The sequence below is a fragment of the Salvia miltiorrhiza genome, chromosome 8, assembly GCF_028751815.1.
Source record: "Salvia miltiorrhiza cultivar Shanhuang (shh) chromosome 8, IMPLAD_Smil_shh, whole genome shotgun sequence".
NCBI lineage: Eukaryota > Viridiplantae > Streptophyta > Magnoliopsida > Lamiales > Lamiaceae > Salvia > Salvia miltiorrhiza.
The window spans coordinates 22,239,667-22,291,437 of record NC_080394.1 but is presented as its reverse complement, the minus strand read 5'-3'; the positions used below and the strand labels follow the sequence as shown (position 1 = coordinate 22,291,437).

The window sequence follows — 51,771 nt, the reverse complement described above, 5'->3', positions numbered from 1 at the left end:
TGGCCAAATATTGTGTTTCCTTCTTCAAAATAGTTATTTCAAAAGCGCTCTCCTTTTTTAATACAAAATATATATTTTTATCACAAATTGACTAAATACAATAAAAATATATAAACAAATCACGTAATAATAAAATTAGTACAAATTATATTATATTATCCAAATAAAATGGAAGGCAACTCAAATATCTAACACAATACTTAAGTAAGACTCCTACCGAAGATTAAAAAGTTTTTTTTTTTAATTATTATTTAAGCTAGTCCTCATCCAAGCCTAACACTTTAAAATATTTTTGTTGATAAAGGAGAATGCAAATATTTAGAATAAAGTATACTCACATTGCATCCAGATGCAGAGGCAGTACCCTAAACTAATCAAAATCTATATATTATATAAAGAACCAGTTTAACGGCATCCAATTTACCGTCATTTTTCTAACAGAATTTTCCTAAAATTTAACGGCCGTTTACATATATCAATTAAATGAGGATAAATATATAAGATACATCTCAACTGATTAAGCCACTAACTTTCTGAACAATTTTGCATACGGCAGTTATAACAAATTTGACCCATGTTTCCCATTTTCTACATTTTATATATTATCCTATTATTTTTTCTCTCTCCCACTATTCGCTCTCCATTAACTGTTATCAAACTTCTTCAATATCTGCATACAAAAAAAAGAGTTCCCTTTTTCTCTATCCCAATTCTGCAACAACCCAATTACAAAAAAGAAAAGATTCCTAAACTTCGAAACCCTTTTCCTTAACCTCTAATCCTCTTTCGTTAGTTCCACCACTGCATCAACTGCGTCGGGCTCTGACAGAGACTCACCTCTGCCTTGTATTATGTAAAGAAGTAAAAGGAGAAAGAAAATCGTAAATCCAAATCATAGAAAAACATAAAAGGGTCGACCCGGTTTGTGGTCGCCCGACCCAACCGGATAGTTGTTGCCCTAAACCGTTTCTGCGTCTTCTTTCGACGCGAAAGTTGTTCCTTCCCTGTTTTCGAATTCCATACCCAAAAACATGGAAAACTTAGCTGCTGACCTCACTACCGGAGCTCCAAACAAATGGGATTTCAGATGGTCTCTCTCTCTCGGTTTATTGTTTTCTTTTATATGTGCCAAGTTGTATCGTATGACTGCGTGCTTTCATATTTCCAACTGTTTTTCTTTACTAGATGCATTTTTTTAATGGGTTTATTTTCTCTGATTGATTGTATTTTTCTTCTTTGTGTAATTGCCGGACTTGTGAAGAATGCTACTTTTATATGCAAATAGTGCTATAGAATGTCATGGAGAAAGATTATAGTTCCCTTTTTGAACTCATCTATATATCTATATAATCTTCTATATAATCTATATAAAAGAGGAATTTTGTCCTCCATTTTTCTCCTCTATTTTTTCTCTCTCTTCTTCCACCAAAAATTTCAATATTTTTTCTTTTTTTTTTATAATTTTAATTATTTTCTAAACATCACAAAATTTTATTTATGAAAAAAAATATTCAATATGCATCTTAAATTTAATTTTGTGACAAGTTTTTTAATATGGTAAAAAAAATCATAAAAAATAAATTTAAAACGAATAAGTTATGAACATTTTAAGATATTTTATTTTCTCTCTCTTCGCTAAAATTTTATAATTTGTTTTTATTGATGTTAGGCCATGAAAATATTTATTCATTTAATATGTCGTGTAATACTCTATAATAATAATGTGTAATGTTAATTTTTATTATAAAAAAATATGAAATTATTTAATAACTATGATTATCATTACACAATATACAAAATTAAAATTTGTAATTGATGAGGTTTATCTTTAATTTATTTTTAAAATATATTTTGTATTCAATTATAATTTATCTAATATTTATATATTTTTATTTAAAACATCTGGTTGATTTTGATGTTTATCGTGCATCGCATGAATGGTCATACTAGTTATAAAATAAAAGGAAATCCTATTTATATGGATAAATGCTAGAATGTTGAATTCTAAACTCATCTAACATTATTTTTGCAACTTTTATTCAATGTTATCGTAACAATATGGTCAAAACACTATATTATATATTTTGCGCTTTCTTTAGTCTTGTATCATATATAAGGGACTAAGTAAGAACTTTAAACTGAATTTGTGAAAATATGAGTGGATTGATTATTGGAATAGCAATAAACAACTTTATGTTTTCTTCTTCAATTTTGTATCATGCATAAGTGACTAAGTAAGAACTTCAAATTAAATTCGTGGAAATATGAGTAGATTGATTATTGGAATAGCAATAAACAACTTTGAAATGGTCAACCTTAAAGTTTGGTGGAAGTTTTAATTCCTCTACTATAGATATGGGCGAATCCATAATTGGAACATGGAGGGCGTGTACGTGCAGCTCAAGACTCCTAATCTATATAAATACAAGTTGGATCAAATCAAAAGTGGGCACCAAGTTTAAGAGTTAGCTACTAGAGTGTCATAGTAATGTTGTTGAGTCTTTTGAAACATTCCTTACACCACTTGTTGTGAGTTGTTAGATCCAAGTGGTGTGAGGACTATTTTGTTTGTTTTCATAGTTGTTTATTCTCATCTTTGTATCTATCTTGAGAAGTATATTGTTCATCTAAGAAAAAGTTGTGTTTTTGTAAAGATTCATTGAGTGTTACTTAGTGGATTGTTCGCCGTATTGACATGCACAAGTTATAACTATAATTTGTGGGAAAAAAATTATATTTTATGTTTTTTGTTGTCAAATTTAGCTCTTAAGTTATTCTGTGTGTTGTTCCAATATCATATATAACACTTTGTTTTAGACGAAGCGACAGCTTCAAAAAAATTGTGAAAATAGTAACATATCTGACAAAAATATTCTTGTAGTGTGTAACAGTGTATTTCAGACTTTACACATTTTTTACATTGTTATCCACTTTTGAAAAAAAACAATGTGTAACAATATAAAATACTCCATCTGTCCACAAAGAGTGTATGGTGGAGTGGAGGGCAAGGGTTTTAGTAAAGTTATTGAAAAATGTGATTTTAGTGTTGAATGGTAGTATTGGGCCCACCAAATTATAAAAGTAAAGAGCTGGTATTTTGTAAATATTGCGTGTGAATGAGATTTAAAGTATAAATGAGATTTCTAAAAAAAGAAAACACACAATCTTTGTGAACGAAAGGAGTACAACGCTACATGATTTTCACTAGTCTTACACACTTTTTTCGTAAAAATAATCGCGATTTTAGAGGCAGCATTCGAAGGCAGTGGCGACATGGAGGTCAAGGCGACAATGGCGAGGAACTGTTCGTCCACCAATCTGCCATCAAATTCGACAAATTCCGCAGCCTTGACGACGACGAGTGTGGTATACACAATCAAAATAGGCAATGACGGCGCGCCAAGGAAGCAAACGTGACCGAACCTGATGGCGTATCTGTGCAAGGGTGGCGGATGGAGGGGGGAGGGGGAGAAGATCCTACTGAGGAAGAGGTAGCGATGGCATAACTGTTTTTGTATGATTTTTTCTATTTGCTTATATTAACGTACTATTGTTATTGACTTATTGTTACTTCATTATCAAATTTAATTTTGATTGATAATTACATACTTAAGCATCAAAATGGCTCGCTAGAAAGTCATTAATTGAAGAATAATTATTGATTCCTTTTAAAAATAAAAATAAAAGTAAATTGAAGAGTTTAATTTTGTAGTAGCACATCTATTTAAATTTAATGAAATGTACATTTTGATGAGGACAATATTATGCACATTTCTTTGGGCCCAGTTTAATGAATAAAAAATATGAATGAGGGTAAAGAGTCAAACTTGGTGGAGGAAAAACTATCAAAGAAGAAAGGCAAGACACTTGTGTCAACCTTGGGAGTCAGCTAGTCAGCGCTGGTCAAAGTCAACATTGACTGGTCAACTTTGCCAAAATCAGTGCTGATGGCTTAGCACCGACAGCTCAACGCTGCCTACATATGACAATTCAGCTCTGAAATAGAACTATTGAATGAGCCTTTAAAGCTAGGGTTTCTTTGTAAACTATAAATAAGACTTTTCACTTATAAATTAGGGGGCTCTCTCTTTTCAGTAGCAGAAAACTTGTAAATGTAATCCTCACAAAATATAGTGAAAACTCCAGCAATCTCCCGTGGACGTAGATCTTATGATTGAACCACGTAAATCTTCGTTTTATTTAAATTTATTAATTCATGTTTCACCACATTTTAATTTTGAAAATAAACTACATATATCTCATGTTCAACACTTTATCTTTTCCACTACCCATTGATAAAAAATATTTGTCATAACACAAATAAAAATTTTGATGCATATAAAAATAATTATTGTCATATTTATTCAAATTACATGGCATGCAGACACTTACGACTTACCAATAAAACTAATTTTCAGATTTTTTGTTATGAAAATCGAAACCCAGCTAAAATAATGCAACACCATTGTTCAATATTATAAAATTAAACTTAATAAATTGACCAATTTTATTTATGAAAACTACTATTTTTCTACAAAATCAAATCTTTGGATGTTGGGTATGAACTTTTATTTCAAAATTGTATTTAAGGAAAATGATCGTATAAATATGATTTAAATATGTATTCAAAAAATATATTACACCATATGCAAATAAATAGTACTTGTACATCTTATAATAGTATATGATACTCATTATCATTTATACTTGCTGTCCCCAAAAGGACACCAAACGGTGCGAACTCCTATCTACGAACAGTGAGATCCAGAGTTTAAACTCTACCGTTCCCCCTCCCCTCCCCCAAGTAAAAAATAATCATTTATACTCTCTTTTATATTTGATGATTTATATATTTATACACATTATCAATTAAAATTAATTAATTGGTATTTACAAAAAATATAAAATTAAAAATTCAAATATATTTCCAAATTCATATTTTTTTTATTGAGATTATACTGTAGGTAATTTTAATTTTTTATTAAAATTTATATTTAAATTATATTATATATATATATATTTATTTAAAATATCATTCAATTTCGATGGCGTCTGCACCAGCGTCTACTAGTTAACAACCAAACGTCAAACCGGTTTCTCTCAAGAAGAAAAAAAAAAAAAAAACGTCAAAACCGGTCATGCTTTTGTATTTGTAGTTTCATCGTTCCGAAGCGTTCAAAATCCAATCTTTCAATCAGAACCGTCATTTACTTCCACAGCGGCAAATCTTGGCCGTCCATCTGCCGTGGAGCTATTGACTTTCCCCCAGTTGTAAACCGTAGGCGCTTTTCCTTTAAACAACAACACAAAATTAAAAGAGTGCACGGAAATTTCACGCTCTCAAGAAATCAAGATTCAATCTTTAGTTTCACCAACCCAAGTGCAAGATTCCCTCTTTCTCTCTCTCCTCTCTCACTCGTAGCCCCATTTTGAATATACATGCAGATCATTTCTATGCATTAGTCAATCTGTGGTTAGCAGTGCTGTTCTTGGACTTTGCTCTGACTTTTGCTGGAATTGAAGCTCACTTGGATGTGTTCCCGTGTCTTTTGAACTTCTTAAGTTGATTTTTTTTTGTGGGTTTTAGGGGGAAAGGTTGATTTCTCATTTCCTTGGGTGATTTTTAGGGAGTTTACTAGTTGGTGTGTCTATTTATGCAGAATTTAGGGTTTTATCTTTTGTCGGGTGCATTGAGAATGGGGAATGGACGAGGATTGTGCGTGGTTTTACATGTGAGTCCTGATTGAAGTTGAAAGTTGGGATTTTTTTAAAAAAATTGCTGGCAAGTTTGGATTTTTGTATTAGATTATAAGGTTTTTTGGTGTTTACCTAGCAAATTGAGATAAGGTAAGAAGAGTTTGAAGTAATTGTATTGGTTTTCTTCGGGGACGGCAAAAGGGGTTTTGGGGACGGCAAAAGGGGTTTTAGGAAAATGTTTTATTCACAATTTATATTGGCGAAGAAGGGGCCGCTGGGAACCATTTGGATAGCAGCGCATTTAGAAAGGAAGCTCCGCAAGAATCAAGTTGCTGATACTGATATTGGAGTATCCGTAGGTAAAGTTTTGTTATGTTCCCTGTTAAATATTTCTGAAGTTTTCATGCTCAATCTCTTGATTTGTATATTTCTGGGGTTGTATCATGAACACGTGTGCGCAGACTCACATGTTGTCTGGATAGAGAGAATCTGTGTTTTTAACTCTTGTAGACTTGAATTAAAGAAGGATAATTACTGTGACCAGTTTTGGTAAGGCGGACATTTTGCATGAGGTGTCTACTCCGTTGTAAGTTGTGTTTGGCATTGGCAAACTTTGTTGAAATGAGAAATAGGAGAGTCTTTGGAATCAAATGTAAATCACGCGTAGAATACGTTAGAGGATTATTCTTCAGAAGATCCATTATGAGGTCCAAATGATCATCTCTAATTTTACTTCTAACTGCCAAGCACCTCAAAGGTTTCAATGTGTTATTTCATTTTTTCTTAGGAATTGAAGTTGAATTTGTACTGCTTGCATTATATTTTGGGTTGGGAGTGATGATGAAAGGGGGATATTTGGTAAATGTGCTGCCTCAATATTATCATTTAGTTTGTTTCCTTGAAGTTAAGTGCAAACCAGATTGTGGACTGAAATATCCTATGCTTTATTTGGTTGCATCGGAATGATTTTATTTTGTGTGATTTTCATGCATCATATGATTTTGTTTCTTTAGGTATCTCATCAATATTTTTTGCCATAGTTCTCTTTTTATTAATGCAATGTCAGAGGAAGTAAGTACACATATTCTTTCAATATTGTAATATCAATATATTTAAAGACATAAAAACTGATACCATATTTGCCAGTCAGAGTATTTATTTATTTTTCTTGTTACTCGATAAACCTTGACTTGTACCACCGTTATTCTGCCACGTAATCAGTAATTATAAATTGTAAGTTGTAACAGGATAAAAGATGGCTAAAAGATAAGAAGATGATGACATAACTGAATCTACGAGCAGTTAGTTTTTATGTCTGCCTAGTTTATGATCGATGAGAATGGTGCTATTGTCAACCTCATCCTATATGGCTGGGTCGTTATTGCTTCTGCCGTTTAGTTTTCAAGATAGAACAGTATATAATAATTATATGATATGCTTTCTAAAAAAATGTACTGATCTGGAAGTGGAAGTACTACATATTTGGCTTCAGTTATTTGGGGGGGGGACTAAAACATGAAAACAAAAGAATCTGAGAAAGCTTTAGTTACTAAAGACATATTGGAATTAAGTCTATTATATATATTATCTACTAATTTTAGTTTCACGAAGCTCACATCAGTTGTAAGAACTGTTGAGCATTTGTAGATCTATAATCTCAATTAACTAGAAAGAATTGCGAACCCCAGAGACACTACAGATTCATGTCACAGACAATATGTGGTATGCTGCTAATTTTGTTCATGGTATTCAGTCATGGTACCATTGAAGTAAAAATACAATAATATGAGTTTCCTTATGAGTCTAGAGTCTTCCATGCTTGAAGAGTGAACCAGTTTGGTTCTTGCTTGATCATTAATTTGTTGAGTTACTGTACAACACATGAGCCCTTTGTTTGGATATAATTCATGGTGGGGATTCTATTATATTTAGATTAGATGGCTGTTTCTGTCTGTAATAAATCTAAGGTCTGATCAGTGACCGACCGATACAAAGATTATGAGAGGTGGATATGAAATTGAGGTGAATATAGCAAGAGAATATGAAGTAAGGGAACATATTTTGTTTAGTCTTGTTTTTGAGAGAATGAACTGCAAAAGTTTGATCCAAGAAAAATGGGTTAGTTTGTCCTTCAGCCGCAACAAATTTTACTACAACGCTCTTGTGTTTTAGAATTCTAAAATCGTCATCAGCATGGTGTCACCATCATCTTGTTTCTTCTTTATTTCTGATAATTCATAAAGAAAATATCTTTTGAAACTTCCCTAGTTATTTTCTTCTTTTGTTAGTCTTATTTTCTAGGAGATAGCACACACCTTACCCCTTATTTAATATAAGTTGTTTATCTTGTACAGACTCAATTCTTTTCCCGGATGTGCCTATTGCACTTCGTTTGTCCAGCCATCTTCTACTTGGTGTGGTAAGGATATATTCTCGGAAGGTGAACTACCTCTTTGATGATTGCAGTGAGGCTTTACTCAATGTCAAACAAGCTTTTCGTTCTGCTGCGGTGGATCTACCGCCAGAACAGTCAAAAGCGCCATATCATTCCATCACCTTGCCTGAAACATTCGACCTTGATGATTTTGAGCTGCCAGATAATGACATCTTCCATGGGTGAGTCTGGAAATATTTTATGTCTCCCGTGAAATATCCTGTTTCTACATATGCTTCAGATCATTTTCTTTTTCTTTGTTTTTTTGTTTCGGTTTTGTTCTGTTTTGCAACATTGGCAAGTTGGTTGTCATAGTTTGAATATTTATGAGCTACAGCTGACTCGATGGACCTGTGAGTGAATGTTAGATGACTATTTGACTAACATAAATAAAAGAGACCAGGTTTCCTTCAAAGTTAGCTCTCAATGGTTAAAACAGTTTTTATGTTAATAAACATGCTTCTCGTTCTTTTATCTAACTTTTGGAGAGAATATGCAGTAATTAATATTTACTAGAATGTGCCTATTGCTACTTTGCAGTAACTTTGTAGATCATCATGTCAGTTCAAGAGAGCAAATAACCCTTCAAGATACTCTTGATGGTGTCACTTACTCCACGTCAAAGTTTGGTCTGGATGGTTAGTGCTCTTGTCGGGGTTTTGAATAGATATATATCCTCTGAACATCTTGACAAGCAGTGGTGCAAGTCAATGAGAGATATTTGAACTTATTTTTATCATTTATAGTCTTGTTTTCCTAACGTTGCTCGTTATCTGTCAGAGAGGTTTGGAGATGGTGATGCTTCTGGTTTGGACCTTGATGAGGTAAATCTTACTATTGTGCTGCCATCATGTTTTTTCTCTTTTCAATGTCTGTAGATCTATATTTCTTAGCAAGTTATGCATTTGTTATTATTGTTGCAAGATGTACCGGTAGTAGTTCTTCCAGTAAAACCATTGTAATATTTTTCATTTCAAACTGTATGGAAATTCTCTCCATAGAGTGCACTCTATGCCCATAGAAAAGAACTGTAACATCCGACCCTTTCATAGTCTCATTATATGTCCTAAGCAATTTAAACTGGAAATGATAAACTCATTTGTCCGCAATGTTGGCTTTAAACAAAGTAACTCATTCTTATAACTCATTTGTCTGCAATGTTGACTTTAACAAAATTAACTCAATTCTTTCAATTACTAATGCTTACAGGAATTATTTTCGGACAAGGTTGGCACTGCAGGACTCACGAACGAAAGGTTAAGAGTCTTAAGACTCATCCTAAGCTTTTTGATGGCATTTCAAAGTGTTTCCTTTGCTTTCCTCTACTTACATGTGCTGTTTAGGATGTCATTGATCTTGAATATGAATTGTACGGTGCCTAAGTTGGAGTTCTATTCAACTCTCGTAGTTCCCTAAAGTGGCTTGTATATGCTTTAGTTTTCCCATGAGAATCCTTCAAAGTCTTTAGAAAGATAAGACACTTTAAATGACAACTGCATACTAGATAATAAATGGTGTTCATTTTGGTTCTGTTAATTTTATTGGAGCGAGTTGTTTGACAAACATCATGTCATTAAGCTTTCTGATTGGCTTTAATGGTGTCTGTCTAATATGTGCTAGAAACTTATGCGCTACATTTAAAATGGTTGTAAAGGAAAAGAGAAGTTATGTGCACTCATGTCTTCTCAACACTACTTCTGTGCTTTCTTCTCTGTGTGGTGTGTGAGAGTTATCACTGCACACAATTTAAGATTTCCATGCACGAGTTGTTGCAAAAAGTGATTTCCATTCACAATCTGTCTTATGCTAATTGCTACAAGCTATATTCATTCAGATATGTTCTGTGGTGGTTGATGTTGATCTTGAATTAATCTAATTGTGATCACTGACTATCTTCTTTGTAATTTCAGGTCTGATCCCCAGACCTCGGTTGGACCAATGACACCTCTCAACCAAGATGAGTATCCTGAAATTAGGAATGTCGATTCAGGAACCGGGGTATTTTCTTGGTGCCCTAAAATATTATATATTTTCGTCATATTTTATTACTATATGGGAATTAATTCATATAGTTATAACTCTGTTTCTCTCTTTGATGGAGTTGGGAAGTTCCAAGAGCTTGTATAACGAAGATTATTTTGTTTATCCAGGTTGACGATATTGATGACTATGCTGATCTCATAGATGCACAGGCTCCGAGTACCCCTGGGCTGGTGGAAGAGCCTAATTTATCCAATATCCAAGAGGTTTCAGCATGTGATGACCATATGGAACTGGAATATCCTTTAGGGGAATCTACCGTGATAGAAAACGCAAAAAACAATATTTACGGGGATAAACAAGAGGTTGATTGGTCTTCTCACGATAATAAAATTTGTGATGCAGTTCCGACAGTGCTACCTGAGGAAAATGGCCATCAGTCAGGTGGCCTTGATATTGATTCCTTAAAGCCACAAGGAGAATCTCCTGTTGAAGCTAATACGGAACATGTTCCAGTTGAGACTTTATCAGGATCTAAACCCCCTTCTGATTCCATAGGTCAAGATAAATCTGTAAACTCTTCTTTGGAAATGGCTGATAAAATCATTGGGGCATCTCAAGCTCCCTGTATGGATGATTTACTGAATGTAGATGCTAATGATATGAACTTGGTTCGCCCAGTTGACGAGAATGATCGTCATCAAGGAACCTTCCATACCGGCTTCGGGCAAAATGCTTGTGAAATTCCTGGTGAGGCTAGCAACTGCCTCCAAGATGAATCTTTCCCACAAAATCGTGAAACTGAGGCCTCTAATGAACTGGGAGATCCAAACTCATCAAACCTTGATGTTCATGAAAACGTGGCATCTTCTGCAAGTCCTTTGCTAAGGCCCTGTAATTCTAACATGGAACACCCTGATTTTATTTCTGGATGTGCCATGTCAGCTGATGCTGCTGTACGATCTGATGTTACTGACTTGGCAACTTCTGGGACGGAGGAGATGGTAATGATAGGTTTGTCTATCAGACTTAAACTTGCTGTCTGGTGTTTATTATCATTATGATACGCCATCTTATATCTCATTATAGTATGTCTTGATTAATAGTTTTGTAAATCCAATTGCTTGGTTTATTCTGTAGAAGTGCTAAAAAATTTGTTCCGTCTTTTTAATTTTTGGTTATCTATCTGTCTTACATGTATTCCTGATTTCTTCTGATCTTTTTTTCAAGTGGTATCTAGCACTAGCTATCTATAACAAAGCATTGTGTGCTCAATTTAGAATCAAGTGGAATGTTTAGCAGATTGAGAATAATATAAGTAACGAGGCTGTGAGAAAAAATATGGAATAAAACATATTTTATTATTATGTGAATTCCTTTTGAATGTATTCAATTCGGAGGTAAACATAGTTTCTTATAGAAGGGGATGCTTTTCTATACCTACAAATCCTCGTTTGATATCGAAGGTTGTTTTACCAGATAAAAAATGCTCCGGAGCTGATAATCCAGAAGAAGTTTTGACGGAGAAGCACCCGCAAGAACGTGCATTCGTAGAAGGCACTGATGCAGCTTCCAACAAACCTCATAGTCAAGTAATGAATGCCAGTGCACATGATGGTATGGTGGATAATCTAAATAGTTCTGCAGAAGCCGATCTGCCTGCTCCTGAGAAACTGTTATCAGTACCAGAAGACGTAGGTCAACATAATAACATGTTTTCCGAGATTAGCCCCGGTGAATTTGCCGGGCTTGATGCGAGTGATGCTGGAAGCAAAGTCCTTTCTGGCAAGAAGCGTAGTTTTGCTGAAAGTACATTGACAGAGCAGAGTCTGAACTCTGTTGAATCTTCAAGACTGGTCCGCTTTAATAGAACAATCGAATCTGTGCCTGATGATGATGATTTATTGTCTTCCATTTTAGGTATCAAGGTTTTATTTTATTTTTGTATCTTCCATTGAATGTTTCTGATTTATGTCAAATATCTCCTCAGTTGGAAGATCATCAGTTTTGAAAGTGAAGGCAACACCCCGTCCTTCTGAGGCGGCATCTACTAAACGTACTCGCTCCGCTCAACGTACTGGTGCTCCCAAAAGAAAAGTACTTATGGACGATACTATGGTATTGCATGGCGAGTATGTTTCTGTTTTCTACTCTTATTTGATATATCTTGTGATGCATTATATTTTTAATGGTTTGCGAACTGCATAAACTATAATATACTAATGTTTTAGCCTGTCACTAATAATTATGTGCATGATATGCTCTCCAAATTCTGTGTTTTCATGTTGCTTATCTGTTTATTTTTTAATTCATATGCTGCGAGAGAGTTTATATCTGATAATTTATATGATTCGATTATTTAGTATGTTTTCGTTAGGTTATATATATCCCGGCTTTTAGTTTGGCGCCTTCTTTATTGGCTTGTTCACATTAATCTGACATTGTTTTTGCTCCGTGATAGCATGATAAGACAGCAGCTGACACACTCTGAAGACATACGCCGTGTAAGAAAGAAAGCTCCTTGTACACAGTCGGAGATTTCTTTGATTCAGAAAAAATACTTGGAAGATGAATTTTATCTTGAACCACTATTTACTGGTGAGTTTTTATGCTGTTTTGCTACGTGCTGCTGTTAATTTTATTAATCGTACATTTGATTATTTTCTAGTTACACCTCTACACACTCATTCTCATCTGGTCGATTATGAGTTATATTTTTGCTGCAACTTAATTTGTGTTTTTCAAAGTTTCTATTTGAAACTATTATGTTTTAAGTGCGTTGGCTTTAAAGAATCCCATTTCACAAGTAATGAATTTATTGAAACAAAACCTGTTTCAGCCTAACTATGTAGTTTTCCTCAGGAATGTCAATTGAGCTAGTGTCTTTGCACAGTCGCATATGGAATTTGAGTGGTATCCAAGTCAGCAACAATGATCCAAATGATTCTTCTCTTGAAAATGTTGCTGATGTGAGGCTAACTTTTGAAAATGTACCACCCGAAGACGGCAAAAATGCTTCCCCTGAAGCAATGGCTGCACCTCTCTTGAGTCCTGTTAGTGCGAATAATGACTATTCTCTAGCAACTGCAGATGAACCACATTCAACATCTCAAGATGCTGAAAATCATGAGGGCTTGGACATCGAAAGTGATAAGGGATCTGGAATGCATAATGTTGCAGAACCAAATGGAGTGTGGATAACCGATGAGCTTTCATCACACAGAGATAATGAGATGGCCAAGTCTAGTGAGACTCCTCTGCTGACTGATAATGGGATTAATGAAGTTCATAAGATGAATGTAGAAATCAACAACTGTTATGAACAGAGTAAGCCCAGTGGTGATGTGGAGGTTGATGTTTCGAAACAGGAGCTTTTGCTGGATGTAAGCGGACTGGAAACAAGTGACAAAAACGATGATGAGGTACATTCTGCAATGATGGATGCCAATGACAGGCAAGCCATTGAAGATGTACTAGTAGCAAGGGATGGTGATGTTAATTCTGGATTTGAAACTGAGCCTGTGATGAGGGATGATATTTTGTTAGAGGTAGCCCAAGAAAGTGCCACAGTTGAGCCGCAGTCAAATTCTGAACAGGGAAAGTTGAAGTTTGATGAGCACAATGAAATGAATAGTGCTGTATTAGAGGGAAATGTTGAATATTCTTCATATACAGCACAACAAGATTATGATTTCATGGAGAATGGCAGAAGCCCAGAACAGCCAGAAGCTTATCCTCACAATATGATGGGTGCCGAAAGTTCTGGCTTTGATATGCACGATCAAGAGGTAAGTTGTTTGCTTGTTCACCTAGCTTGCTATCTGATAGATGTGAATTCGATATTTACTATGTTAGTGGTACGCCTAGCTATACATGGATTATATACATGTTTATACCTTTTAATTTTTATGTATGACTATGTAATCAGTTTTCAAATGATAGTTTTGAATGAGGAGTTAGGCTTGTCTACTAGAATTTCTCTCCTAGTTCCAAGCTGCCAATATTTGAGTTACGTCTCTTTGGTAGAATGACTTTCTATAAGTTTTCATGCGATATAAAGTACACGTACCAATTGTGGTAGGGAATCAATACCTAAAACCCATGATCGTGCTGCTATATAGCTAAGAATTTAAGTACTTTCTTGATGTCAGGCCGAATTCCATGTGTGTAGAACTCTTTGCTGCTAGAAGAGAAAATTCATTAATTCTATTTAGACCTTTCATCAACTTTTAGCTGGCTAAAGTTTGGTTTTCCGTGTGAACTTGTTTGTAAGACCATAAGTTCTAAATATTCATGAGATTTTTGTTGCAGAAAACAAAGATTGTGGCAATGTGGCATAATAGCTTTGTTGTCTAAATATTGTCTAGAATGTCCTGATATCTGCCTGATTATACATGTAATGTAGAGGGCATTTTTGCTGAATGCAAGTACATACTCAGAAGTTTAAGAACAACTCCCAAATATAATTTCTATACGTATTTGGAGTTGCATGCATCTAGATCTTTTGCTTCTAGACTTTAGCGTTTCCTATCTTTGTCGAACTCTCTTAATAAGTTGGTTTCTGTATGATGCAGGAATGGAAGTATTCGGCCGCAGAAAATGACACAGGTTTAGTTCTATCACTCTCATTCGATTTGTTATCCTCTTTATGGCATTTTAGAGATCAGGAAGAGAAATTTGTTAGCAAAAGATTTGTGCATATTAGCACGCAAGTCTTTGCAATAATGTACGTTGTCTCATTGAGGCATGGGTGATAATTGTCTCATCGAGGCATGGGTGCATATTAGCAAGAAAGTCTTTGCATAGTGTACGTTGTCTTTGCAATATTATCAAATGTTGATTCCATAAAATTTGCTTGGATTGAGCTTGAATTTTAACCACCTTGGCTCTGGGCAGTGCATATATACTTCTCTGAGCCTCCGACCTACCAGACCGGTGAAAATAAAAGAAAAAATAGGACTTTTTAATGATTCAAAAAGCACTTAAAGTACCTCATCATCTCTTCAATGTTATCAGAGTTATTGGCTATGTATTGATCTTTCTTAGCTTTGCCCAACTGTTCCTTTTTTTTTTAAAGAAAAAAAAGAAGAGGATCAATAACACTACTTCCATCCTCCAAATAACTTCCTAGGAGGGAGGGGCACGGGTTTTAAGACGAAGTTGTTGGGTGTATTGGGAGTGGAGAAAAGCTGTTGTAATTAGTATTGAGAGTGGTGAAAAGGTAAAAAGTAAGAGTAAATGGGGAATTAATTATGGTGGGGTAGTGTCCAAAAATAGAAAAAGAAGTTTTTTTGGGGACGGACCGAAAAGGAAAGTTAGGAAGTTATTTGGAGGACATAGGGAGTAGTTCCCTATTTCCACCCGTGGTGACTCGAACCCTCAATTTGTTGGTTGGAGGGGAAGCATCTTACTAACTGAGCTGCACTTTTTTGTCCTTCAACATGTTGATCTTTCTTAGCTTTGCCTAACTGTTCTTGTTTGACCTTTCAGATTTTCTAAATGTTGATGATGACGAGCTAAATGAAATGGCGGATGATCATGATATTGCTGATGAGGAAGAAGCACGATTCATTGAGAACACTGGGTGGTCTTCACGTACAAGGTATATGCCATGACAAGCTACTATCAACTATTGTTTATTGAATATGATCAAACTTGGCAACTTTGCTCATAGTAGGAGGAGGCGGAACCAAAAGCTCAAGTTGAGATTAATTAATAATTTTGTTCTCGAGACACTACTTATGAAAAAGCTTTTGAAACAACTCCTTTTAAGTTATATATGAGACTTATATTTGTTGTGACGCGGTGTACTGATTTCCATATTCTGCAGGGCCGTTTCCAAGTATCTGCAGACATTGTTTGTTAAAGAGGCGGAGCAAGGAAGGAAATCACTTACCCTAGAGCACCTCTTAGTTGGTAAATCACGCAAAGAAGCTTCGAGGATGTTTTTTGAAACATTGGTATGTTGACGGACTTAATGGTGTGATGGATGTCAAACGTCTTTTTCTTGAATCTTCTCGTGTGGTTCTAAAGTCATTGGGTTAGAACGAGAATAATGGAAATTAGATCATCGCTTTTAGCATATAAGAAGACTTAATTTTATCTTGAATCGCAGTATAAAGACTTAGATTTTACACTCTACAGTAGTAGGACTTACTTTTAGCATAATTTAACAGTTTAGAGACCTATTTGAAAGAAGTGTCCATCCGAGAGCTAACCTAGTATGCATTTATCCTACGTTGGTTAACCTAAGATGTTGATGTAGACCAATTTGTCCCGTTTATGATGCCTTTCACCATTTCCTTTGTGGAGCAAGTGCAAGTTTAAAATTTGAATCAAAGGACTAGAATAGTTTTGTACCTTTGGATTATTGTAGATTTCATGTGTTTCTTGTTTTGCTAGTGAATTCTGTGAAGTAGTCTTCTCGACTAGCTATGATTGTTAATTGTTATCGTGTCAACATGAACAACGTTCCAGGTTCTGAAAACAAGAGACTACATCCATGTAGAGCAGCAGGACCCCTTTGATGGGATTGCCTTGAAACCTCGAATGAGGCTGATGAAGAGCGATTTCTGAGCTCGTGTACTCTTCTGAAACTCGTGCAGAGACAGACTTTTTTACAGAAGGCAGGCAGAGAACTCATAGAGGTTTTATCTGTGAAAGTTGAACTCGTCCAAAGTTTGTAGCTGAGGAAATCAGAATAGTGGTTGTAGCTTGTAACTGCTAAAAGTTGCTAGATTTTTAATTTTAATGGTACAAATATCTTAGTAGTACGAATATATGTAAAAATAATGCACATCCCTATTTGTAACTTGATGTATATATGGCAGAATTTTAATTGTTATTTTTAGCAATTGTACAAATTTCTTTTGATGAATCAGGATCGAGTGTGGACTAATTTCTAAGTTTCTGACTACTATCAACTTTCAACTTTTCTAATGTCATTCAAGAACTTTCGAATATTTGGTTTTTCAACATTTTTTTAACCTTTTAATCAATAAGACTAATATATTTCAAACTTATAGTTGATATTAGCCAATGCTATTTTTGTTTCGGGTTTGTCTTAATATTAGGGTCAACCGATGATCGACACGGTACAGTAATGTCAAACATGAATATCAGAAATTGAGGCCTAGTTTATGTATGTTTATCGTTAGATAACTAAATACGATTTCAGGGATAATAATCTTTGGGGTGATTATGAAGTGGACATCAAAGAAGGTCAGAGTGACGAGCCGAGACCCGATTGATATTGGATGTCGAAGCAAAAGAAACAGAGAGGTAGGTTTTTGTCATTTCTGTTACTTGCTGCTTTGCTGGTGTTTGTTTATAGCTTTCTTTTGGAGGTTTTTTTGATAATAACGAAAACTTAAAAACACAAAAAAATTGAATAAATCAAATTCAGCAATCAAAATTAATTCAAATGATACATAAAATGATGGAATATACAAGAATAAATAAACATTATTATATTAATTTATTGGAAGGTAGCTAGACTTGAAGTGGTGGGCAGGGGAGGGTCTTCAAGTCGTCCCCGTCCCGAACCTTGGCGCTGTGGATTCCATGAACATCGACGTGGGCATAATAGTTCAAGAAGAAGGCGAGCGTGAGCACGGCCCACTCCAGGCAGAAGATGAGCACGCAGAGGCCGCCGGCGAGCTTCAGGATCAGCACGCCGTCGTCCTCGCGGACATACGACTTCAGCCGCCCCAGGAAGTCCGACGGCCGCGTGAAGATGAGCACGGAGATGGAGCCCTGGAAGATGGCGGTCAGGACGGTGGCCACCATGTGGGCGCCGTAGAACTTGCCGCCGCCCACGCGCCGCCTGGCCGCCGCGCAGCCGGAGACGGCGCCGCCGATGGTGACGATGTGGAGGAGGATGAGGAGGGCGCCCACGAGGGAGGGGATCAGGCGGAGGGAGAGGGTGAGGAAGATGCAGCTCGACGCGGCGCCGAGGAGGATGTAGTTCGTCAACAGGAACACTTTGTGGGTGCGGCTCGTCTCGCCGCTGTCCATCGACAACCCCATTTTTCCTAGCAAAAGAAGAGAGAGAGATGGTTGGAGGGCAGGGCCGTGGGTGTGTTATATATACAAGGAAGGTTGCGGAGCTGCAACGGTTCAATTTTTTGAAAAGGGGGAGGACCAGAGCAACGGATACTTGGGCTTTTGTCGGACTTGCGTATTTTTTTCAAGGCCTAAAAATACAAAATAAAAATCCATGAATTTCACTCGAGTTTCCAATTGCAATATTAGCCTTTTAATATGTTTACAAATATATTTAATTTTTTTTTTCAATTTGATACGTCAATGAATTTATGGGTATACCAAAGAATCAAAAATGTACTATTCATAAAGTTATTGATTAAATTTCTGTAGAATATCATAATTCTAATTTGATTCTGTTTGGCTCGATTTACAATTAAAAGTTGGGGATTCAATTTAGTTTTCAAGGTTTTTTTGGTAAATTGGTATCAATTTTCTGTTTAACTACCGACTTGGTATATTCAAAATTGTTGAATTTTGATTCAAAATATTCATAAATTGATATTTGATTGGATTCCAACGAAAAACTTTTAAAATCTATTGCTTTTATCTCCTAAAAAAAAACAAATAAACAAATAAACAAAAAAAAACATCTATTTACTATTATGCTGCGTTTATTTTGATGGATAAATTTATCCATAGAAAATGATGGATAACAAAAATTTATGCCTTTAAATGTCTCATTTCTTTTCCAACATTTGACAAAAAAAATATTTTTCCTTCATTATTTTCACTTCAAGGATGGATAATATTATTCACTCAAATATAGAGGGATAATATTAGGGCAAAGATGCACATTAGCCCCTGAACTTGACACCCCTATAGTTTTTACCCCCCCCAGATCAATCAAAGCACGTTGACCTCCCTGAACTCCCGAAACAATGGTGCAGATTGCCCCCCGCGTTAAACGGCTGTTTAACGCCGTTTAACTGTTTTTTTTTTTGCGGTGGGCCCTACCCCAACTCCCCCCCCTCAATCTTCACCAGAAAACCCCGCACGCCGGGAAAAACGGCCTAATCAGACCTACAACGAGGCGGCGGTAATTCTCTTCACCGCCTACCCCAAGCTATTCCCGACCAAAAACCTCCCAAAACCCTTCAAGCTCACGAAATCGCACGATAACGAAGGCCCATTTCTGTCTGAGCCGCCAGATTTGCTCATCTCGTTCCACCACCGCGACAAGGGATGCCTGCTGCAGCGCCCGCCACTGCCTACGGCGGAGAAGCCATGTCGGAGCCCCGGCAAGGTCACGTCTTCTCGGGGGAATTTGCTCCAAATTTGCAACGAATTTGAGGAAGATTTCGGCGCGGAGTCGATTCTCGACGAGGAGGTCGAGGAAGGAATTGATAGCATCATGGGAAATCCGGGGGCGGAGGGCGCCGCAACCGAATTCCGGCGTCGTCAGCGGCGGATTTTGCTACGGTTTTCCTATTGGGATGGGGTTTGATTTCGGGTGCAGGATGATGATGGGGGCGATGAGGTTGCAATTTGGTTGGGGTATGGCGGCGGTGGAAGGCGCCGCAGCGGCCGATGTACCTGTGATGACCGCCGGAGCACTATCGCTAGTGGCCGTGTTGGTGGAAGAGAGAGAGAGCCGTTTAAAAAAAAAAGTTAAACGGCCGTTTAACGGAGTGGGTTTAAATGCCCCTTTATTTTGGGAATTCAGGGAGGTCAACGTGCCTTGACCGATCCTGGGGGGTAAAAGCTATAGGGGTGTCAAGTTCAGGAGCTAATGTGCACCTTTGCCCATAATATTATCTATCCTTAAAGTGAACATAAGGAAGAAAAAATATTTTTGTGTCAAATATTGGAAAAGACATGAGACATTTAAAGGCATAAATTTTTGTTATCCATCATTTTCCATGGATAAATTTATCCATTAAAGTAAACGTAGCCTTATAGAAATATCTATAATGCATTATCACTTATTTAAAAAACAAAAACTAGATTAGTATTTTATAACAAATAAAGAGAGCGCTTTTGAAATAGTCATATTGAAGAAGGAAATACAATATTTGCTCACTAATTGAAAAAAATACAAAATCTGACCATTTATTATGTGTAAAGACTGTTTTGCCCTTAATTAGGCAAACTGAATTCGGGCCAAATTCAGGTTTGCGTGCGAGTTAGGCACATATGACACTAAATAGTGCCATATGTGCCAAACGAAAAAAAAAATCTAAATATATGGCACTAATATGACCATAAGTATCATTCGTGCAACACACTACATGAAGAATTTAAACCCTAAATAGTGAATATAAACCCCTAAATGATAATATAAACCTTAAATGGATAATTTAAGCCCTACGTGGAAGTGTTCAAAATGGTCATATAACTGTATCCATCTAAATAATATCAGTACACATGTATATGACACTAATGACAATAATATGACCATAAGTATCATTCGTATGACACTAATGACACTAATATGACCATAAGTACCATTCATGCAGCACTAATGACACTAATAGTGTCATGTGTGCCTAACCACGCGCAAACCTGAATCCGACTCGAATTTGGTCCGCCATAATTAAGGGCCAAACAATTATAAAACGTAAAAAATGGTTAGATTTTATGTTTTTTTTTTTCAATTAGTGGCCAAATTTTATTTTCCTTCTTCAAAATGGCCATCTGAGTATATTGTTTCACAAATAAATATCTTCATTTTTTTTTACTTTTTTTACAAATTTATTCTAAAAAAACTATTTTTTCTTTCTTATTTTACTATAAATTATTTAATTTTTAATATTCATGTTCAGATTTTGTGGCCTATTGAATTGAGACGGATGAAATATTATTTTAAAACTAGTCCAGATTCAACTCGACACCCACCACCCATATTTTTTTCAGCAGGAAACAAAGATCCAAATATGAAAATGAAAGAGAACACAACATCTTGCATTGGAAACCAAAATTAGAGGGCAAAAGGAAAATTAAGCAGCTAGACTAAATAGAGATTTGTTCCAACATTACTAATGCTACTACCACCACTAATACGACGACGTTCCAAAACATCTAACAAACTCAAAGCATGATTTCTCTACCAAAAATCCAGCTGAAGGGAACTCTGACCACCTCCTTTCCTCTCGCTCTACCTTGGGCTCTCTCCTCCAGCTTCCGAATCCGAGGCGGCAGCCCACACACGTACTCCTGCGCCTTGCGCCCCTCACCGGATAGCCCCGTCAGCTTCTCCACCTCCCAATGCGCCACCAAGAATTCCAAGATATCCGCATAGTCTTTGGCCGTGTAGACTCCCAGCCGCTGCGCCACCGCGGAGAAGTTCTCGAAGAGACTGTCCTCCCTCCCATCGTACATCAGGTGAGCCGGCATCGTGATCTTCTTCCTCATCATGTCCGCAAGGGACAGCACGGCGCCATCGGGGTCCACCTCGAAGAGCTTCTCCACAATCTTGGTGTAGGCCGTCTCGTGACGCTTCTCATCCGCGGCTATGGTCCCGCATATCTGAGCTAGTTTGATATCGCCGTGTTCCTTGGCATGCCTAGCCGTGTTTCCGTGTGAGACGAACGTCGCCCTCTCCTGAAACGAGGTATAGATGAACCCAAGGTACGGGTTGTTCTCGGTTCGAGGGTCCTATGAATTCAAACATGGAGACACTTAGGGCTAAAAGATCGAGAGCCAGAACTTTGAACGAGCTAGGTTCCGGCACACGCACATGCATATGAAGTTCTCGATAGCAATCACAGAGCATGCAACAAAAATGAGGTAACCAATTAAAAAAAGGCCACATTACCATCCCTGAGCCGATCAGGTATTGTATCGTTTTCTCGATTTGCCTCATGTCGACGCGTCCAGAAAGGTAAAGATACTTGTTGAGAAGATCGCCGTGCCTATTCTCTTCAGCGGTCCAAGCCCTCGTCCAAATAGCCCAGGGGGTCTGGCTAGCACCCGTCTCATCCCGGACTGCATCTAGAGTGTTGATCATCGTCTGATAAGTCGGGAGTGCTTCCTCCGTGATCATATCGCCAACCAAAACCACAAAATAGTCATCGGGGATTTCCCTGCACCTCTCCCTGAGCTCCTTCACCTGCTCATGGAAGCCTTCTGATGCAGGATCAGGCAGAAAATCAGTAGGCTGCCAGGACTTCTCGACGTGCTTGAGGAGCACCAAGATATTATTCTCAGCCCAGTCGTGAAGTGAGTTAAAGATCTCGATCTTTTCTTGGGGCATGGAATGGGTCACTTGCACATGCACTTCTCGTGGTGGAGTGAATGCCTTTTTAGCCTCTCTGCGTTCAAGAAATGAGGCTCTCAAGATCAAGAACTAGCACAAAGTGATGACAAATTCAATTAAGGATTGAGGCCTGTCCTAGGTGACACGGAAATATGGTCTCTCAATTAGCTGAAATAAAGATACAATAGCTAAATATTCCTCGACTCAATACTAAGTTCTAAGCTGAAATGAGACATCTTACCAGATCAACAGTTTGCAAGTCCAGCTACGGAAAGGGAAAATAGAACAAGGACCACAATTAAGGTCGAGTTAAAGAAAAAGGATTGTACATGAGACATGCATTCTTCGTTTTTGTAGGGGCCGTCTGAAGATCTTGAAAGATATCACATCCCAAAACACGGTACATGAGACTGCTATTAAGTGATGATAATTTTCTAACATGAAAAGAAGGCATTCGCCTAACTAGTTATTAGCATCAACATCTTTAGGTAGGTTGATAGGAATTTAATGAGTTCTTTAACAAGTAAGCCAACAAAATCATTGAAAACAAACTACCTGGCAATTCCATTATGAAACAACTCAAAACAGCAACAACTATCACAAACTCCATCAAAGTCTAACCCCACAGCGATGGAAAAACTCAAACAAATCATATGATACGAGAAAACAAATCAGAGCCCCAACCAGTAATGTCGAAAAGGAGGATGATCGACATATCACCTAAGCATGTCAACAAAATCAGTACAAGCTGCTTTATCGAGTATTTAGTAGATAGGGAAAATGATTAAGTGCACACGACATCACGATACTGGTGGTTCAGAAAATGTCAAACGAACTGAAGAATCACAAATGTCTTTCAAGACAAGAAAGAATCTAGACCAAACAAAACCAACCACCAAAGTCAAGATCTACCTAGTTAGTATATTGAAGAGTGAGAACACAATGATTCTAACCAGCTCGTCTCTTGATTAGTTATTTAATTTGATAGGAAAGTCCACCAAATTTCATCAATGGGATCAAGATTCATGGAGCATAATCATGTATATTAGTTATTTAATTTGAATTATGGTCAGTTCTTAAATCGAGTAGGCCACATTGCTCCACAACAGGAATTACATATTTCAACACAAAATTACTGCATAAGTATAAAATAAAATTAACCGATTAACACAATGTCACAAAGCCTAAAATTCTTGAAATTAATCCCATGCTAAGAGAATGAGACTGTAAAAATATAAGCTACATGTGCTTGACCTCTACCTAGGAGCATCTTCCATCTTCTGTAGGTAGCCAGAAAGACAACCATAAGATCCCACCCCACCCCCCAAAACACACACACACACACACACACAGAACACAAAATATTCAACCAAACAAAACAACAAATGAAATAGAAAAAGGGAAGGAGAAAAGATAAATTTCTAAGGAAATACTGGTAATATTAAACAACAAGAAAGAGTTAATATAAAGAACGTATGCAGGCACAAATACATCAAGAGAGATTGGATTCAACACAATGTTGAATAAATGATAAAAGGAAAGGGAAAAATAATCCACAATATTAAGCAATAATCTTAGTCCCTTTTTTGTTTTTATGCATACAGTATGACATTTTCCATCCATTAAGCAATCTAGAAAAAAAAAGATCAACTTCGTCAAAAATGGAACAACAAAAAACAAGAGTGCAATGGCTTGAAACGCTCAAAATGGAAATAATGATAAGATCAAATGCCATGCAACTTGTTCACAACACACATCACACAAATATACCACCATCAACGTAAAAAAAAATCTGATCTTGGCAATGCCCAAATCTTGTTCTGTTGTAAAACACACACATACACACACATTTGATCCTTGACGACAATAGAGATATCAATCACACACACACACACACACACAGTACTTGGGAAGAAATGGGAGCTCACGTTGAGGGAGAATGCAGAGTTGAGGCCATGGAAACCCTGTGAGATCTGAGCTCAGAACCAGGAAAAGCTGGGATCTTGGTAGGAACGAAGCTGAACCTCAGCGCCATTATCTCAATACACTTGTTTAAAACAGAATACAATCCTTTCTCGAACTGAAAACGAAATGGGATCAATGAAATAGAAAATCTAGAGAGAGAGAGAGAGAGAGGAATGGGAGTGTGTGAGGAGCGAAGGATTGAGGAGTGGAAAGGCAGAGTTAAATACAGGGGAGTGAGGAGGGCAAGAAAACAAGCGAAGAGCTGAAAAGATAGTACAAAGCTAATTTTGGGTTAAATGTTTGGCCTCCAAATTCAGTAAAAGCCCATAGTTTTTGATATGGCAAACAGGTTTGTGATTGCTACTTGACAATTTCCTGCAGCTGGCGATGATTCCTATCATTCTTTCAATAAACTGTTTATACGTATAAACTGTATACGTGTATTTGTGTGGGACATTCCAGTAAGGTACAATACCCTGATGCAGAGGCGGATCTTTTTTTGATGTGTCGAATATTTTGTGGTTGTACTCAGTCTTGGTGATGCTGTTTTTCTTTTCTTTTTTATTTATTTTTTTCATAATATACAAAAAAACATACGTCCTCCTCCCTTATATTTTCTATTTTCGTATTTCTATTTGCGGATGTCTCAATAAAAAAGTACTTTCATTTTGGACATGATATTACTTTCATTGTGTAAATATATACGAGCATAAAAAATATACTTACTCCGTCCCATAATTTAATAATTATATTTCTATTTTAGTCCATTCTCCAATTTAATATCTTTTCTATTTTTAATAAAAATATTTCACACAATCCTGTAAAATATAAACTTTTTATTCCACTATAATCACTTTAATACTCTCATAAGGAACGTTTATTTTGTATGATCATTAAAATTCATAATTAAGTATTTTTATCTTTAATTGTATGATTTCAATTAGATAAGAATCAAGTAAAATTAGTTTAAATGATAAAATAATCAAGGGTTTTGAGAATCCCAAAGTTTCAATCCAGCAAAATAAAAAATAATTAACATTACTATTTTTGTCTATCAAAACTAATCCTTCAAAACTAAAGCCGTCTAATGTGGGATCATTTTTCCACTCCCAAGACACTCAATTATTTTATTAAAATATGTGTCATTCTCAAATGAATATTAATTGGGGGACACAGCGAGTAACTACTAAACTTATAAAGTCACACTTATAAATCTATAACAAAAGTTATTCCCTTCGTCCCACTCCAAATGTCTTGTTTTTCTTTTTGAGTTGTCCAACTTCAAATGTCTTGTTTCCCTTTATGAAAAAAGTTAGTCCCAAAAAGTGTGAATCTTTGGGGCTTATATCATTTTTTCAACTCTACACTACACCACTTAATAATCTAATTAACATTTTTTCTAAATTTTCGTGCCAAAAAGAAAAAGGACACTTAAAATGGGACAGATGGAGTATTAATTTTTAATGAAAAGATAATTTTATCCACATGATAATATTAAAATAAAAAAAGATTAATATTTTTTTTCTTTTATTTCTTGTGCACGACAACTTCTAACAATTACTTGCGTTTAATTTATTTATTTTTTCTTTCTTTTGCTATTGCCATTTTTTTTTTTTTGCTTTTTCGTTTGTTTGTTGTTTCATTTATTTTTATCATTCAATAACATTAACTTCTTTTTAAAATGGTTGGATTCATTTTATTCTTTTTTTTTCATTTAATACACTTTCATTTGAAATTGTATTTTAATTTTGAAAAAAATATGGTGAGCTAGAGTTTCAAATTATCTTTGATTCTGCTTCATTTTAGTTAAGGTACATAATTAAAATAAAATAAAATGCATATTTTTAGGTCGAATGTTCTTGAATACACGACACGCCATTATACATGAACTATACATAAATGCATTTTTATGCTTCAAATCTAATCTTTTTAATTAATTTTATTGTTACTAGAATGCATAGTTAATACTTCATGCTGAATACTGTATAGATCATACCTTTATTTTAGTTATAGTATGACACGAAAGTGAATGTTCTTAAATACACTACATTATGGATTGTACACGAATGTATTTTTATGCCCCGTTTAAATCGAAAGTCTTTGGATTGTTTCTATTTTCTCATTTTATTGTTGTTGTTTTTCCCGATTATTTACATTTAATAGAATTAACTTTCATTTTAATTTTCTCACATTCATTTTTTTTCATTTAATAGCATTATCTTTTTTTCCTTTTGCAAGTGTTTTCGTTTTGTTCTTTCTTTTTCGATTTTTGCATTAAATTATTTTTTCATTATTCTTTTAAAGGTTGGTGGTAAACATTAATTAAAATTCGGTGTATTGACTTCAATTAAAACATGTAAATATTCATTTGTAATTTGACATTTTAAAAAATTGTATTTTGAATGGATCATATTTTTATTTCAGTAGGACACAGAATTCTTAGATTAAATGTTCTTCAATATACTATTATGTGCATGTTCTGCATGATTAGGATTTTGTTAATGAGGTAGCGCATGAAATATGCAATTGGGCGATTTCACTCTTTTGGATGTTTATTTGTGATTAAATAGAGTTATTTAGGGTTTCATATACGATTTCGTGTCATGTCTCGTGTACAAATCCATGCATATGCCATCAAACGATGACGTTTCCGGCGAGTGCACGGAACGGTGCACGAAATAGTGCATGAAATTATGCACGGAACTCGACTTGTGTACCCTAAGGTTTCGTGTATCCTAATATTGTGTACCGTAGAGTAAAATCGATTGTTGATCGATTTTTTTTATTGATCGGCCATTATAAGTTGATTATATCAACAAATTCATTAGTTTTTTTCCCTATTAATTGATTCATATTTAACCTTACAAACAAAAACACATTAAAATGATTAATTTCCTAGTACACATGATTGTTTCATTGTTTTTAGAGATTAGAACATTTTTCCAAAATAAGTTATTAGTCTCATACTTAGTAGATTAGTAATTCTAATAATAAAAAATTGTACTCCCTCCGTCCCCAAAATAAGTTCCTCTTTGGGGACGGCACGAATTTTAAGGAAAAATGGTAAAGTGTATTGATAGTGGAGAAAAATATGTTATAATTAGTATTGGGAGTGGTGAAAAGGTGAAAAATTGTTATAATTAGTATTGGGAGTGGTGAAAAAGTAAAAAGTAAGAATAAATAAAGTATTATTAGTGGTGGGGTAGTTGTCCAAAAATGGAAAGAAAGAAAGATGAACTTATTTGGGGGACGTCCCAAAAAGGAAAAAGATGAATTTATTTCAGGGACGGAGGGAGTATATAATTACTAATAATACTTAAGTATAAATATCAATGATTTTAATCATAATTATCATATATGAGTAGAATAATCAATGTTTGTATTCATTGTCCAACAACAATAAAAGTATCGATAGATTATCAACTTTAATCGACTAGTCAATAAACTAATACTCTCTCAGTCCCATTGATAATGAATCACTTTCCTTTTTCATTTGTCCCCTTAACAATGGCTCAGTCCAAAAAAAGAAACCACATTATCTCACATAAAGTTGTGGCCTACGCCCATTTCTATACTTTCTATCACTTTTATGGAGTATTAAGTAAGTTTACTTTGAGAATATATATCATAATTGGTTAACAAAATATAAATTTTAACAATTGTATCGATCACCCATCATTAAAAAGAATGTAATTAAACTTCGTGTGTGTACTAAAGATCATCACAGTTGTGTACACTACCGTACACACTTAAGTTCTACATTACACGAAATGATGCACGAAACATATTCTTGTCGACACGAAGTAGTAAACAAAACCCTATAGTCATCTTGTGTTTTACAGTACATGAACTAATATACAAAACATACTATTAGTTCATTAAAATTTATACAAAAATAAGTTCTACAGTGCACAAAATTATACATGATACTTGCTCTTGTCGACACAAAATCCTGTAATCGTCTTGTGTTTTACAGTCGAATTCACAAAAACTGTGTTCCGCACTACACGAAATTACAAACAACAAGACAAAACATTAAAAAAAATCCAACAATAAGTGAATCCAACAATCCGCACATCCACAAAGATTTATCAACGACAAAAGATCCACATCAATCGAACTAACTTGCACTACAATAGGAATAGGGCTAGTGTGTAGATTAGTTAGGTTTGGTATTTAGAAAATTGCAAAATATCAGTTATTCATAAATAAATGAATTTTTTAAGTTTGAATAAAATAATCAAGATTTATACCTACTATCAAAATCAATTATTCAAGTTAATATTTACATATAACAGATCCTAATCTACAAAAAAAGATAAAGAAATGAATTTTTCTATCTCAAATTCTAAAATTCTCATTCTAATTTTATCTCAAGAAGATGGGTGTTGGGACCATACCCATTTCCTCTCACATTTCTTCTTTCTTTAAACCTCACAAAAGTATTATATCGCTTTCCTCACAAGCTATCGACGGTCACTCTCATTTCTTCATTAATTTTCTTATAGCCTTCGTCAAGCAACAAAGGTACAAGCAGTAGAAAGATTTGCAGCAACCCTAGATAAGAGGTTTGTTTGTGTTGAACACAGAGACGACAACGACAGTGCTTTTCCAAGTGGTGAGGAATGTCAATGATTTAAAAAAAAATAACATGAAAATGATAGGGAACAACAACGTTTTCCTACGTGGCTCACTACACAGCCACAGGAAACGGTGAGTGGTGGACGAAAGCAGGAGCAACCGATGGCTGCCGGAATCACTTTTTGGCTTATCGTTTGAGTATTTTTTTTTTTCAAAAATATTTCACTCAAAAGGTAATTATAAAATAATACCCATTGTTCCATTTTTTTTTGTGGTCCGCAAAAACAATCTGATAATCGACAATTGACGCGTTCCGGCCAATAGCCACATTGTCAATACACGTGGAATTAAAACAAAGAAAGAAAAAAAATCCACATAATTCGAAACGCATCTGAAACTTCACGTTTCTTCAAACGCATCTCCAAATGTCAAAACCTCGATTCGGATCATCATCTTTTTCTTCTGCCCAAATTAGACTCTCGAAAGTGGAAGATTGGCCTATGAGTAGAGGAACTTCTTTGCATCGGTGACTTTCTCTTTCTCTCTCTCTCTAACAATTCTCTTCTGATCTTCTTGATACTTATCTCCCTCGGTCAAATTCCTTCCAATACAGTAAATCCAAACCATTCTCGTCAACAATCAACCCCTTCACATTGTCGTTGTATCGCCTTATTTATCGCATCTGCAATAGTAGAAATCGACTGCGATCGTAGGATTTTTCTTTTTCCTCTGCCGCAATTATACCTCAAAAATAGAAATAGAAGAAGCATTGACAGTCACCTGTGTCTGTCCAATTTGGGTTAAAAGAGGGAGAAATTGACGAATACGTTTGATTATCAAAAGTAGCCTCTAAACCTCTCTATCTTTCAAACCTTAAACCCTTTCACTTCTTCTCTTGCCATCATCTCCTTGCACAAATTCCTTCCCATAAATCTATCAAACTTCGTTGCCAGCATAATCCCAAATTATCCAGCTAAAATGTCAACCATTAATAAGACTTCTGATCGTTCGCCGGGTGAAGCAAAGGAAAGTCCGAAGATGTTTTAGACCCGCTAATTAATCTAAATTCGTAAATATATATTTGTTACGATAATGGTTATATGTCTCTATATATATTCGAACATGACAATATAAATATTAATAACAAATAATATAAATAATAGAAGATTAAAAAAGTAGAAAATTTCATATAAGCATGTTGATAAATGTTAAGATCTATCTAGATACGTGTATCCATGTATCTGTCTAAAGTTGAATTACCAGACATGTTTACATTTATAAATAGAATAATTGATTATTTATCTCAATATAAACAACCCTTATAAAGTAATACAAATTACTAATAAATAGTACAAATAATAAAAAAATAAAATAAATATGTCGATTAATATTCAAACACCTTTAAACTGTATTCTTTTCACTAGTTTATTAGCATCACAATATATATATATATATATATATATATATATATATATATATATATATATATATATTAATTTAACTTATGCTTGTAGCATCATCATTAATTGATTGATTGATAAATATTAATGTTAATTGTAATATTCAATTTATAATTATAATTTAAAATTAAGAAATATAAAATGAATAATAATTGCAAATGAAGGGGGTTTGAGAAAAATTAAATGGTAAAATTTTAATATGTCATGGGGAAGAGATAATATTTTCTTAAATAACATAAGTTTTGTAAGAAATTGACTGAGTGTATGTAAGTGGAATAAGGATCATACTTTTGTTATGACTTATGAGTGAATTGTGTAAGATTACTTACCAAAAAAGAAATCGAGTACTGAGTGTATGTAAGTGGAATAAGGATCATACTTTTGTTATGACTTATGAGTGAATTGTGTAAGATCACTTACCAAAAAAGAAATCGAGTACTCATTTTAAAGACGGACCAAAAAATAATTATAAATTGTTATGAGTAAATTACGTGGGATATGCTTATAAAAAAATGGATACTCATTTTAGAGACAACCAAAAGAAATATAAATACTCGTTTAAGTATAAGATTAGTTTTTTTAATCCAAATTCCAACGCTAAATTGTTGGATTACATTTGATTTAGGTCTCACCTCATTTTAGTCGGATTCCATTTCCAACTAGGCAAGGGAGTTGGGATCCAAATATAGGCCCAAGTCTAAAAAGGTAATCTGTAAATAGCGGATCGAAAAAAATTATTTACAAATGATTTGATTGTGAAAAGTAAAATTATATAGATCTGATTTCTTTTTAATATTTTATATGATTTTCATGTCAAATTGGAATGAAATTTTCGTAGAGCAAGCAAATTCATTAAAATTCATTTAGAAGTAGAAGATTAAAATATGTTTCTCTACCTTAAATTATTAATCATTTAAATGTTAGTGTTCTTATTTCAGGTTCCGGAATTTTCAACCCTAGATTGATAAAACTTTGTTTACACTTCAAATAGAAGACGTATACGAAATGGAAATAAGATGACAAATATTATTATACATGTTATCAAAATTATTTGTATTTGCTAGTTGACTAATGGAACATTTTTTGTTATAAAGTTGTACAAAAATCATGATCAAATCGCTAAAATTATTAAGGATGAAACTATGGAAATGCATTCTTGAGAAGAAAAAAAAAATCTACAGAAACAATAGTACAAAAACGTAGTGCCTAATTCCCCACTCTACAAAATAAAAAATCCCTCAAAATTGTTGCATACTATTAACCTATATTCGCATGAATGCAACATCTTGTGAAATACTCAAAACTCATAGCCATCGATTAGCTATCTACACACAAACATGATACATGGTAAAATTGTACAAGATGATCTGATGGCGAAGCCCATAAACGACATATTTGTTATTTGGAAAGCGTTTCGTCTTAACAAAGTTTGACCCATGAGATGATCTTACACAAGACTCCCTCTATGATATGGGTGTGCAAAAGCATGCTGCATTCATCTCAAAATTTCGACAAAAATACTCAAACCTTATATATACATGGAGTGAACATTTCACTTGAAGACACCATCTACTATACGACTATAACCCGCTACAAGTGCCAGCATAAAAAACAAAAGCACCATCACCTGTTTATGTCCCATTTCAGCAGGTTTTTGGCAAAGCTAACACTGGTAGGTAACATATGCTACTTATATACACGATATGTCAAAACAAAACGCGGTCATAGTGAAGATGCTTACTGATGGTTGCATGAGCAGTCATGCTGTGATTCAACTTTGGCTGCAAGTTTCTGGGAAGATTGTGGGTATGTTTTGCTCAAGTTTGTGATCGTCGCAGATGGAGGGAGGCATCGTTTTTTCAAGAATGTCGCGATGCTCTTCATTTTCTTAGGACCCTTTCCTGAAAATGCACAATAAAGAATTGAAACTGTTACTACCAAAATTGCAAGACTCGGAAGGTAAGCTAAGAATTTCTCGATACCTGTTGGTATAGAAAGGCCATGCTTTCTCAGAATTTCTTTCTTAACCTGAAAATAAGCATTAAAATTCAGAAACATCGAAATTCTGTCTCAGCAAATCAATAAGGATTCGAGTAATCAATATCAAGACGCTAAGCACAGAGGACAATACGGAGGAGCTTAGAGGCGTAAAATACTCAATAAGCTTACAATTAGAACTTAGCCGAAATGCTATCAATACGGAAAAATGTGACTTACATCTATTAACAAACTGTGCAATCAGCAATTTACATGTGAAGAGCTAATAGAAATATACATACAAGCTAAACCTGGATACACGATGAGATGTGAACTGTGAAAGAAGGTAAGCTTAGCTACCTGCCAGCGATTGTCAGAGAACTCAGATATTTCTTGCACTTTGTTCCTCAACTGGAACTTTGGAACATCAGGAAACTTATCATGCAGTGACTTCTCTATTTTTCTGATGCCATGTGGAAACGACTGAATGACAGATATCTGTAACATTTTGTCGAGAGAAAACGTTTGATAAGGAAAATAAGGCAGATTATATTATAGACCGTTTCAACTGTTCAACATACTAATCACTTACAATCTGCGGCAAGTCTGAGTCCAAAATAGCTGCAGCGGTTGAAAGCTGTGTTGTCCTCAACTTGTTAGGTGAACTTTCTCGATCCTCGTCAACCACATGACTAGGAACTGAAATTTCTGTGTTTTGGAAGCCAGGCAAAGGGCGAATAGTAAGAGCTTGCAGAGCCATTCTTTCAATCTTCAACGTACCAGTGAGCTCCTCAGCTGATGAAATTACGGTCTTTCCATGCATAAGATTCAAGACGACCAAGGGTTGGTTCTTTTTAAGTGCATGTTCTGTCAAATTATTCAGATATTTCTGTTGCTGAAGCAAGATACAGAACTCATCATTCTGCAATTGCCATTCAGAAGTAGGTAGATTCTGAACTTCTGAATCGAGGTCGTGGTTGTCCAGTTCATCAGCTTTCACCCCCTGCCCCAAAACAGAGTATACTTCTTAGAAACAAATATATATCTCCAAGAAGACAGACACGCTAGCTCAATCAGTCAATGCCCCAAGCTCAAGAATGATTCCCACAATACACATGACCAAAGCAACATTTGAAGTCCATTGAGCAATAAAGATAGTTAAATATACTCATCATAGTGTACACAACTACAGCGTGCATAATGATGAGGAAGAAAGGAAAGAAACTACAATTGGGTAAAGTAGAATACCTCGTCCTCTGAGAGGTATCCATCAGGAACAAAAAATCCATCTTCACTATCATCCTCTTCATCATCCTTTATAGGCTCTTCCATACTTTCATATTGTTCGTCCTTATCACAGTCTGAAAGGCTTTCACCGGGTTCATCCTGCATAGCCAGTTTTTAGTCTCAACTGTCATCATGAGAATAACCACAAGTACAACACTGCTAGCATACCTCTGCCCACTCCTCATCACTATCAATATCATAGTCTATGTCTGAGTCCTTTATGAAAGGGTGACGCGGACCAACAACTTGACTGGAGAAATAGAGAAGGCAACATCAGAATGGTAATACAGTTTATACTAGGTGTGCTACATCATTGCCTACAAAATTTTACTGCTGTGGAAGAAACACCCAGATCCTACTCCGTTCATACTCACCATCAGGTTAACAGTTGCTAGATAAACAGTTAGCAGGGCTAACCTAGATCACGACCTAGGCTTGCAAACCCTGTGCTGCATTCCTTAACAAAACTCAGAAAAGATCAAATATGAAATGAGATGCATAGCTAAGTAGGGCTCCCACCCTAGATTTATCAGGTAACAAATTAAAAAGCATTGTACTCAGCATGTGATAACATGTGGCATCTTCCAAGTTTTACTGTTAATAGGAAAACCATAGACAGTATTTCTTCCTGATGCACAACAAAATAATTCTCCAGTAATCTTAACAGAAAACCAAAAGCTAAAATCTAGTTATAGGGATCACCTCTTCCTGGGCCAAACACCATAAAATGCAGGCCTATTGCTCCTATCAAACTGCAACAGCTTCACTGGAACTCGCTTCGTACCGCAGGGACGAAGACAATCATCCATGTTCATTTGAGGCAATCTTCCATCACTATTGGTGCCATCCAGACCAACCACAAGCTTCTCTATGTTCAAGTCCTCATGCCAAGTCTGTTCTTTATTAGTAAGCTTGAGTTCCTTGACTAGTTCAGTCTTAGGCTTCTGACGGGTGCCCCAATGCCTTGAACGTATTGAACAACGATTGGAGCGCCATGCATTTAAGTGTGATCTGAAAAGAGTAACACAAAACAAATCTCACACTTGAAACACCAAGGGGTTCTATAAACTGCCAGCACAAAATGGGAGAAGGGTGAAGGAGACCCACTTCCATATATCTTTCACCTCAATCCCGTCATTCTGGGCCAACACAGTATCCATGGCTAGAGTAACTGATTTAAAATTTCTTTCAACCATGTTACAAGATGAACCGGATGTGGTTTCTTTGTTCACTAAACTGTCATTTTGTAAAGGCGAACTAGTTTTTTTTCTTTTAAGGAAACGCTCCATCAATGATGCTTGTTTCTGGAGTACTAGTCGTTTTCTTGATTCAGCTTCTTCCTTCTCCCTCCGTTTTTGATCTTTCTCTGCTTCTTCTTGCTGTCTTTTCAGCTGTTTCTGTTTTTCAATTTCTTCCTTCTCGCGTCGCCTCGCCTCTTTCTCTGCCTCATCATGCAACCGCTTCAGCTCTCTTTCCTGCAAGGATGTCCAAAATATTATGAAACAAATACTCTTGGATGTCAGCAACATAAAATCGATTAGGAAGGAACAAAGAAACACCAGCTTTGCACTTTAAGAATATCTAGGGAAAAGATCCAATGCATTGATCCTGTGCCTTTATCATCATTCATTACAGTCTAAATAAAGTCTTAACATAAACAATTTCCACTAGAGCAAACAAAAAAGATCCCACAGAAACATGCTACAAAGCCCATGCAAAGTTGAAAGGAGACATACACTTTGCAACATTTCCTTTTGACGTTCCCGTTCAATCTTTTTCCTTTCTCTCTCCTTTTCTCTTTTGTTTTTCTCCATTTGCTTGATTACCAGTTTTTCTCCTTTCTTGGTTTCCTTATCAGCCCTTCACCATAAAATACAGATTAAGCAATCATTAAAATTAGCTTGCTGAGAATCAAAACTGTGAAACATACATTTCAGCGCCATTTTTATGAGACATGTTCTCCATTAGCAGCCGGATATCTGCCTCATTCAGAACTTTATCGAGCTTTTCTGAAGCTTTCATCAACTCATGCTGGCAGTTGGGAGAGTTTTCAGATTTTTCAAGAGCTTTTATCATTGCTGAGATGTACAAAATTATCAATTAACTGAGACAGGAGCAAAACTCAAGGACCTACTAAAATGATTTAATCAGAAAGCTTCAGAACCAATGATAAGAAAATTCAATATTCTTGGGAAACAGACAAGTTTAGAATGCAAATCCACACACAGCCCAGAAAATCTTCAAAAAAAACTTTTGCTCATGGGACATGGCTGCACACATAACATCTAAGACAGTACAGAAGCACAAAATCTACATAAAGATCACAAATAAAGTTCGAGGACAGTTGACTACTTACACCACAGGAGTCTCTGAAGTTTAAATTGAAGTTTTAAACTTGCGGGAATATATTATAGAGCTCATGTGAGTAAATCCCAAAGCACTAATTGCATCACCCATAAGAAACCAGGCCAATTCAAACTCTTTTTTCCCCTAAAACCTAAAGCATTTATCCATCATAATCAATAAACAGCTGCCCAGTAAAAGTGGAAAGTCAAATTGTTAGAAAAATAGATTTCTAATCTAAAAGGAATTCAGCATCAGTTTCATGTCGATGTTCTCTAGTGAGTAGTTACACTTTCCAAAGAGGATCACGTGAAAAAACATACCAGCTGTTTAACAGGGGCTATTACAATCAATATGACAATAAAACATTGGATTTTATGATGGGCTGCTACCTAAATGAATTATCTCTTACCCAGAACAGCGCTAATCCTCTCTTGGATCTTTCTCCGACAAGTTCGGTGAACTTTCAAAGATATGCATGCTGATTTGGGCAACAACTTCAGATCCCTTGTCTGTAATCAGGAAGAGTACAGTGAGGCTGGAGTAACCTTATAAAAACAAAAGAAGCACAGCCAAGATTGATAGAATAACAACTGCTATAAAAAACTACAATGGCATTTGGTCAGAGATAGAAGGTTAGAAATTAGAACACAACAACAGCACCAGAAAAACAAAAAACTCGCAGGTAGTTGGTCATATATATATTCGTTCGCTGCCTTACGTCAAATACGGCACTCAAGTGAAAATGAATAATGCAATAATAGAGTCATATATGCCTAGCCTCACAGATAAATTCTCAACTAATATTAAACTCAACAAAACATCAAAATAGACCTCAGTGAATCATTCTTCTACTAATGGAAGGACTCAAAACAGATATGAAAACCTTTGGTCAGTAGGAAAGATGCCAACTATAACTTCCTTGTTCGATACATATAACACCTCATTCGAAAAATGGTCTTATTACCAAGTCAATAAACTACTGAAATCCAGCATGCAAGCGCTAAATGAAACAACATAGCTGCAAATGAACACATACCATGTAATCGCACAAACAATATGGCGCAATTACTACAAAATCTACAACCATGCAATACGATTAACAAACCAAAATAATACAACATAAATAAACAAGTCAACATAAAATGCATCACAACTCATTTAATGGAGTACTTAATATATATACCTCCCAATACCAAAGAGCACGCTCAGCCTCATCCTCCAAAACATCAGCATCGGCACCAACCACACCATAGCACAATCTCTGCCCCATTATAAGCACAGCATTCTTCACACTAGCCTTACTTAAAGCAGTACAATTTCCTTTTCTGTCCCTCACTTTCTCAAAAACCTCATCAACTAGCTTGGACAAAGGAAGATCACTCTCCTCCATTAAACATGCAATCACACTATTAACAGAAGCAGAGGAATTCTCAAATTTCTCCAAACTTTCCAACAATACCCCTTTGTTTTCCGACACTAAATTCTTACAGTATTTTACTAGACTATCAATTTCATTACGAAATCCTACAATTTTCGCTTGCTTTACTTCTGGGCTTGGTGAAAAAGCGCACGGCTCCAACCTTTTTCTCTTCGGCGGCCTCTTCCTCTCATATAGGCTGCCATTTACCGGCTTCCCCACATCCACGCCGTCGACTTTCATCGGCTCAACTTCAGCCATGGCCGCATACAGTGAACCAAATTTTCGTACAAAAACCAAATTTCGAAACAAACCCAGAAGATTAACAGCTAATTCCTTCACTTCTCCGGCAAAATGATATGGGAAATGGAGAAAAAAAAATGCCCAAATCAAAATGTCACGGGTTTTTCGAATTCTTTTCCAATTAAATGGAAACTGAACGTGATGAAACCCAAAATGGTACTCCAATTTCGCTACAAAGTCACTAACCTCACACCCAGAAAATCGAGACCCGTTTTACATGAAACGCTGCGTATCGACGAGACGGTGGAAAAGGTGCATGAAGGAAAACCCTTCTCTTGGAACTCGAGTTCCAAATTCGTGCTGATTCAAGTTCATAGTGGAGTTGCCGATTTTCTAATATGAATAAATCAGAGTTCCTATTTTTATGGGATTAAATTCAACTAATAAATTGATTCCCGCCCTCGAGGGTCACCAAGGAAAAATGAATCGCCTCCAAAAAAGGGCCCATTTCTTCGATGTTTGGCCCCTAAGCTCGGTCTCTGCGTGACATGTATACAATTCACTACACGTTTTTCTATCTATTACTAGTATCAATTTGTGTGAGTATTATTTATTTGGGTTAATTGCCCATAAAATACTGAATTTTTGTCCAATTTTGATATTATACACAAACTTTGAACTATAACGTGATAATTATTAAACTTTAGATTTTATCTGATTTTGCTACTAATCCAAATTCCGGTCAAATATCAGGCTAATATGACGTGTCAATATTTGACCTAACGTATCTATTGTTTATTTCTTATTAATAAAAAAAGAACACAAAGCAAATAACCCAAATTGTCAATAATTTAATATATCAAATCAAATAATAGTACTTTTTTAATTCTCAAGTTTAAATCATTTTTTTCTAATTCACTATTACACAACAAATTTCTCCAATATATAAAATAGAAGCTATTCAAATAGTATAAATATATATAGTTTATAAAAAAAATAATCTTTAGATAATGAAATTCAATAAACTTTATTACTTAGCTAAATAAATTTTTTATGTATATTAAATATTGATAATTAAAATATTATTTGGCTGACACACCTAAATTCGAAGAATCCCCTTACTATTATTGAATTTATTCAATTAATTAATTCAACTAAAAAAATGCTATTATTTGATTTGATATATTAAATTATTGACAATTTGAGTTATTTGCTTTGTGTTCTTTTTTTATTGATAAGAAATTAAATAAAAAATATTATTTAGCCAACTAATTGTCATGCAAGAATAAATACGTCACGTCAAAATTGGCACGCCATATTATATACTCCCTCCGTCCTTGAAATGGCTTCCTCTTTGGGGACGGCACGAGTTTTAATGAAAAGTTGTAAAGTGTATTGATAGTGGAGAAAAAGTGATATAATTATTATTGGAAGTTGTGAAAAGTGTTATAATTAGTATTGTGAGTGGTGAAAAGTGAAAAGTAAGAATAAATAAAGTATTATTAGTGGTGGGGTAGGTGTCCAAAAATGGAAAGAAAGAAAAAGGAAGTTATTTGGGGGACGTCCCAAAATGAAAAAAGATGAAGTTATTTTAGGGACAGAGGGAGTATTAGTTTGGTATTTGACCGAAATTTGAATTAGTAGCAAAACCAGATAAAACCAAAAGTTTAGTAATTATGACTAGGGATGTCAATGCAACCTGAAACCCGTGGGCCGACCTGAATAACCCGACAAAATTAGAGGGTTAGGGTTGAAAAATCGCAACCCGAAAAAACCTCCAGTCCGATTAGCCCGCACCCGACTAACCCGGAACCCGATAGGGCTAGCCCGAAAACCCGATGGGCTGACGGAATTGTGAGTGATGCATCCAGTTACAACTTCTGCTATGTTTAGATCTATGGTATTTGCTTAAATATATATATATATATAGCCTCATTAAAAAAAGTGAAATTAATTAGTTAGAATATATATATGTGTGTGTGTGTGTGTGTGTGCAATTTCATTAAAAAAAGTGAAATTAATTACGGATTTTTTTGTAGAAATTGATTATTAGTATCTCATTAGTTAGAAATTAATTATTAGTATCTCATTTTAAAGTGATACCAATTTTTGTTTTTTCTGTCAATGAGACGTGCATGGCAAATCCACTAATTATTCAATAATAATCCAGATTGATTCTAGTGCATTGATACATGTTAAATTTTACTATCTCATTTTAATATAATTTTGTTTATGTAATCTTGAATATCTTATATTTTTGCGTTTCATGCTTTGCTATATAATTTATATCTTTAATATCTATGTATATTTTATACATTATACATTAGATCATTAGGAATAATAAAATACAAATGATAATTTTATTTTTATGCCTTTAACCTGATTAGCCCGAAACCCGAAAGTTTAGGGTTAGGGTTGAAGATTTACAACCCGAAAAAATCTCCAACCCGATTAGCCCGCACCCGACTAACCCGGAACCCGATAGGGCTAGCTCGAAAACCCGGTGGCCTGGCCCGATTGACATCCCTAAATTTATGACGCCACAGTTCAAAGTTTGTGTGCAAAATCAGAATTGGATGAAAGTTCAGTATTTTATGGGCAATTAACCCTATTTATTTTATGCAGTATATAAATAAAATATAATAGTATATAATATTTTAATATTATTCAGTGTTTAAGTATATATTTTTTATTTTTATCTATATTTTAAATATTAATATCAGTATTAATTATTTATAAATATGAGTAAGAGATAACACGCTAAAAGACAATAAAAGATCTAAATTGCATATTTTTGTCCTTTTTTGTTTTAGTAATAAATATTAATGTTAAATGTTTTTTTGTTAAATAAACGCATAGCATGTAAATTAAAATTAATCTGCATTGATTGGGCTATGTCAAAAAAAAATATACATTGATTGGGCAATGTGCGTAAAACATGCACACATCTCTAAACGACATTTTTGGTATTTAAATAAAGATTAATTCGTTATGTGTGTCTATTAGAGGAGAATAACTAATAAATTAATAATATCTATAAATAAATCAATTATTTAAATTAAGATTTTATTAAAAAAGAAAAGAAAAACAACCAAATAACCCTTGAAAGCACAAAAAAGCTGACTAAGGGTCGAGCCTCATTAAAACCTTGTCAAGGAAAACCCGAAAGGGAAAAGCCTTAGCAAGGAAAAAGAGTACTCGTCTACGGAGGAAAAAGTTAGAGAACTGAGTTGAAACTATTTCAGAAGCTCCGGCCGAATCATTGCCCCTAAATAACCTCGGTTCACTAACACAGAAAGGAAAGCAAACTAAAAGAAAAAGCAAAGGAGAGAAAAGCAACCCAAGAGAAAGAAAACCATCGCCACCCCAAGTGAAGAACGATCTGCCTTCTTCTCCACAAAAAACCCGCCAAGAACACACACAACAGCCCACACCGACCCACGCCCATCCAGTGTTTGACAAAAAGCCCAAGAAACTCTTACCGCAAACAAAACACCAGCAACCATCAGGCATAACGAAAAGCTAACGAACCATTCTCAACTAGATGTGAGAAGACATATCAATGCAGATGGCCCGTTTAATAAAATCAATTTCAAACGACCACCAACCTTCTTGCATGTTGTTGTTGGCTAAAATATCTGCAACTTTATTGCCTTCCTTGTATATATGTGCAACCTGGATGGTGAAGTCATTAAGAAGTTTTAAAACTCTCTTCCAAGCGGCAGCGAAACACCAAGGAACTGAAGAAGTTCTAGAATGAATAAGCTGCACAATATAAATTGAATCTGTTTTCACCCATAAGTGAAACCAACCACGGGAGTGAGCAATTTGGATCGCCGTAATAACCGCAAGAAGTTCTGCCTCAAAGGCAAAACCAATCCCGCCTTTTATATGAAAACACCTCCTCACCCAACTGAACTTGTCCCGAAAGACCCCCCCCCCCAGCCGCGATTTTACCAGGAGAACCGAGAGCCGAGCCATCCGTGTTCACCTTGATCCAATGATTTGCAGGAGGCCACCAGTGAACGTTAATATAATCAGGAGGTGGAGCCGCTCTAGTTGCCACGCCAATCCTCTGAAGAATGAGAAGATTCGTACAAGAGTTGTCCATGTGCCCAATCTTTTTAAAATTCTGCTCAATATCCAAGAAACCAACCTTAATGCTATGGAGAATACGAGAATGAGCGAAAATCCCATCATCAAAAATGCAATTATTGCAATGTCGCCAGATTCTCCAAATTAACGTAATAATACCCGCCTTCCAGAAACAAGCAACTTGAGTACTCATATTCACATTCCATGCCGCAACAAACATGCTGTGAATATCGGGGGCTGTAATAAAATGACTTTGGCCAAACCACTCCAATAACTCTTCCCATAACTTACGTATCTTTGGACAAGACCAGAATAAATGATCCATGGATTCACAATCGGCCAAATAGAACGCACACCGGTTCGGAATAATCAGACCGTGAGATATGAGCCTATCTAAGGTAGGCATTCGCTCATGTAGGATTCTCCAACACACCATAGAACGACGAATCGGGATATGATTCTCCCAAATCTAGCTTCCCCATTTGACCTTCGAAAACCTATGACAGAGATGTGCAAAAGCAAGGGCAGACGTGACGTTACCCTGAAGAGAAGGCTTCCAAAATCTCGTGTCTTCATCTTCACCAATGGAAAGAAGAAGAATATCACTAACGATTCCCAGAAAAGCATCGACAAAGTCTTGGGTGAAGTGCCAGAGACCCTCATAAAATAATCTGCAACAGAATGTGAAAGAAACTCACGCATGTAATGAGGGACGCCGCATCCGTCCGCAATCAAATAACCAAGCCAATTATCCGTTCAAAAATTAATAAGGAATGAATCAAATAAATCAATGAATATATGAATAGTTGTACTTGTTTATATCTATATATTTCGTTCCCGAAAAAATGAGAATAAGGAATGAATCAATAAAATGTAGAAAATAGATTTTCAGTTAACTAATATTTGACCAAAAAATTTGAGTAACGAGACACTTAGTTTTGTATAATTAAATGGCATATGATTGACCTACATTCCAAGTGAATGATCGTAGAATATTTATTTACTCAAATTTGATTTTCGGTGAGTGGAAAATAATTAATTATTTTTTTTTACTTGAAATGTGGAGTTGTGAGATAAATGATAAGCATTAAAGATAAGTTAATGCTTAATGTCGACAACGAAACACATCTCAATTCGTAAGATGTTTTACCTCCAATCAATAGGTTGGGAGTTCGAGTCATCGCGAGGGAAAATGAGGAACCATTATTGATCATCTTTTATTAAAAAAAAAGTTAATGATTATATCACATTGATTAATTAACATTAATTAATTTGGTATATAAGTTACTACATTAATACATTGTTGGGAAAATTATGATGTTTTGATTTTATACTAAAACCCTTAAACCAATACTTGTGTCATTAGCTATATCATGTAAACTGCTACTCACTCTTTTGGAAGTATAACTCTTATCCTTGTAGTTTGTTGACTAATTAGCACAGACTGAAAGATCAACATGGAGTTTAGCTGAGCAACACACCGAAGTCAGCATCCTAAAGCGGTGAAGATTTCGTCAAGTACCAAAAGAGAAGCCAATGTCCTATCAACGTAAATAAGCTGACTCGCGGATCATAAGCTGACACTGACCCTGTTTTTCTCTTGCGACGTCATCTCAAAAAGTTAGAAGACAATGCGAAGTCAATATTGAAACGTATCAAGGGAGATCAAACATTTAATTCGGAAGATTTTCCATTTAATGAAGATCTCGCTTTTATAGTAGAAAGGACAACATGGTACAAGAATTTCCACAAAACGTCAACATCAAGAAGTACGGAACTATAGAAGGCTGAAAACACCTCTTCTCAGAATTCAACGAGATTATTTTCAAGCTAACCACCACGATTTGAACAAGTTCTCTCCAACAAAACTATTCAGAGATTGGTTTATAAATACCCCAAGGTATTCCAGCGAGAAGTTTATCAAAACAATGTAAATTGAAATCTCTCAAGCAATCAAGTTTTCAACCTTATTCCCAAGCAATTAGAGTATTTCAAAAAATGGAGCTCTTAAGTGTTTACAAATTGCTCTTGGGATTACGGGATATGTACTTCTAGGATCAATATACAAACATTCCCTTAGTTCAAGGCCCTCATTCTCTGTATCTTTAGCCTAGATTTGAGCACACCATCATACCCACTGTCTACTTGTTACATTGTGCTCTTAGTTGGAAAATCCTTTGTAAACCCTTCACCTTGTGTAAACGTTGGGTGTTAGAGTTTGAAGGGAATCATCAAGTAAGCTTCAAGTTCGAAGTCTAAAAACTAAAGGATTGAACTCAGAATTGTAACTATAGAAATTGCTATTAACGGTCACGGCTGTGTAATCAGTGTGATCAGCTTAACGCAAGTTACTGATCAAGCTAAACTTGCAGCTCTAAAAGCAAGAAACCCAAAGTAAAGAGATTCCCCTGTAAACCAGGACCGTGGACATAGGAGTATTCTCCGAATCATGTAAAACTGATTGTGTTATTTACTTTCTGCACTTACATTTGATCAGCTTGCTAACTATTCAGCAAACTGACCTTACATTCACAATCAACACAAACATTAAACTGCATATCCGAATACTCAATCATACTGACTTAAAGCGCTGATCATTTCAACTGAACCTTGCTAAACTGAAAAGACAACTTAAAAGATTTTCTAAAAAAGAGTTTACCAATCACCACATTCTGAACTTTAGTTAAAAGCCCAACTGGTCAGCTTTCTAGCAGTAAGTAGGATTGTTAACTAATCCATCAACTTGAACATCATGCTCTTGACATCAGTTAGTTTGTTGATCTGTGTCAATCCAACTGACTCATTATCAGCTGAGCTGTTTAACACTTAATCACTATTATTGTTGGGAACCTTGTGGAATATCCTAACCCTTATTTTGATGATACCAAAATTCATAGGTCTTAATTGTAATAGACTAGAATTGTTTTGAACTCAAGTGTTAGAGTTCGTTTCTAGTTTAGCTTGCGGTGTCGAAGACTGAAGACTGAAGACTGAAGAACGAAGGACTGAAGACTGAAGACTGCAGATACCAACTGAAGTATCAGTTGAAGAATCAGTTGAAGACTGATTACTTAATGCGCGCAATGGACTGATACTAAAGTAAAGTATCGGTTGAATATTCCTCCTCGGATTGATCTTCCAACGTTCAGAGGAAGCCACGTACTCACAAAGTACAGCCGTATTAAATGCAGAGATCTCAGGATCTTATCTCTGCAGAGGTCATTCCTATCTGGTGGTTACTTTTCAGAGACGTCACATCTCATGTCCATCAAAGAGAGCCGTTTCCACCCAGACAAGGAACCTCGAAGATTGAAGCCTCAACCCAAATTCGAATTGCTCTCCAACGGAAGAAATCTTGAGGACGATCTACGCCAACGGATCTATTCAAGAGTTCTCCTACAAATAGCGCTCGAGGATCACTTCAACCTTCACCGATTCAACGACATAAGCTGAAGCTCTGCCGAAATTGCTACTCAGCCTAAAGCTTAATCTTCCCAAAGCTTGAATCGAAGAAGAGAATTCCAAAGCCAAAATCAGTCACTGCTGATTACACACATTCTCTTAGACCTTAGGCAAACCTCTGTTTACCCAGAAGCCAAAGGTCAAACTTGCTTCAAAGAACTTGTTCTTTGTAAGTATAGTTGGCACTCGTTCAAACCTCATTTCCAAAAGAAAGATTTGAGTGTTTTGAGTGATTCGGAGGTCAGAAGGGTTTTCTGTCTCTGAGAGTCTTAGCGCGGGTTGTGCTAAGCAAGAGAAATCCGACGCGAGTGAAGCGTGGGTACTGAAGAAGGGTTTTCTTCAGTGGTACGATTGTGTGCACCCGGCAAGCACACGGTTTGGTTTGCAGTGCACCTGTTAAGCACTTGCGGAGTGGATTGTTGGTCTGATCAACCAACCGTGGATGTAGGAAAGGGTTTTTCCAAACCACGTAAAAATCTCTGTGTTGTTTACAGTTTTCAGTTTTACATTCTTACTTGTGTTATTTCATTTGATAAACTGAATACTGATTAACTGCAAAGAGAAACCGAATAACCAACAACGTGCTCCACCGAGGCTATTGCGAAACTAAGTTTAATTTCCGCTGCGTATGATATCAGTCTGACTGATCTATCTTCTGATAGTCAGGAAGAGTGTTATCATCTCTGTTTTAGCAAACTCGACTGAAGCCCTTACTTGCATCAGTTAAGTTCCAACAACTTAACTGATAACTCTTTACTGAAGAGCTTTCAGTATCAGTCGTCAACCCTGTTTGGTCAAAACTGATTTCAGTAAAACAGGCGTCTTTGTTTGCATGTAAAGTTTCGTTTTGATCTCTGACTGAGATCCCTCTGATTGAGGATTTGCTAAAAATAGCCCATAGGTGTATTCCCCCCCATACACCTATTCGAGACCCTCAGGTCCTAACAATGATAACGAGCAAAAACGCTAACTGGTGTATGCCCCCATACACTAGTATATACTCGCATCGGGACCAATAATTAGTATCAAAGTAGGGGTTCTCTTGACCTCTGCTTCTGTATATCAGGTCTTTCAGAACTTTATCAATTAAAATATTTTTCATCTTTCATATCTTCTTACTACATTCATGTCATGGAACACTTTGCATGTTCTCTTCCCATGTTTTCAGCAGAAAAATACGATCTATGAAAACTTAGAATGAAGAGGCATCTTCAAGCTCAACACAATAAGATGTGGGAGGTTATTACAACTAGTTCCATACTAATTCTAACCAACCAACTCAGGATTCAAACACTGGTTGGAGATGATCAAAAAGTCTATGTGCTACACTTAATAAAGAAAGCTAGCAAACCTGGACGACATTGCCCTAAACGCGATGCAAGCTACACTTAGTAATGGACATGCTCTCAAAACAGCATGGTGTAAAACTGCAAAGGAACTATGAGATACTATTGAATCATTGAGCATCAGATCAAAAAAAATCTATGAGGAAAAGCTTACAATAGCTTGTCAAAAGTTTGATGACTTCAAGATACTTAAAGGAGAAATATCGGATCTATGGAAATACGATTCAGACTGATCATTGGAAAAATTTCAGATCTCTAAAAGAACAAAGACACTTAAAGATAATTGAACCTTAAAATTCTGTCAGCATTGCCTTTAGATAAATGGAAGATGTATACCATCGGTCATCAACGGTCTCCAAGCTTCAACATACTATCAACTAATTTGTTGTTTTCCGCACTCTAACCTGATGAGTATGATCTCATCAGAACTAAAATCTGGTGAGCAAAGAAAGTTGTTTTTGAAGAGGAGATTCCATCAACATCTGTTGCTGACGCAATTGCACTGAAGGCTGAATCAAAGACAAAAACGAAATAATCCAAGTTAACAACCAAATCGACAAAGCCTACCAAGAAGGACAAGGAAGAAATGTCCAAAGATGAACTTCTGGAGCATGTCACCCTCATGGCCAGAAGATTCTCAAAGATGGATTCGAGACTGAACAAGTACAAACGATTCTAGAGATAATCGGTATGACAGAAACCACACTGACAGAAATAGCAAGGATAGTGTTGAAGACAAACCCAGCATGATAGACAACAAACACAAGGATGATAAGTGCTTCATTTGTGGCAAAAAAGGACACTTCAAGGTGGACTGCCCTGAATTAAGCCACAGAGAAAGAAGGTCACTAAAAGCCAAGCTGGAGAAAATATATGTTGATCGAAAGGCCATGCTTGCTGAAAAGGAATCAGATTCAGACAGCGACATCGACAACAATAGCAAAGCCAGCTCAACTGACACACTCATCCTATTTCGTGAAACTGATTTGTAGAATGCGAGAACATTTGGTTCAAATGAGGAGAAGAAGGTGTTTGTCGATTCGACTCAGCCATGAGACGTTCTAGTTTTGTTAACCATTGCATCAAATTAGTCATTAGATCTTGATTGTTGGCCATGACTTGCTTTCTCATTTTTCTCCTGCAATAAGATTTAAGAAGTTATGTGGCAGTAGAAGAAAAAAAAAATACTCAAAATAATGACTATGTACTAGAAGAAATATCAAAGTGCAATCTAATATAGTCCCTGACAACAACGCCAAAAAGTTGGTCACTAAAATCCTAGCAATATGTTACCGTAATTAACACAGTGCAATTGTAACATATATAGCAAATCGAGTATCGTATTCACATAAACTGATATGATGAAAACACAATGAGTAATTCAACACAAGCATTTACTCAATATTCAAGCAAAGAAACAAAGGAATGATGATGAACTATAGCTAGGCTAAAGCAATGAAAAGAAATAAAATCATATAAAAAAATTCAAGAGTAAAAATATTGATCCTAGGAAATGAAATTACGTTAAATAAATCTACACAATTAACCTATTAATCAAAATTGGCAACTGAACAAAGATGGTGAAAATCTAAAACTGGACATAAGACAAAGCAAATAAAACCATATAATAAAATCTAATGATAAATGAGTTTAGGGAATGTAATAACATTAATCAAATATATGCATTCAGCTACCAATTTCAATCCAACTCTGATGAAAGATCACAAAATTATTCATAATCTTCTCTAATGAATAACTATGAAAGTGGATTAATAAATTTTCCATCACATTCAAGTTTTAAGAAAATAAAATCAGCTCCAAAGAGTACACAAAGAACAGCTCCCTATGATCCAGTTATCTCCGCTAGGTTTGAAGGTTAAAATCATATCCAAAATATTTTATAAAAAATAGTTAGCCAAATCTTTCTGGTCCTTAATATGGCCAATCAGATCCAAAATATGGTTGAACATAAAGCTAAATACCCAGATACAATGTATAATCATACTTGTAAACCAAACATGTCTGAACTCAAACATGCTCGAATTAAAAGATTTAATCATAAAAATTTCTAAAACCTGAGATAAGGCACCTATGAAGAAGAAGAAAAACAAGAAGCCATGATGAAGAATAAATGATGTCGTCATGAACCCATTCTATCTCTAATAATGCTCGTCGCAATCGTATATCTCACTCGTTGTGAACCTCTTTCTCTATAACAATGCCTATCGCCGCCAGTTTCTCTCTATTACTCTTAAAGTCTATATATCTTATCTCTGAAAATCCTCTATGAACCTCTCTCTTTCTCCATTAAATGTTGATGCTCACATCTCTCCATAAACTCTAAATACACGCCATATTTTTTTTCTTTTGTTTCTAATGTCTCACAATCATTGTTCAAAAAGTTAAGAATACTACTTCTTTGAAACATAAATTCAAAAATCTTACCCAATTCCCTACAAAATGGCAGAAAAGTGCAAAGAAAACAAAACAAGATACTATATATTGTCTCAATCATTTGATCAAGAATAAAATATTAAGATTCTTCTATGTTTCAATACTCTTAGGAACTTGATCGACTATACACTTAGTTTATTACTCCCTCCGTCCCCGCGAAAATGAGTCATATTTCTTTTTGGATCATCCCAACGAAAGTGAGTCGTTTCATTTTTTTGGCAAAAATTAAGGAATTTAAGACCATATATATATTAATAAAACTAATTACACCCTTGTTTTTCTTAATCACCCTGATTAATACTCATCCCCAATCCCATCTCTCTCTCTCTCATCTTTCTGGTGGAAGTTTTTCTCCGACGATTTCTCGTCGGTCGTCTCGCTTGCCGACGCAGCGGCCCTCTCTCCCTCTCGTCTCTCTTTGTCTCATCTTTCTCTCACACACAAACTCACATGCAATTGTCCTCCCTCTCTCCATCTCTTATTCTCCGTTGGTAAACACCAGCCAAATACCATCGGTCCTCCTTCAATTCACCGTTATCGATGATTTACCTTATAATTCTCCATTCCCTCTCTCTTGTTCTCACTAATTTGTGACCTGAAATCCCTAATTTTGAAAAATTCCCAAATTTTGAAAATTTCCCCAAATTGAGGGACTTATACCGCGGCTTATAATACTAGGCGTTTTCGCCGAGAATTGCCACCCTTTTCACCGCCACGGCACCGCTGCAGGTTTGACAAATAACTCCCTCCAGCGATGAATTGAGGCCATTGCCGCCCTTCATTCGATGAGCAACAACATTGAGGATTTTTTGAGGGAATCGCTGGGGCATTTGTGGGGGAGGTGGCGCTAGGGTTCTGCAATGGTGGCTGGGGATTTGGGGGGTGGGAAGGGTTTCGATTTGGGGTGGGCGGAGGGAGGCGGCTGGGGATTTGAGGGGTGGGGGGAGGAAGACATGTTTAAGATGTTGGGGGAGAGTTTTCTTTTATAATTATTTTTGAATTAATTTTTTAAAAAAATCATTAATTCAAAAATATAATCAATTTACTAAAAAAATAATCAGATTATGAAGACAATAAATTTAAAAATCACTAATTACATATCTAATTATTCATCCATAAAATTAGAAACATACTTAAACACTTAAACACCAACTCTTTAAATCGAGTGCCCATAAAAAGTACCTCACTTAGTGTAGGACGGAGGGAGTAATTCTTTTTGAAGGATGATGTTTGACGAGCAAATTTGATCTCACCCATATTTTTTTGATTTTTTCATATATTTGTTGAAAAGTACAAAGCATGTAAGGAAAGTGTAAGAGGCCGTTCTACAAGTACATTTGTGATTGAGACATTTTGAGTAATTTAATCAATTAAAACATAAAATACATATTTGTATATATAAAAGTGGACACTAATTTTGTTGAAGTAGTTAGCCATTTAAATTTTTTGACCCAAAGATTTATTCCATTAATACAATACATACTTTCACTATATTTAAAAACATAGGGAAACTATATAGGTACCATGCACTAGATGGATACAATCCCGTAGGCAACTTAAGTTATAGGTTATGAGGTAGTGAGCAGACTTTAGGTTTAATAGAGGCAAAAATGAAATCAGAGTAACATATAGTATATGATATGTATTGAGTTTGAGTGGTGAGGTTAGGAGCCCCGCCTTCTGCCGCCCGTACCACTCTCTCTTTGACAGTTGTAATAAACAGTAGCTACTGGTGAGCCAAGGTTGTAGAGCTCCGCAAAGTCTCTAGTGTTGAAGTTTTGACGCCAGCCGGGGGCATACACCGTCTGTCGCCCCAACTGCCGGAACAACACGAACACGAAGCGGTGGATACCCATCGACGGCCGAGGACTCTCGTAACGCACTATCTCTTGTCCTACAATTCAAAATACACACGATAAGCACAAGGGAACATTTGTGAAAGGGATAAATTAACATATGCCTATTCTATCATTATTTACACATTACACCAACCTAATCATGTTGGGTCAAGAATGGAAATAAATTGACGAATCAAGGAAAGAAAAGTGCAAAATAGACATTAAAACGCAAACAAAGTCACAAATGAAAGAAATGGGATGTCCCCATTTACTAATTCTCTACACTACTTTAGATTCTTATTCATATTCATCCTCATTGGACTCAACTATCAATTAAATACCTACAATCGTAATTCCTTATATACAATGAACTAGTACGCCATTAATTCAAAATCAAATATACATCTTGTCCATGTGGCGTACCAAGAGCGCGCCATGTGACAGAGATCTTCCAAGGCAAAATACACATAGGAGTAAAATGAAAATATAAAATTTGAATATTAAAAAGAAATTAAATATGCAAAATTTATTTAATGCACATATATAAATACAAATATGCATGAAATTGAACACAAAAATATAAAACGTTTGATTCAGATTTAATACTACATATTACATAAGGAGACGCTACTATCGAAACTCACCCATATATAATTTATGTCCACGTATAATCACGGTCCATTTACGGACAGGAGATAAAGTAGATTAGGCTGTTATATATCTCACAAACTTTAACCTACATGATATATAGATAAATCAAATCATGCCTAGTAGAAAAAGAAATATAATAAAAATATGTCTCTTTGTTACTAAACATAACTATTTACGAAAATATGTAGTAGATAAAAAGAAATCGGAAGGTTAGCTTAATTGGTTCAGATTCTAAATTATATTGCATCACTCCAATAATACCTTAATTGGTTCAGATTCTAAATTATATTGCATCAC

General features: G+C 35.6%; 5 protein-coding genes and 1 pseudogene across 6 annotated transcripts in view; 2 read left to right on the top strand and 4 right to left on the bottom strand.

The window, feature by feature from the left end:
• The first annotated feature begins 5,289 nt into the window (after positions 1–5,289).
• Positions 5,290–16,961, top strand: LOC131001862 (sister chromatid cohesion 1 protein 4-like). The gene is made up of 15 exons (XM_057928488.1): positions 5,290–6,056; positions 8,052–8,313; positions 8,672–8,769; positions 8,912–8,955; positions 9,341–9,387; positions 10,042–10,129; positions 10,282–11,125; positions 11,591–12,031; positions 12,102–12,243; positions 12,573–12,709; positions 12,974–13,899; positions 14,686–14,719; positions 15,602–15,713; positions 15,942–16,071; positions 16,589–16,961. Exons 1-15 carry the CDS (start codon positions 5,933–5,935, stop codon positions 16,685–16,687), a joined length of 3,528 nt encoding a protein of 1,175 aa, XP_057784471.1. The 5' UTR covers positions 5,290–5,932; the 3' UTR covers positions 16,688–16,961.
• A 536-nt stretch (positions 16,962–17,497) lies between these two features.
• Positions 17,498–18,182, bottom strand: LOC131001876 (uncharacterized). The gene has a single exon (XM_057928507.1). It carries the CDS (start codon positions 18,137–18,139, stop codon positions 17,603–17,605), a length of 537 nt encoding a protein of 178 aa, XP_057784490.1. The 5' UTR covers positions 18,140–18,182; the 3' UTR covers positions 17,498–17,602.
• On the top strand, positions 18,166–19,601 carry LOC130998195 (protein CHLOROPLAST IMPORT APPARATUS 2-like; annotated as a pseudogene).
• A 1,430-nt stretch (positions 19,602–21,031) lies between these two features.
• On the bottom strand, positions 21,032–24,782 carry LOC131001870 (stearoyl-[acyl-carrier-protein] 9-desaturase, chloroplastic). 2 transcript variants are annotated; one of them, XM_057928500.1, is made up of 3 exons: positions 24,281–24,782; positions 21,912–22,407; positions 21,032–21,751 (listed from the first exon to the last, which is right to left on the bottom strand). In XM_057928500.1, exons 1-3 carry the CDS (start codon positions 24,385–24,387, stop codon positions 21,185–21,187), a joined length of 1,170 nt encoding a protein of 389 aa, XP_057784483.1. In that variant the 5' UTR covers positions 24,388–24,782; the 3' UTR covers positions 21,032–21,184. The 2 variants fall into 2 exon arrangements, with proteins under 2 accessions (XP_057784483.1, XP_057784484.1); XM_057928501.1 differs by lacking the exon at positions 24,281–24,782 and adding an exon at positions 22,594–23,666.
• Positions 24,783–31,726: 6,944 nt separating this feature from the next.
• Positions 31,727–38,191, bottom strand: LOC131001864 (chromatin assembly factor 1 subunit FAS1-like). The gene is made up of 12 exons (XM_057928490.1): positions 37,152–38,191; positions 36,378–36,477; positions 35,553–35,700; positions 35,359–35,482; positions 34,730–35,097; positions 34,325–34,633; positions 33,791–33,872; positions 33,584–33,721; positions 32,928–33,338; positions 32,696–32,833; positions 32,341–32,386; positions 31,727–32,259 (listed from the first exon to the last, which is right to left on the bottom strand). Exons 1-12 carry the CDS (start codon positions 37,644–37,646, stop codon positions 32,096–32,098), a joined length of 2,523 nt encoding a protein of 840 aa, XP_057784473.1. The 5' UTR covers positions 37,647–38,191; the 3' UTR covers positions 31,727–32,095.
• A 12,164-nt stretch (positions 38,192–50,355) lies between these two features.
• The window catches only part of LOC131001877 (protein HEADING DATE 3A-like), a 2,936-nt gene continuing 1,520 nt past the window's right edge, over positions 50,356–51,771 (bottom strand). Inside the window, exon 4 of the mRNA XM_057928509.1 lies at positions 50,356–50,879. Coding sequence (XP_057784492.1) covers positions 50,650–50,879 — 230 coding nt within the window. The 3' untranslated portion in view covers positions 50,356–50,649. The remainder of the gene's footprint in view (positions 50,880–51,771) is intronic.

Bases quoted from the DNA above. Each gene is read 5' to 3' on its own strand.
- LOC131001862 (XM_057928488.1), top strand. From the start codon at position 5,933: ATGTTTTATTCACAATTTATATTGGCGAAGAAGGGGCCGCTGGGAACC. The intron at 10,130-10,281 runs GTATTTTCTTGG...TTGTTTATCCAG, and splicing joins ATGTCGATTCAGGAACCGGG to GTTGACGATATTGATGACTA. The intron at 13,900-14,685 runs GTAAGTTGTTTG...TGTATGATGCAG, and splicing joins TTGATATGCACGATCAAGAG to GAATGGAAGTATTCGGCCGC.
- LOC131001876 (XM_057928507.1), bottom strand. From the start codon at position 18,139: ATGGGGTTGTCGATGGACAGCGGCGAGACGAGCCGCACCCACAAAGTG.
- LOC131001864 (XM_057928490.1), bottom strand. From the start codon at position 37,646: ATGGCTGAAGTTGAGCCGATGAAAGTCGACGGCGTGGATGTGGGGAAG. The intron at 35,098-35,358 runs GTATGTCTCCTT...ACATCCTTGCAG, and splicing joins AAAAGGAAATGTTGCAAAGT to GAAAGAGAGCTGAAGCGGTT. The intron at 34,634-34,729 runs GTGGGTCTCCTT...TACTCTTTTCAG, and splicing joins GAGGTGAAAGATATATGGAA to ATCACACTTAAATGCATGGC.
- LOC131001870 (XM_057928500.1), bottom strand. From the start codon at position 24,387: ATGGCGCTGAGGTTCAGCTTCGTTCCTACCAAGATCCCAGCTTTTCCT. The intron at 22,408-24,280 runs GTGAGCTCCCAT...TCTTGAACGCAG, and splicing joins ACTCTGCATTCTCCCTCAAC to AGAGGCTAAAAAGGCATTCA. The intron at 21,752-21,911 runs GTAATGTGGCCT...TTGAATTCATAG, and splicing joins ACCTGATCGGCTCAGGGATG to GACCCTCGAACCGAGAACAA.